The sequence below is a fragment of the Zeus faber genome, assembly GCF_960531495.2.
Source record: "Zeus faber genome assembly, chromosome: 6".
In the NCBI taxonomy this organism is placed as follows: domain Eukaryota; kingdom Metazoa; phylum Chordata; class Actinopteri; order Zeiformes; family Zeidae; genus Zeus; species Zeus faber.
Window position 1 is genome coordinate 23964340 of NC_137201.1, and position 70000 is coordinate 24034339.

At 44.4% G+C, this 70000-nt stretch overlaps 4 protein-coding genes across 5 annotated transcripts; 1 reads left to right on the forward strand and 3 right to left on the reverse strand.

Annotated features, from left to right (window-relative positions):
• Positions 1–2208: 2208 nt before the first annotated feature.
• cdkn1bb (cyclin dependent kinase inhibitor 1Bb) lies at positions 2209–6215 on the reverse strand. The gene is made up of 3 exons (XM_080002198.1): positions 5600–6215; positions 5123–5250; positions 2209–3884 (listed from the first exon to the last, which is right to left on the reverse strand). Exons 1-2 carry the CDS (start codon positions 6033–6035, stop codon positions 5135–5137), a joined length of 552 nt encoding a protein of 183 aa, XP_079858324.1. The 5' UTR covers positions 6036–6215; the 3' UTR covers positions 2209–3884; positions 5123–5134.
• A 2260-nt stretch (positions 6216–8475) lies between these two features.
• On the reverse strand, positions 8476–13293 carry yars2 (tyrosyl-tRNA synthetase 2, mitochondrial; the record flags this gene model as incomplete). The annotated part of the gene is made up of 5 exons (XM_080002891.1): positions 8476–8888; positions 9762–9932; positions 11389–11544; positions 11658–11825; positions 12503–13293. The coding sequence occupies 5 exons, from the start codon at positions 13291–13293 to the stop codon at positions 8729–8731; spliced, it is 1446 nt and encodes a 481-aa protein (XP_079859017.1). The 3' UTR covers positions 8476–8728.
• Positions 13294–16590: 3297 nt separating this feature from the next.
• On the forward strand, positions 16591–17097 carry LOC307232011 (protein tyrosine phosphatase type IVA 2-like; the record flags this gene model as incomplete). The annotated part of the gene is made up of 1 exon (XM_080002892.1): positions 16591–17097. One exon carries the CDS (start codon positions 16591–16593, stop codon positions 17095–17097), a length of 507 nt encoding a protein of 168 aa, XP_079859018.1.
• A 4568-nt stretch (positions 17098–21665) lies between these two features.
• On the reverse strand, positions 21666–52968 carry pparab (peroxisome proliferator-activated receptor alpha b). Of its 2 annotated transcripts, XM_080002137.1 has the most exons (7): positions 52839–52968; positions 39667–39921; positions 34977–35140; positions 32504–32642; positions 25794–25993; positions 22908–23361; positions 21666–22313 (listed from the first exon to the last, which is right to left on the reverse strand). In XM_080002137.1, exons 2-7 carry the CDS (start codon positions 39911–39913, stop codon positions 22069–22071), a joined length of 1449 nt encoding a protein of 482 aa, XP_079858263.1. In that variant the 5' UTR covers positions 39914–39921; positions 52839–52968; the 3' UTR covers positions 21666–22068. The 2 variants fall into 2 exon arrangements, with proteins under 2 accessions (XP_079858263.1, XP_079858262.1); XM_080002136.1 differs by lacking the exons at positions 32504–32642; positions 34977–35140; positions 39667–39921; positions 52839–52968 and adding an exon at positions 30883–31354.
• Between the last annotated feature and the right edge of the window lie 17032 nt (positions 52969–70000).

Sequence of the window (70000 nt, forward strand, 5' to 3'; positions counted from 1 at the left end):
AACTTGTTTTGAGAAGTGACATTTGAATTCACATATAATAGAATACATTAAAAGCATTTAAACAACTAGATGATACAATATATATATATATATATATATATATATATATATATATATATATATATATATTTAATTTTTCTACTTTGAATTGCTGATTCAGAGGTTTCCTGGTTTGTTATTTATTTTTATGTTTTATTGTTTATTATATTATAATACATTTTTTGTACATTGCCATTGTTTTCTTATTTTTGTGACTAATTTGTATTCTCTATTATTTCTGATGTGTGCTGCTGTAACACTGCAATTTTTATATCAATCTAGCAATGAATCTGTTTACCCATCAACAGCATTACACAATTTAAACAAATCTGCCTCGTTTGGCCAGAGAAACATCACAAGTCATTCAAACACAGACAGAAAAATCTGAAATCTAAATATTCACTGACATAAATACAAAAAGTTAGCCAGCCAACCAGTCTGTCAGCCTTACAATTAAAGGGAACAGGTTGTCAGTCAGACAGACAGACAATTATATCCAGTGATATCCATCCAGTCAGTCAGTTAAACACTAAGTTCATCAGTCAATCAGTCAGACAGTCGGTCAGTCAGACAGTCGGTCAGTCAGTCAGTAAGTCAGTCGGCCTAGTGTTTGGGCAGGGTGGAGGTTCCTAGACGGGCCCTTTGTCTGAGCCGAGGAGCCCCAGACACAACAGAGGCCGGGCCCCTCACAATGGCCCTCCACACAAAGGCCCACACACTGGGACAATGGCCCCGGCCCTGAGTGGGGGGACGACGACCACGCCGAGGTTACCCACCTGCACACTTCAGGACGGCACACGCACGCACGCACACATACGCACGCGCGCGCGCACACACACACACACACACACACACACACACACACAAACATACACACACACACACACACACACACATACACACACACACACAAAATAAAATACTGCAGGTGTCGTCTTCTTGTATTTTGTAGGTGGCCCTCGTCTAGGGTTAATAATAACAAAGTTCCACTGAACGGGAAGATTAGTTTGGATTTAAAACAGAGAAGATATTGAGAAGTTCCACGGTGAGAGAGTGCTGCTGCCAAGGGATGGAAAGCTACTGCAAGGAAGATACTTTAAATTACACTGGTTGCTGTAGAAAAAGTCATGTTTGGAATTGGTCAGGTCACTTCACACAAAAATGCAATGCAAATGACAGGAGACTATGACTGTGTTATCAGACAAGGAAGATTTTAGCAGAAAAAAAAAAGTTTTTACCTCAATGATCTTCGTCATAAAGCATGGTACAATGTGTGTAAATGATAAATGTGATGTTTAATAATCATTACGTGCTCTTAAAAACATGTCATAAATTATTTGTTATTATTATAAATAATGTCATGTAAAAAAAAATCTCTCTCTCTCTCTCTCTCTATATATATATATATATATATAGTCACGCTGTTTAAGAAAACACCAAAGGCCCCTGTAAAAACCTTTTAAAAAAAAAAGTACAATTTCACTCAGGGAAGGTAAGTTTTCAAATGAAAATATGTAAAAAAGAAAAAAAAAAAAAAAGCCAAACTAAGTCATCAAAAGTACTAAAACTGTCTTTTCCGTCTCGATCTAAATATCCAAACCCTCGGATACTACAAGGTGACTACGAAATAAATTTAAAAAAAAAAATTACACACACACAAAAAAAAAATAGATATCTTTTTTTTTTTTTAATAACGGCATCGTGAGACGAGTCCACTCTACGTTCCTCCTAAAAAAAATAAATAAATAAAAAAATCCTTCCCAAAATGAGTCGACGTCAACGCGCAGCCATTTGAATGTGATTGGCTGCAGCCAGTGGTCTGCTTCCTCGGGCTTCAGAGTGATTGGCTGACGGAGCCGTCAGTCAAAAGCCCGCTCAAAACGCCCGTCGGCGCGTTCAGGGAGCGTCACTGCGTCTTCCCTGCCCCGAACCTCACGCACTTGGCGTTTCTGCAAGCGCTCAAAACACCTAAACGCGAACCCAGTACCTATTCATCAGCCACAGGATAATAATAATAATAATAATAATACATTTTATATAATTTCCTGAGGGTGTTTTAAATGTCCTTCAACTACCCCATGACTCTTTTTTTTTTAAATAAGATACAATAAATAATAATGCAGAGCTTCAACACTATGTTTGCATGAAACAAAACAGAAGCAACAAGAATAGATTTAAAATTCTGTTTTAATTGATTGCAACATTATTTTATTTTATTTTTTTTTATTACCACACATTACAAAATGCACATCAAATATTTTACCAGGCTCAGTTTGCAACCTTATCGATAAGAAAAACTACCAAAAATATGCTTTTACAAAATAGAACATTATAATAATGTAAATGCCACTTTGGATAACCGTAATCAAAAACCCATTTTTTTCTTATCTACATAAAAAAAGCTTGACATAAATAAGTTAGTATAATTTCTCAGTGTTTTTACAAAGTTATGTACATGTAGGTACATTCCAAAGATTTACACAAATACACAGGCATGGGACTGCTTTTCTGAGACAAGCATTTGCTTTTACTGTCAAGGCAACATTTGTCTCTTTGAATAAAAACTCTTATCTTATGCAAATAATCAGGGAGCTTTTGGATCCACACGTGTGCATCCTCAGCAGGTTAACAACATAGATGTTTAAAAAAAAAAAAAAAAAAAAAAAAAGAAAGAAAAACTGAAAAAAATATGTCTCTAGGTTATCACAAAGGAATACAATGTGAAAGTCGTTCAAGAGCCCTGGAAACCGTACAGAAACGTGTTTTTGGCATTGTAGGACATTCATCCCGTTTCGGAAAAGCTCCTATTTTTCGAAAAGCATAAGGCTGAACAGCGTCAAAGAGTGGGTGGCACGAAAACACGACCTGTGCAGTTTGCATTGTCTCTGTCCTTCAGTATCCGAGTACCTCACAACAATCACACCTCTACATGGTGACCTGGGGGATGAGTTTGAGTGATTAACAAATAATAATAATAATAATAATATATTCCAAAACTTAACACCATTGCATCATTTTTTTTTTACATAATAAATATTGGGGCAATTTGAAAAATATGACTTTACACAACAGAAGTGTATGCATGTATGTAAATCTTTTTTTTTTTTTTTAAACTGCATTTTCTGAGTTTCCAAAATCTGAAAAAGGAAGCCTGCACATTATGACACCGAAATGACCTTGAAAAAAGGAAAAAAAAAAAAAAAAACCCAACATATATATATATATATTAAAAAAAAGAAAAAAAGGGAGCTACAATTGTACCGTTCTTCACTGCAGGATAAGGGAGGTGACCATCTGAAGATACACTGTTAAGTAGAAGCCTGTGTTTGTAGCAAAGGGGACCGTGTCTTAAGCAAAACTGTTTTCCAAAAATTATAATGAGGGAAAAAAAAAAAAAAAAAAAAAGGAGGAACAGCATTTTGGAAACATGTATCAAACTACACTGTAATTCTTCAAGTCAAATCAAAATTCACACTTTTTTTTAACATAAAGGATTTGCTTTCAAATCATGTATTCTTATGTGCTACATATGGAGAAAATATATAATATATATACACGCGCACACACAAACACACAGGTAGTAAAAAAAAAAATTAAAATTAAAAAAAAAATAAAAATAAGAGCAAAAAAGGAATTTCAACCTAATTGCACACATGCTACATCGACTGCTTTTAGAGGCAGTAACTTTAATTTGAGTGCCACAAGTTTAGTGTTTCTATTCAGTGCTTCAACAGCGTCCCCCCCGTACTCAGGAGAGTTGATATGTTTCTCTTGCTGTGTAGTTCCTCTTCCAAGTCGGCCAACACTGAGCTCTCCCGCGCAAAAGCGGAAGTATATCTTCAGATCTGAGGGACAAATCAAATTGGGGAAGAGTGAGTGATTAGCGTAAATGTGACGGTCTTTAACAGGCCTTACATGCTGAGAAAAAAACAATAACACTTACAATAATAATAGTACGTTGGGTAAAGACTGGAGAGACATTTGCAGCCACATTCCAAATAAAGCAAATGCTGCTTATCATTGATGCATTTGTCAAAAATGCATGCACCGATACTGTACGAGCAAAATGAAGTGCAGATAATGATAATAAAAAAAGTTGTATCCATCTCATGCCGGAAGACTTCCGCCAAAAACACTTGTTTTATGCCTTTCTTTGTAGAGATAATGATATTTTATTACATACCACAACAACCGAATTCGCCCCCGGGAATTAATTCACAACTCCTTTTCAGCCTTTTCCCATGCATTTCGCTCGCTGCTTTGTGCCTTTATCAGTAATTACGATTGCAATTTGATTGCTTTCTCGTCGTGCAAAAAAACCCAGAGTTGCACGTTGCGCTTGCAAACGGTGCTGTAAAGACAAATAAAAGTTTATTGCAATGATGATAATAATAATAACGTTTTTAAGGTTATAAGAGTGTGTTGCAGGGACAGACAGATGTTGGACAGGACTGCGGTGCAGAGAGCCCCTCCCTCCCTCCTCCTCCTCCTGTGTGTGTGTGTGTGTGTGTGTGTGTGTGCGTGCCTGTGCGAGCGCGCGCGAGGGGGGTGGTTGCTGACGTGTTACTACTCTGTGTTCAGAGACTTGTTTACGGTTTCGTCGGAAACTCAAACCCCGCCGTGGCAGCGGTTGTAGTAAATGTCGCATTTGTGTTCCCTCTCACTTTAACCCTTTCAGCCCCCACCCCAAAAAATAGAAAAAAAAATAGTAAAAAAAAAAAACGAAAAAAAAACGGGCAAAAAGTGCACGGCAAAAAAAAAAAAAAATATATATATATATCAAAAATAAGACTCGGTACTTCTACTGTTTTACTACAGCTCGGCGGGACGACAACACGTTATTATATAAAAGTCAAAAGCTGCACAACCGCTTAAACGACCGAGAACGACAACAAGCTGCGTCCCATGCAAGCGGCGGATCCGAAATACTGAGTTGATCCGGCGGTTTGGGAGCCACTGACACACACCTCACTTTGTGCATGACGGGGTTAACACACACACACACACACACACACACACACACACACACACACACACACACACACACACACACACACACACACACGTTATGTGTGTTTCTTACCGTTTCTTATCCTCACGTCTGCCTCTGGGGACTGGACTTTCTGGGTGTGAGCTCCGCAGAGTGGCTCAAGTTTAGGCAACGGACCTCATCCGAGTTCGTGTGTGACCTTTTATTTTGGGCTGAGGGATCTGCGAAAAAAAAAAAAAAAAAAGTATAATAATAATAATAATAATATAATGAACAAAAAAAATAAAATAAAGGCAGCGGGCGTACGTACTCATAGTATCTGATTTAAAAGAAACTTTCTTTTATTATTTTTAATCGAGAGACGACACCCTTTCAAAAATAACTCGTGAAAATAATATTGAAATGTATTTTGGGGCAGTTCCACCGAAATCGCCCGTTCTTCGTATAAAATAATGGTGATAAATCCTCCCAAAAACGAAGGCCTATGTGTGCGGTGCAGCAGCGTTTAAACTCCGTCCGTCCAGCGTGCGGTGCTTGTTGTTGTTGTTGTTGTCGTTTCTGGCTCCGTACCGTGACAAGCGGGTCTCTTCCTCGGCCCGGAACACTGCTCCCTGCACTCCCTCTCCCGGTCCTCCTGGTTCCCCGGCGCCCCGCAGCTGTGATTCCCGTTCAGGTCCACCGTGTTATTCCCGGAGGAGCGGACGCCCCTCGCCGCCCGCGGCCGCCGGGTGTAGAAGTCGGGCACGTCCGTACAATCCACCGCCTCCCACTCGAAGCGCCCGTCGCCGTTCGCCAGGGGCGTGTGGCCGGCGAAGTCGAAGCTCCAACGGGCGGCGGCGGACTCCGCCACCTCCCGCAGGTGTCCCTTGAAATCCCTCCGCAGCTCGTCGCGATCCACGGGGCCAAACAGGCTCCTGCAGGCGGACGGCTTGGGGTGGTCCGCCACCCTGGCGTTGTCCGTCCGCTCCAAGGTCGGACTCCCGTTCGAGAGACGGACGTTTGACATTTTTTTTTTTTTTTTTCCTTTTTTCTCTCTCTTCCCCCAACGACGAGAGGGAAAAGCGGAGCCCGGGGCGGGGGACGGGGAGGGGGTCGTCGTCCGGAGGGAGGAAAAAAAAACAAAACCCCAAAAAAAACAGTCAGAAGCGCCGACCAGTCAGATCCGAAAAGAAGCGTAAAACGACGGGTTCGCAGAACGCGTGCGTGCCATGCGCGGCGGGGGGCGGCGGCGGGCGGACGGGCGGACGGGCGGGGGGGGGGGTCTCTCTCTCTCTCAACGGCAGTTTCCGCGGAACATTGGACGCGAGGTGCAGGATGAGAGCCGCTGCGTCCGCTCCGCTCCGCAGCCAGAGAAGGAAAAGCGCCGCGGTGCAGACGGACCCTCTCCAATATGGCGACGCGGAGATGCAGCGGCGTCCGCCGGAGGCTGACTGGGAGCCCGACGCGAGGCCCCGCGAACGACTCGTCCGGGGCGAACGAATCTTAGAAAGGAAAAAAAATAAATAAAAAAAGGACTCGGGAGTTGGGAGTCACACCGCCGAAGGGGGTTCGGGCGGGGACGCAGCGAGTGCGTGCGCCAACCCTCGGTCTATCAACAGAATATATATATATATATATATATATATATATATACACACACATTTATATATATTTTTAATGAGGCATAGTGAGGATTTACTGTCGTACAAGTGGGAAATAAGTCACATCCATTCAAAAGGGGCCTCAGTTATGTCCAGTGTGACTGGTCCGACACTTTCGCATTTCGCCAAAATAACTGATTTCGGGAGAAACGGCCTAAAAGACACAGTTTCCACACCGTCGTCCACGCCCCCCCCCCTCCCCCTCCGAGCGTCAAACCCGCCGAATCGGATGGGCGAACCGTCGGAAACAACCGATCGACTCCTTTACAAACCGGGTGAACCGCCGAGAGCCGAATCCGAAAAGGGGGAGTCGAACCTTTCGCCGCTCACTGGGGGGGGGCTGACACCGGGAGCTCTTTAACACGGAGGGCGCCGCTCATTGGCTGAAAACGGGTACGACCCGCCCACTTTTCTTAAAGGGGCCGCGCCGCGCTCACGACCCGGGACGTCAAAGTGTTTACGGGGCCCTTTTCAAGCGCGATGGTCGTGGAGCCCATTTATTTATTATTATTATTACTATTATTATTATTTTAAAACCACTACGAGGCAAACGAGTGAAAGCACCGCAGTGAGCGGCCCGTTTGCGCACACGACAGCGAACAACGCATCAATAAGTAATGCCTGGCAATTTATAATTCAGGGTTCCCAAACTAGGGTCGGCGGCCCCCAATGGTTGCGTGAAGAAATTGCAGGGGGGGTCCGCAGCAAAATAGTTTTTTTTTTTGCTTATTATACATTTTTTTTCTATTCATTTTTCCCCCTCACAACATATATAAACTCGTCACCAGGAATTAAGTCGATTTTTTGTGTTTGTGTTGTGAGATTTGCACTTGTCGCAAGAAAGGTTTAAGCTGTGTTATTTGTGTAGCCTAAGCCTTTGCACTCCACAAATCTACACGTTTATTATAGGCTAGTGATTTTTTTAATTTATTCATATATTATATCAATTTAAACTTTTCTTAGTCTTCTTATATTTATTGATGTATATTTATATTTTATATATTTATACACACATTTAGTCTCAACCAGAGATGAGTGTGTGTGTGTGTGTGTGTGTGTGTGTGTCCTGAGAAAAATATAAGGTTTTAAGAGCGATACTAAACTGTACCAAAAAATGCATCCCTCTTAAAAAATGACAGCGGTTTATTCATGCAAAATTAGTAAAACAGAAAGGGGCACTCATAATTATTACACCTAAAATGGTTTGGCTATTTTTAGTAGTACTTAATTCGGCCTCTCCTAAAGTTGTGGAAAAAAAACCAACTCTAAATTGATAAAAAAAATGTATATATAATCATCGTTTATTATTAAATAGGGAAACAGTATTTATTGTGTTCCTCTGGAGGAGATCCACTTGAGTTTTCTGAAAATCATTAGAAATAACCATTTACACCACTTGGTCTAAACCTTAGTGGGCTACTTTAAGAGGGATCTATTCGCAAATCAGGAAGATTTTTATTTTTTTATTCAATTTATTATGACAAATGTGTTGAAAAAATAACCAAATTTTAAGCATGCCGTCTTTTACCATTTAGTCAAACATCACACCTTCCAAAAGTTAAGGGAAAGAACAGCAGATACAAGTCTCAATATTTCCAGTTTTAAATTGCACACTGGTCCATTACTATTTTTTTTTCTTCACGCAGCAGCCCACCCACCCTGCCCCCAAAAAATATTGTTTATGTATATATGTCATGATGTACTTTTTATTTAAATTTCGATTGTTTGAGCACTGTCCCAATGACTGGCCGCTGTCTATATTGGGATAAGACTGCCCACTAGTGTCCATTTTCTAAAACTGCTATGATGCGATTATTAAAGACACCCGGCCATAACCCTTCTATCATGATTTTAATAAGATAAATTAACATATGCAAAACCATATATAAATCTGTAGATACATGATATACACACAATAAAGTCTACGACAATGGATGCAAGCCACGCCAGTCAGTCCATCCATCCATCCATCCCTCACTCACTCTGACAGGGTTTAGTTGTCCTGCGATCACAGATTGTCCGTTAGAATAAAGCTGGTCCTTGTCGAAGCGCGTTGGCCTCACAGTCCAATCCACTTGATGATGTAGAAGTTCCTTTTGCCGACCCGGAGTAGTGTCAGGCCGTTCGACAGAATGTGAATTTTAGGCACCAGTACCTGCTCTGGCTGATCCGTCCGGCTGTGATTGATCCACACCGCTCCCTCCGTCACCATACAATACCTGAAAAGACATGATATGACTGTAGGGTGAAGCTGTTTCACGAAGAACTCATTTTCACACAAATTAAATCCAATTAAATCCATCCTATCTATGAGGTGCAGTGGAGGGGGGGCATAATCCAGTTCCAAAATCAGTGATTGACCTGACATGCATGTCTTGTCGCCTTGCACAGACGGAGCTGTCAGGCATTTCTAAAAACCTTCCATATGCCCTTCTATGTTGTTGTTGCGATGGAACCACGGATGTACTTGCCACTTTTAGCGAGTTAACTGTTATTTTTGCTGTAAAGCTGTCACCGAGCCCCCCCCATTTTCCACCCATTCACACACCACCCGGCGGCCTGTCACAATGACACCAGAGATTTCTCCTGAAGAACACTGTAGCTCAACATGGCAGCAATGTGGACAAGATAATTACCGCTCTGCAGCCCTTTTTGGCCTAGGACCCCATTTTAAGGTCCCAAAATTCAAATTGTCCTGACAAATTGTCTTATTTTGTCCCCCTTTTATTGTTATATTGGAGCCAGTTCCGCTAATGTTATGCCTTACAATTCATTTTTGGCCAATAAGCAACAGATTTAGGCTAAATAAGAATATAGACTTTCAAAACTAACAGTGAATTACTGGTCAATGTGCAGATATTCCCCATTGCAAAAAGAACTGCATACGCTACTTTTATTACTGTATGATTATTATTACTATTAATATTATTACCATATAACTAAAAAATGATTATAAAGAAATTATATTTCAAACCCACTTACTGATTATTTATTAAAAAGTTCTATCAATCAAACATCATTATATCATACTTTAAAATGCCCCGTCACCCCAGGGTTGAGAATGTCTGCTCCATATAAACTGTCGTCCGTACCCTTTGGCCCCCTCGGGGATGGCGTGGACCTTGCGGCAGGCGTCCAGTACCGTGGTCCCAGGCTCCAGCAGCAGTTCCTGGAAAGGAGCCTCCTTGAAAAGCTCCTGGAGCTCCTCGTCATTCATCTGCTCCAAGGCCTTGACACTGCTGTGGTACAGAGCGTTGGTGCACCTGAAACACAAGACCGGGACAATGGCAGGTCTGTGTGATATGGAACCGTGGAGAGAACATATTCACAAAATGCAACAGAGCGAAAATCACTTCACGCGCTTGACGTACGTGACCTCAAGTGAAAATGACTGTTTCCAAAATCTACTCTGAAAGCCACCCAAAAAATGACTTCAATGGATATCAATGGAAATGGATCGACATCTGCTCATATGTTCAAAATAAAGAATTCAGCTCAGATCCATAACATTGTCCAATTCACCTTGGCTCTCTCCAAGTTGATGTGTGTCTTAACCGAGGTAAATAAATGCTCCATTTAAATATTATGTTTAACATTTCAATATGACTTTTCTCCCATTTTAATCCATCTCTCTTGGAAACATACAGCATGCTTCTATGCAGTGGAGCCATATTGGGGGGTTGGGGGATTTAGCTGTGACTGACGGGGGCCCGAAGAAATTATTAGGACAGTAGGGTGGGGCCCAATGTGATATATTCAGGGGGGCCCAAAATCCCTGGCAGGGCCCCTGCTCCTCTGTGTCAAAGAGCTTAATCAGTATGGCTCATGGTACCAGATCTTTATATTGTGGATATTCTCCGATGCAGTACAGTATTACACCCCTTTCCCACTGCACCAAAAACCCGGTAACACCCGCTCACATCCGGCTTTTGTCATCAGTGGGAAAGGGAAAAACCCGGGTCTCAGTCCCGGGGCCAAATGACCCTGCAATAGACACAGGTTTTAATCGGCTCCACCTCAGATCGGCTCTGACGTGAACAAGCCACCCGGGTCGACACGCTCGTTTTGGCTCCTTTACCGGCGCGACGCGCGTTGAAATTCCGGACACTGGCGCATAAATAGACAGTAATGTCTGTGCATCATTCTACCATTTCTTATCCCATTTAAAATCCAAAATGATAAGTTATTAACCTTTTCCCTGCACGGGGGACCGGGAAATGTTGTGAGTGCGGTGATCTCACCGTGAGGACCACAAAGGAGAACCCCCCCCCACTCCCCGCCGGTCCCCGGTCCCCAGTCCCCGCTCCCCTACCGCCGAAGGACTGGTATCCATGCTGCCGGTGCTCCAAAGCTGCTTCTACTGTAGTGTTGGGTCGTTCATGAACAACCCGATTCTTTTGAACGTCTCAAAATACTTTTTTCCCCCCCAAGTTTAACAGTTTTATGTCGTCGTTTGTTTAGGTTGCCTTCCCTTCTACCGTTTTGTTCCCAATCACACTGGAACCGTGACACGCCCCTTTTCCGGCATGTTCATGACGTCGAACGTGACACGCCAGAAAAAAAAAGGCATCTCTCCCGGAAGGGTGTCAATCACCTTCCCGGTACTACTGATTTTGGTTGATGATTTCGTTGATTTTGGTGTGAAAACGGTATCACAGCCCGATATCTGATAACAGAACTGGTATCTGCGTTTCCGCCGCACACGCTCCCCTCCTTTACCTCTTGGCGCTCTCCAGGCCCTCCTTGCCGTGGACCAGCTTGGTCACCTCTGCTGCCAGTCGTTTATGGGCGAGCCGCTTCCCCGGATCCTCCCGCTGCTGCTCCATCAACCTCTCCACCTCCCCCAGGGGCAGGAAGGTGAAGAGCTTCAGGTACCTACGGCGTGGACAGACGGGCGGAAAAACCCACTTCCTTTACACTCTATTAAGGCGCTTGGGCCGTAGAATTAGATGGTAAACCAATATCATAAATAAACAACCGCTCCCCACCGTTCCACACTGGCGTCGGGCTGCCGGAGGAAGAACTGGTAGAGCTCAAAGGGAGAGGTCTTCTCTCTGTTGAGCCAAACGGCGTTCCCCGCCGTCTTCCCCAGCTTGTCGCCCGTGGAGCTGGTCACCAGGGGCACGGTCAGCCCAAACACCTCGTCACCGCTCACCCTGGCAAAAGACGGGACGCAACGGAAGTTCATCTCAAAATGTATTTCGTTTTAACTTCGCCTTATTTTGTGACCTTTTCAAAACACAATTTAACAGAATTTCAGGCTCGTTTTTTGGAGAGAAAAAAAAACCTCCCTCTTTTATTTAATGAGGTATTTAAAGGTAAGTATAAAGGTAAATACTGAATGTTTGGTCAGTAATGGGTAGAAACAGGGCGGGTTATGAACTAGATGATTCTATGAAGTGTTATTACAACGGTTTCCTTTAGGCCGGACAGAAAGGTCAGCGATTAGGAAGCGGAATAGGTCTGACCATTACTTCATTTCACACTTCTTCAGTTGGCAACTAACAGTACGGAATGATTTTACCCCGATTTCTCTCTACAAGTAGGAACGCAGGTGAACATAGAGGGGGTTTGGTTCACCCAGAAGCGGTAAGTGTGCCAGGTTAGTATGAAGGGTCAGGGCTTTCGTGAGGTCAGGGATGTTGACTCTCGGGCAGAAGAACTTGACTCATTTTGACCCCCCCCCCCCAAAAAAAAGTAGATGTATGGATGAATAAAATGAGAACATTTTAGTGTTCGAATTAAGACCACGTCGCCCACTTAACGACTCTTACGTGGGATATTGAGAAAGGTGACATTGTAAGGCCCCGCAGACATCCTCCTGAACACCTACTTGTGGATAAACTCGTGCCCGGACATGAGGTTTCCCAGCTGGTCGTTGCCCCCCAGCTGGATCCTGCAGCCGTACAGCTGGTGCAGGTGGTGGAAGTCGTAGGCCTGGAACACCTGGTAGGTGAACTCGGCCAGGCTCATCCCCTCGGGGCTCTGCAGCCTGGAGCGCACGCTGTGGCGGCTCAGCAGGCTGCCCATGCGGAACCAGCGGCCCGTCTCCGACAGGAAGCCCACCACGTCCCGGTCCCTGTACCAGGAGAGGTTGTTCAGCACGGTGGCCGTGCCCAGCATTTTGGAGCCGTCGTGGAAGTTGAGCTCGTGGTTGACCACGATCCGCTGGATGCTCTCCCTGATGCCGCGGGTGTTTTCCTCCAGGGCGTCCGCGGGCAGCGGCTCCCTCTCGCCGCTTTTCCCACTCGGGTCTCCGATCTGCGCCGTGGCCCCGCCGAGCACGGCCACCACGTGGTGGCCCGCGCTGCGGAAGTGCAGGAGGCCGATGAGGGCGAGCAGGTTCCCCACGTGGAGGCTGTCCGCCGTGGGGTCGAAGCCGCAGTACACCGTCTGGGCGCCGGACTGCAGCAGCCGGGCGAGCCGGTCCTGCGTCGCGCCATCCTCGGGGAAGGAGTCCTTCAGGACCCCGCGTTTGCTCAGCGACAGCAGCAGCCCGCCGTGGGCGGCTGGGGAGCGGTGGAGCTTCGACCGAGAGGACAGGCACAGGCGCGGCCGGTGCCGAAGGAAACACGACCCGTAGCGTGACAAATACGCGCAACTCCTCCGCACGGGCGCCGCCATGTTGGAACACGTGACGAGACGGAAGCCAGGCGGATACCCGCGGGGTGCGTGAGAGCGCCCCCTCGTGTTTTTTACCGCGTACTCACTCCTCCCACTCCGACACCCGCATCGCGTTCGCCTCATCTAAGTGCACTCGTACGAGGGGAAGCCCCACATCGACGTTTCCACTGTAGTAACGTTTTAAATACTTGCTCAAAGCGGAAAAGTAACGCGTCAGAGCCTATGACACGGCACAAAGTGACGCCCCCCCCCCCCCGCACATTTCCGCGCACAACCCGATTGGAGTTTACGAAAATGAATGTGACACCCACTGACTTAATCACTGGAATCATCAACGAACAGGCACCACAAACACCTCCGTGATTCCCGTGACGGGTCTGTCGAATGTCACGGCTTCGTGGCGACAGAAAATGGAAGGTGAACGTCTCGGGGGTCGTTAAATGTCACGCACATGCCGCCGCCGTCCAGGAGGCGGCGGTGCGCGGCAGGAGGCGTTTGTGAGACGCTCGCCGCTCGCTTGAATAAAACGACCTTTGACACTCATTAGTGAAGCAGTGAGCAAACGTTTATTATTTTTACATTGATTTTTTTTGTTTAAAGATTCATTTTGGTTTGCCTTTCGCGGCTCAGAGGTGCATTATTTAATACCACAAATACATATATTTCATTAAATACTATTATTATTATTATCATTATTATTATTTTTATTTTTATTTCATATATTACTATGAAAATAATCATGACTTTGCTGGAAACAATTAAAAAAAAATGTATAGCTTTCCCAGAATGGCAAATCGCAGCGATCAAAGGGGGGCGTTCCTACTCCTTGTGACGTCACAGATCCGCGCGTTGCGCTTTCCTTCTTCCCCCAATGGGGCGACTCGTAAGGAGAAGGGAGGACACCCTGACGGACAGGTTTGTTTTTGCACCGCACCGTAACCCTGTGAATGTCATATGAACTACAATGTTCATTTTGTATTTAACTTGAACCTTTTGATTCAAGGTTTTGCGAGGTTTTGCCTTTTAAAAACCTGGGATGTCCTGCAAAGAAGAGCGTCTGAGAGCACATTAAAATGGTCATCTTTGCGGGACTTGTGTTCCGGGGTTTCTCCGAGGGGATATGGGTTTGGACCCGGTTTCTTTCCCCATAAATGAAAATAGAGCTGAAATCCCAGTCCCACTCCCGTCACCCAACTCCCGCCTCTTTACGATCTTTGACGTCTTTATTGGACTATAACCAGACACCGGGCGAGAAGGCTCAGAATCCAGAGAATATCCATATGATGGGATATTTCACTGATTCTCTTGAGAATACGGACCAAACGTAATGAATATCCGGACATGTGGATATTTATCATATACAGGCTAATATACAGTGGGGCAAAAAAGTATTTAGTCAGCCACCAATTGTGCAAGTTCTCCCACTTAAAAAGATGAGAGAGGCCTGTTATTTTCATCATAGGTATACCTCAACTATGAGAGGCAAAATGAGGAAAAAAATAATCCAGAAAATCACATTGTCTGATTTTTTAAGAATTTATTTGCAAATTATGATGGAAAATAAGTATTTGGTCAATAACAAAAGTTCATCTCAATACTTTGTTATTTACCCTTTGTTTGCAATGACGGAGGTCAAACGTTTTCTGTAAGTCTTCACAAGGTTTTCACACACTGTTGCTGGTATTTTGGCCCATTCCTCCATGCAGATCTCCTCTAGAGCAGTGATGTTTTGGGGCTGTCACTGGGCAACACGGACTTTCAACTCCCTCCAAAGATTTTCTATGGGGTTGAGATCTGGAGACTGGCTAGGCCACTCCAGGACCTTGAAATGCTTCTTACGAAGCCACTCCTTTGTTGCCCGGGCGGTGTGTTTGGGATCATTGTCATGCTGAAAGACCCAGCCACGTTTCATCTTCAATGCCCTTGCTAATGGAAGGAGGCTTTCACTCAAAATCTGACGATACATGGCCCCATTCATTCTTTCCTTTACACGGATCAGTCGTCCTGGTCCCTTTGCAGAAAAACAGCCCCAAAGCATGATGTTTCCACCCCCATGCTTCACAGTAGGTATGGTGTTCTTTGGATGCAACTCAGCTTTCTTTCCCCTCCAAACACGACAAGTTGAGTTTTCACCAAAAAGTTCTATTTTGGTTTCATCTGACCATATGACATTCTCCCAATCCTCTTCTAAATCATCCAAATGCTCTCTAGTAAACTTCAGATGGGCCTGGACATGTACTGGCTTAAGCAGGGGGACACGTCTGGCACTGCAGGATTTGAGTCCCTGGTGGCGTAGTGTGTTACTGATGGTAGCCTTTGTTACTTTGGTCCCAGCTCTCTGCAGGTCATTCACTAGGTCGCCCCGTGTGGTTCTGGGATGTTTGCTCACCGTTCTTGTGATCATTTTGAACCCACGGGGTGAGATCTTGCGTGGAGCCCCAGATCGAGGGAGTTTATCAGTGGTCTTGTATGTCTTCCATTTTCTAATAATTGCTCCCACAGTTGATTTCTTCACAACAAGCTGCTTACCTATTGCAGAGTCAGTCTTCCCAGCCTGGTGCAGGTCTACAATTTTGTTTCTGGTGTCCTTTGACAGCTCTGTGGTCTTGGCCATAGTGGAGTTTGGAGTGTGACTGTTTGAGGTTGTGGACAGGTGTCTTTTATACTGATAACGAGTTCAAACAGGTGCCATTAATACAGGTAACGAGTGGAGGACAGAGGAGCCTCTTAAAGAAAAAGTTACAGGTCTGTGAAAGCCAGAAATCTTGCTTGTTTGTAGGTGACCAAATACTTTTTTACCGAGGAATTTAGCAATTAATTCATAAAAAATCCTACAATGTGATTTCCTGTATTCTTTCCCCCCATTCTGTCTCTCATAGTCGAAGTGTACCTATGATGAAAATGACAGGCCTCTCTCATCTTTTTAAGTGGGAGAACTTGCACAATTGGTGGTTGACTAAATACTTTTTTGCCCCACTGTACCATCCGGATATGTCCTTGAGGCATGTACCGTGTCCCGATACGACATCTATCTCCTTCATGTCATATACAGTATCACGTCCTGATACCACATCTATCTCCTTCAAGTCAGAACCAGATCTGGGGAACTTAATCAAAATAAATCTTTGTAAAATAAATGTAATTTGACGTCTTTCAGATACTCAAAGGGGGGAAAAGAATACGATGTGGAAAAAACCACAGCAGCACTAATTCTCATCAATCCTAATTCTTATCAGCCAGTACAGGACTTTAAATTCAAAAAAAATCCTCCCCCCCCCCCCCCCCCAAAGTCTCAGGATGAGCTGGCAGCCTCCCGCCGAGATCACCTACGACTGCCTCCGCTTCCTCATCACGCACAACCCCACCGAGGCCCAGATGGAGCGCTTCATCGAGGACCTCAAGGCCCACGGGGTGCAGACCCTGGTGCGGGTGTGCGACGTCACCTACGACAAGGCCCCCGTGGAGGACCAGGGCATCCAGGTCACGGACCTGATCTTCGAGGACGGCTCCGGGCCCCCCGAGCAGGTGGCGGATGAGTGGCTGAACCTGCTGCAGGCCAAGTTCAAGGAGGACCCCGGCTGCTGCGTGGCGGTGCACTGCGAGGCCGGCCTGGGCCGGGCCCCCGTGCTGGTGGCCCTGGCCCTGATCGAGTGCGGCATGCTGCACAAGGACGCAGTGCACTTCATCAGGCTCCAGCGGCGCGGGGCCTTCAGCGCCAGGCAGCTCCAGTATCTGGAGAACTACAAGCCCAAACTGTGTCTGCGCTGCAAGGACGCCGCCAACCAGAGCTGCTATCTGCAGTGATTGAATCAGCAACTCCTCCCAGTTCTCACATCCACCTCAACAAAGAGTAGGGGGGAGGGGAAAAAAACCTCCTCCTCCTCTCGTTCAAGCTTTGGAAACTGAAAAAAAGAAATGAACGGATGGATGAATGAATAAATAAAAAACAAAAAAATAATGAACAAACAAATCGATAAATAAGTATTTAAAATACTCGTTCCACCTCTGCCACACATATATACAGTTTAAAAATATATGTATATAGAAATTGTATTGTATTTACATGAGTTAATATAATGGAATAATTTATTTGATAACTTTTAAGTAGTGAAAAATGACTATAGCACTCAATAAGTAAAATAGTACTTATTTTACTTATTGACCTAATCTAATGTAAATATAGTCAATCTGAGGTGGCTGCATACAGTAGAAACAGGAAAGGAAAGCAGATCAATGTGTTTTAATTACAAAGTGTGCAAACAAACAGTCTGCTCTTGGATATTAAAATGCATTTATTTCGAAAATCATTCAATGTCAACTTGCGTCATTGTCGAAATGACCGAATGTTCATTCGCCAAACGTTTACAGTATTTTCATCGAACTGCACCAACAGTACACATTGACGAGACGCCCAAAAGATCGTCTCCATCGTCTCTTTGCATGACACTAGTCACAAAAAAAACAACAACAAAATAAACCCCCGACAACACTGAATCAATTCCACGAAATCTGGAAAAACAAACAAACAAAAAAAAATTACAAAAATCAAATAGCTTTCCTATGACTGCTGCCCCTATTACATTTTTACCGTCAGTATAGAAGATATAATGAAAATAAACATTGTAGTATTAAGCGGTATTGTCTCTATCCGAGGAGGCCGAGCAGAGCGAATGGGAATAACAGTACCTCGCTAAATCCTGAGCTAGTTTCAACGAAGGAAGACTAGGTTCCCTGATACACCTCAAAAGTCCCTTGTTAATTCAACACAAAACACACATTCCACACAAGGGTCCACAGACTCAAATTCATCCGCTAATTCACAAGACATGTCCTCCGGGTTTTGGCTCTAGTGTTTGCAAGCCGTCCTGCCTTTTTTTTTTTTTTATTCATCATTATTATTTCTCCAATTCTGCTCTTGCAAATGTGTCCTTCTCCCGTTTCGCGTTCGTCGTGTTATTATTCTCTGTCCGCGTAGCGGGCGACTCGGGAGTTCCAGCGAAATTCGAGCTGGCGACACCCGTTCAAAGCCAAAGTAGAAAATTGTCTTTGCTTTGCGTCTCTAGTATGGCGTGGTCATTTGCTAAGGCACAGAATCGCTTTGTGTGATAATCTCGAAGTATAAACCGCGGAACCCCGAGTTCCAGGTGTTTTTTATTTTTATTTTTTTATACAAAAACAACTGTACAGGGATGAATAGACATTCGGTGAGAAGTATTATTCCAGGCAGCTTGGAGGTTGGTAATCTACTCGTGGCATGACAAGGTTTGATGAGTTAGTACAATATAGCAGCGAGTGAGGTCTAAAAGTCAGCAAAACAAGCAATACAAAAAGGAGAGTGCGCTACAAAACATAGTGCATTTGAGCTGCTGCATCGATATTGTGTTGCGGGTCAAGTCATGAGTGCATTTTGTCTCTTGTGATCAAAACAAAAATATTGTCACACACACACACACACACACACACACACACACACACACACACACACACACACACACACACACACACACACACACACACACACACACACACACACACACACACACAGGGTGGAACATGAGGCAACTACAGAGCATTTCTGGCAATTCTAGTAAAATTCTGAGTTGACGCATCTCCATGAGTCTTGGATGTGTAACCTGAGGCCGCGCCGCTCCGAGGTCCACATCTCTCAAGAACTAAAAGAATTGCACTAAATCTCTTAAGCAACAGAGGTCGGGGGTTTCCTCCTTTCAGTCGCAGCTGGCGGCGCGCCGGAGAGGTCCCGTGCACGTACGCCTCCAAATCCAAAGTCAAAAGGGCTTCTACCTGAAGAGGTCTCGTGCCTAACGTGGAAATCAACGAAAAAAAGGAATGTCCCAAAGGGGATTCAGATCTGTAGATATTCATATATTCATAAGTTGCCTTGTTAACCTCAAATCTATTTACATTAAACTCTTTAATTGCATTGTTACAAAGAGGAAAAACAAACAAACGTAGTCTCACACACACACAAACACGTGTATATATATATGTATATATATATACACACACACATACATATATAAACATAAACACACACACACGTGTATATACATTTGTATATATATATATATATATATATATATATATATATATATATATATATATATATATATATATATATATATATATACACACATATATATATATATATATATATATATATATACACACATATATAAACACGCACACGCGCGCACACACACACTTTAGATTTAGTATAAAAATATTGTCAAACTCAATTAGAACAATTAGAAATTATGCGGCGCTTTAGCAAAAGAAGATACATACCTACATTTACTGTACAATTTCACCGTTTACACCAAACAGAGGAAAACAAAATGGGATCGTCATTAGTACCTTGTATCCCTCCTGGTTTAGAGTCGGGGCATGCAGTCAACATGATCATTTCAACTATGTACACTGTGTTTATACGGCGTGGTATGAACCAGAGGATCCAGGTCCATTAGACGTGACCAATTTAAAATGAAGTGATGATTTGTTAAATAACTCAATTGAAGAAAAGAAATAAATTCAATAATATATTATCCAAGCTATAGCTGTACATTCCCAAAGTATCATTTGTGGAGGTTATCTGCCAGGCAACGGCAGTGTTAGTGCAAAATCCAAGAAAATTTAGCTTTTGGACGCGCACGCGACGAAGCTTTGACTGAAATATTTTCAAAGAATATATTGACTCTACAGTACGACATTTTGTTTCCCCACCACAAAACAAATATTCTCATTGGACGAGATGCCTTCAGCGTTTCCATTTGGTTGCTCCACAACGGTTTATGAGCCCTTGTTTGCTTGTTGGGAGCACAGCTAAAAACACATTTATAAAGTAAATGCACAGCCCATCACATCAGAAATCCAAGAGGCAGAAACCCCGTGGGTGAAAACGGCAACGGTTCCGATTAAAATCAACCTCTTTTAAAAATGAAAACGTCCGACCCGCCCATCCGCTCTACGCATCGTCCGCCCCCGTAATATTCAGATTAGTCTCAGAAGAAAGCAGTAATTAACAACGGTGATAACGATGAACGATTTGAACTTGGTATTACTAACAGAATATGCTGCGGTGAAGGCCCGTGAGATAGAGGCCAACAAAGCCGTTAAAGGCACAGTGTAAAGGCAGAGCCGGAGGACACTGGAGCGCAGGGAGACGACGGGAGGAGCCGCGACTGACAGCGATACTTAAAAGGAGCGGGAAACGGTGTCAAGTTGCGCCCGAGGCCGAGGAAAAACGACGCGTGGCCGCAATCGTCGACGGGGAGCGGGGGGATCGTTGTACGTTTAAGTTCTCGCTATATCGTTGAAAGTTGTCCAAAAAAATAAAAACTAAAAAAATAATAACAATCTAAAAATGGGAGGCGTCGTCGGGGAAAACAGCCAGGGGGTTAGTGTGAAGCGGGTGTTGCCGACTGGGGGGGAAAGGGGCTTAAAACTCAATTTGACACCGGTACGGTCCTTTAAAAATGGATAACAGATGTATGTTAATACCCGGGGTGCGTGGACAGAGTGAGAGAACACAAATGATTTCCCGGGCGGGGTGTTTCTGAGGTTGCGTTGCGGTCCAGCCTGAGGCCGGCGGCTCGCGTGCCGGGATACAAAGAAAACAAAGATCGAGTGCCCCGCCGGTGGTGCCTGCGTCCCGCTTCACCTTTGCATTGAGGTGCGCTGTGGAGTCGCTGAGTCCCGAGCGACCTCAAGCCTCCTGCTCATTTCGGGATTTATTCTGAGCAACGTTTTTTTTTATTTGTCTTTTTTTTTTTTCGAAAGCGGCGGGGGACTGCTGCGATGACGGAAGTAGCGTCGTTGGTTGAACCGATTTTTAAGTCCCGAGTGAATAAAAATGTACGTTCAAGTTTGGTCTTGGTGGACGCAAGAGAGAAAAAAAACAAACACAATATGGATCATTGTTACAGATAAAATATGGCCTAAAGAGCAAAAAAAAAAACAACAAAAAAAAACAAACGCCTCCTTTAATTTTGAGATCCCAAAGTCCAGGCTCTTGATGTACTGGTGGTTGACAGGTTGCGTAAGGAGCAGTTAACCATCAGCGCAGTGGCAGGCGACTGGCGGACTGGGATCTGATGACATCATCAACAGGGCGCAGCCAACAGGAGAAGCTGCCTTCTGGAATCCTTGCACTTGTGTTCCAACTTTGCTGCTGGCGCTGAATTCACTTGGGTGTCGATCGCTGCAGACCTACGTACATATGGCTGTTTTTCTCGCTGAGTTTGGTTAAAAAAAAAAAAAAAAAGATATATATATATATATATATATATATATATATATATATATATATATATATATATATATATATCTTGGACTTGTAGCGTCCCGCTGGAGTGGCGTTTCTGTCGAGTTCTTTTTCTCTCCTCATTTTCGGGCATTGATCGCGGTCGGGTATTAACGTCAATTTTCAAACCAAGGACGGGCGCCTCGGATACTTTTGAATTCAAATGAGCGTTTGAGTTTTTTTTCGTCCGCATGCTTCATTAGATTGGGTCTAAACGGGATCTCAATCAGCTATACACCACCTCTTTACATGCACCACTCGTCCCGTCCATGGAGGTCGGCGGGACGGAGCGGAGACCTAACACAACCGTCTCTGGTTTCAACGTGAACCCGGGCTCACATCTGAAGTGGTTCAACCTTTAGCTTATGGAGAACACCTCCTCCGTCCATCTGTCCTTCTTCGTAGGAGGAGGAAGAGGAGGAGGAGGAGGAGGAGGGTGAAGCCCCTCTCGCCCCTCAGTACATGTCTCTGTAGATCTCCTGTAGGAGCGGGTGGAGCGAGGTGTCCTCTGTCTTTTTGATCTCCTGCACCAGCTGAGCGTGCTCGGTGACCAGCTGCCGCAGGTCAGCCAGTTTCTGCAGCAGCTTGGGGAAGAGGAAGGCGTCGTCCGGGTGGTTGGTCAGCAGGTGGAGCCGCAGGACCTGCACGATGTGCTCCTGCATCCGCTCGATGTGCACCATGTTCACCAGCCCCGGGCGGTCTGAGGGCAAAGAGGAAAAATAATTATTTGATTGAGAATCCGTCACTCCAAATGCAAAACTGAGTGCAGGGAATGTTAACCTCCTTGTGTAGCTGAACATCCTTTGTCAGTGAACCTATTTCTGATTATGTTATTTATTCTGATGGGAATAACGTGGAATTAGCATATTTTAATATATCCAGGATAGTGTATCTTGTGTGTAGTATTGGGTTTTGTGTATTCTGTATATTAATTTAAAATTTGTTCTTTGACTGTCTTTACAGCAGTGCACCAACACATTTCTCCTTTGTTTTGATTAATTATTGTTATTTTTTCTTTATTATTATGATGATTATTTTTTTTTATTTACAACAAATTTTGTATACTTTATTAATCCCTATGGGGAAAATTATTTCACATCCTAGTATCTGACGTATTCAGGAGCGGGGGAGGAGCAGTTCAGGGGTTAAGTGTCTTGCTCAAGGAAACAGGAGTGGCTGGGGATCGAACTGGCGATCTTCCGATTACGAGACGACCCGCTATACCTCCTGAGAAATGTACTTGGACAAATGAACAGGTTCTGACTCAGGATAATCTTTTCCCCCATGTCTTCACCTCCACAGCAGATGATGGCCGCCACAAACAGCGCCAAATCGCTGTCATCCAGCTCCAGAGCGTTGAACTTCATGGCAAACTGGAACTTGGGCTCCATCATGTCGCTGAACGGCCGCCGCAGGCTCTTGAGGAACTCGCGGGTGATGAAGCCCGAGCCGTACGCCACCAGCAGCCCGTCCTTGTTCATGCAGGAGGCCAGCATGGCGAAGAGTGCCTCGTACACGCCGTACTTCAGCAGCGTCACCTGGTCGTTGAGGTCCAGGCCCGAGAAGCCCGGCACCGACTTGGCAAACTCAGTGAGCTCGGTGACCGTCTCCACCGACGTGCACTGGCAGCAGTGGAAGATCCGGACCTCCGCCTCCCGGTCCTTCGGCCCCCCTGCCGCTCCCACCATCTTGGCCACCAGCGTCCGCTCCGCCAGCTGGAGCGTCTCCATGTCGTGGATGACAAACGGCTGCGGGGGGGACGGAGGGAGGGAGGAGACGAAAAAAAAAGAAATGAAAAGAGGGTGAGCAGATGCACCTGTGAGGGCGAGACCAGGGAGGGAAGAACAGGAACAGTCTGTACCCAGAAGAGGAGCAGGTAAAGAAAGCTCTGCTGGAATCAGCCGCCCCTTCACGCCCCGCCACAAAAAGTCCCATTCGCGAACATGTTTAAACAGCTTCTTAATTGACGCGGCGAGACAGGCGGCAGCACCCTTGTTGACACAGTTAAAGTAGCTTTCCCTGATGAAATAATCCACTGCAAACTCTCCCTCCCCGGTACTTGCAAACACTCCAATGTTTGAGAGTTGTGTATTAAGATCCAAAGCGCTGGAGGTTAAATAATTTTTTTCCCCAGTAATATGAGCAGATTGAAAAGATGGAGGACGAGTGAGGTGTCGCTAATGGATTGGTGGTGATGTAAAAGAAAAGTCAAGGAATACATTGGAATCTAATTGGATTTCCTGCGAGCCCGTTGGCACACTCTTATTAAACAACGGCTCTATTAAAACCGTTTGCAGTTGCTTGATGTCACCGTCCTTCGCATGCGGCACTTTAGGAAAGGGTGAGTGCAAATGCATCACGTCCAGCAACATCAGACACGCGACTGAAAAAAAAAAAAACAACCTATCTGTTCATAACAAAATGCAAAAAACACGATATCCTGTAAGCACCGAGGTTGATCCAGGTGAGCCCTCGCTTTAGCTAGGCTGGTATGAGGACGCTCTGTAGCTTTTCGTTGCTCTCCTGCTTAATTAAAAAGATGGTCGGTTGTCAGTTATTAAAACGAGCAAAGGGGAAAAAAAAGGAAGTTCATGAAGCACGAGACGCCTCGAAAAACAAAAATGATTAATCCCGACTTTAATAACGGGCACATATCTACTCTTTCACAATAAAACCCGAGCTGTCTGGGGGATGGATACCAAAGCGTGGTGGCGTCTGCTCCGGCCTTTTGTCCAAACTGCGGCGATGAATTCACCGAAATGAGGCGCGTCAGGCATGTTGACACGTAGAACATTTTCATTAAATGATCATACTGCTCTGCTGCGCTCAAGCTGTGCAGGAGGGGGTTCTAGTGTTCAATAACACATGCAAATCAAAAACACCCTCCTGCAGCAGATGATAAGGATGCCAAGTAGGATCAAATTAATGCATATTTGCGCAGTGGTGTAGGCTTCCATGACATTAGGGCACAGAACATATTGCACCGTGTGTGTGTGTGTGTGTGTGTGTGTGTGTGTGTGTGTGTGTGTGTGTGTGTGTGTGTGTGTGTGTGTGTGTGTGTGTGTGTGTGTGTGTGTGTGTGTGTGTGTGTGTGTGTGTGTGTGTCCGCGTGTGCGCGTGTGTGTGGTTAGGTTCCAGTTTGATATTTGGCAGAACACGTTGGGGTCGGCTCGTGTCTCAAGGTCTCGGGTACCGGTACGTCTCGAGCCCGGACTTCTGTTTCACGCACGTGCACAAGGCGTCAGTAAAACAAAAAACTCTGTCTCGCCGCCTCACAGCTGTTGACAACCACGGTGACACCACGAGCGCAATGCAAGACTGAGGGCGGATGAAACAATGTGCTCGTGACCGCCAAAGGGCTGCTTTACGACAGGCGGCTCCCCGGGACCCGGGTCCGGGTCCAGGTCTGAGTCTGAACCTGGACCCGCTCTCTGACTGACCTTTCCTCACTGACACGCCTCACACCTACACCCTGCAAGCCATGAAATTTGATTGAATTCTATGACCCCAACCCCTTCTTCACAATGAAAATAAAACAAATATTACAGAAAATCAAGGCTACAGAGGGAATATATTTTCTAATGAGACAAGTGGGGAGTGGGGGTAGAGAGGGGACTCTTACAAAGGGTCCTTATAAAATTTCGGCTTGTAACAGATGTTTCCTTGTGCAGCCTGTCTGTTGGCTTGCATTATTGATTGAGCAAGTTATTTCGGTCGCTGGCTGGCAGCGCGCTTGCTCCGTGTTAGTGGCTGCCAGGTCATATTGAGACACAAGGACAAATATGGTTGTGCAATTCTCCAGAATGTCATCTGAATGAACCCCAACGGGAAGGAATCACTTAGAAACTTGTGTGTCAACACAACGTTGAAGGGATCCTCCAGTTGGTTATGCGTCAAAAATAGCTCAGAATGTAGCTGTGTCTGATGTATCGGTTAAATAAAATCAGCTTTTGAAATCTTACAGAGCTTGTCTAGTTGACCCAATCTGCAGCCTTGCACTGAGCTAACTTGATTAGCATGCAGCCCATTAATACCTCGGCACTGGACACTGGGATGAAATTGGGTGTTGACCTTCTTGCCTGAATCTGGGAAAGATAGATAAACTATCCCCAAAAAAACTGGGTGTTCTGTAATTGCACTAGAAATCAACCCCAAAACCACTACTCTTAACTCCACATACCGGCGTGCTGGTCTTGCCGGTGAGGATGGTTCGGGCCTTGCTTTTGTTCATGTTGAAGTTCTTCAGGTAGGCCTCGTAGATCTGCTTGGCCAGGGTCTTCTGGTCCGCTACCTGGGGGTCCTCCACCTCTCTGTCCCCCGTCACCATTTCAGCCTTCAACTTTAGCTTCTCCGACTGGGGCATCCGACCAAAACGGATGGCTGCAGAGAATCAGAGAGAATTATTCATACAGAATCTGCTTGAGAAACGCTAGATGAATCTGTAATGGCAAACGCGTTAAACCAACACATACAGTTTTTGGGGTTAATTCTGACTTTAACAATAAAGATGTTTTTTAAAGACGTGTGAGGAATGAGAAAAATTAGCTGTTGGCTTTGAAAGCCGTAGAGCAGCGGTAAACCAGTGCTGAATGGAGCAGATCGCTGTGTGGTGTTTTGGTGCAGACGGTGTCGGGCATCACTCAGACAGCCTGAGCTTAACTGACTAATGAGATTAGATTTAAACTGATTTTAAACCTCTCCAGATCAGCATAGCGTGTTACAAGCTGGAGCCCCAAAGGATGTGTGCACATACACAGATCAGCCATGACATTAAAACCACCTGCCTACTATTGTGTAGGTCCCTCTCGTGCCGCCAAAACAGCTCTGAGCGGTTGAGGCATGGACTCCACAAGACCGCTGAAGGTGTCCTGTGGTATCTGGCACCAAGACGTTAGCAGCAGATCCTTTAAGTCCTGGAAGTTGCGAGGTGGTTACCCTCAGGGATCGGGCTTGTTGTTCCAGCACATCCCACAGATTCCCGAACGGATTCAGAACTGGGGAATTTTGAGGCCAAGTCAACACCTTGAACTCATGTTCAACCATTCCTGAACAATGTGTGTGGCAGGGTGGATTATCCTGCTGAAAGAGGCCACTGCCATCAGAAAATACCAAATGGCAGATGACATGAAGGGGTGTACTTGGTCTGCAACAATGTTGAGGTAGGTGGTACGTATCAAACTAACATCCACATGAATGCCAGGACCCACGGTTTCCCAGCAGAACATTTCCCAGAGCATCACACTGCCTCCACTGGCTTTCCTTCTTCCCCATAGTGCATCCTGGTGCCATCTCTTTCCCAAGGAATGGATGCACACGTACCCAGCCTTCCACATGATGTAGAAGAAAATGTGATTCACCAGACCAGGCCACCTTCCTCCATTGCTCCATGGTCCAGTTGTGACGCTCACGTGTCCATTGTAGGTGCTTTCTGTGGTGGACAGGGGTCAGCATTGACATCTGACCAGTCTCATACTCAGCAAGCTGTGATGCACTGTGTGTTCTGACACCTTTCTATCATAGCAGCATTAACTTTTTCAGCAATTTGTGCTACAGTAGCTCTTCTGTTGAATCGGACTAGACGCGTTAGACTTCGCTTCAAAATGTGCATCAATAAGCCTTGGGCGCCCATGACCCTGTCACCAGTTCACCGGTTGTCCTTCCTTGGACCACTTTTGGTAGGTACTAACCACTGCATACCGGGAACACCCCACAAGACCTGTCGTTTTGGAGATGCTCTGATCCAGTCGTCTAGCCAACACAATTTGGTCCTTGTCAAAGTGGCTCAGATCCTCACGCTTGCCCATTTTTCCTGCTTCCAACACATCAACTTCAAGAACTGACTGTTCACTTGTTGCCTAATATATCCCACCACTTGACAGCTTCCACTGAAACGTGATGATCAATGTTATTCATTTCACCTCTCAGTCGTTTTAAGGTTGTGGTTGAGTGGTGTATACCTAATTACATATTGTATGTACACAGAGTTCTCCAATAACCCGACTGCAACAGTCTTTGGGCATTAATGGGACAGTAGTGAAAGTGTAAGTATTGGACTTGTTCCAAAACTCAGAATTGAAGAAAAAATCCAGGTGCAGTGAACGGGACACTTTTGGAAGATACCTGCCTCACACACAGTACGAGGGCCAATGAAATATCTGATCACAAAGCGGGTGACTTATATATAAAGCAGGTAAAGCCCGATGATGGATTTATGGGAAGGAGCCAAGTCTAATTAGGAAGAGAGGAAGTGAGTGATGCTAAGCCCAGCATTAGGAAACCACCTAAATCCCAGGATTGGGGGATGAGTCTGGGGTGTTAGGGGGGGGGGGGGGGGGGGGGGTGCAACAGTTAACACCGTTTTGATGTTGAGAACGATGTCTGTTTGAAATGATGCACTAAGAGGATGCCCTGAGACTGTGTATATGTTCTTCAACCCTGGCCTAAAATGTTGGTTTCCATCATTTATAACTGTTTATAGCAAAACCTCCCTGAATGCTTTACTACAGAGAAACTTACCACTCTGCTGCAACTTCCCACTGAGCTTTAATACAGTCAAATGGTACAAAGTCTGAAGTTGTTAAAAATAAATATTGAAAAAAAATTATAATCTTATATGTTTTATTTTAGTGTACATTCCAAAGTGTAATGTTGCTACCAGGTTGCCAGTGGGAAGCATCGCAAATTCCTGTCTCTTCCATTCGCACCAAGGTAGGCAAAAAAGCTGATTTGTGGAAGTGGAAAAGAGATGATAAGAGCCTGACAAAATGCAGGTTTTGCAACCATTTTTTCAGGTATAACATATAAAACAGTCTAAACTATATATTGCAAGGTTTTTTTTTAAGGTCATTTTCAAAAAGGATATTGTGGTGGGGTGGTGTGGTTTGAGCAGCCACACCTGACCTGGATCTCAGTAATTAATGGATCCAGGATCAGAGTGGCTGGATACCTGTTGCTCGTTGGTTGGTCTAGCGAGCAAACAGGTAAAACCGCCATCCCCACACACACACTCAGGAGAGGAGCCCGTGTTATGACACATGTCTATCTGCTCTGGGCTAATTCCAACTGGCCCACTGTCTACAATAAACTGGTGTCTACAACCCCGTCTTCTGTGATTGTGCCGGAGGTCCCTGAACACGCCATTTGGGTGGCGCATGGGAGGTGAAACTGCCACACTGGCACTTGTAGATGGTTCCGTCCACACACATGGGTTCAGGGAAGGAGACGGAGACTGAGTGGCAGTGAGGTGCCGGCACGGCTGGAGTTTTATTATAAAACACTTGAACAAAAAGGCTCGCTAGCCAAACCGTGTACCTACCAAAGGTGGTCGAAGAAAGGACAACCGGTGAACCGGTGACAGGGTCATGGGCGCCCAAGGCTCATTGATGGACATTAGGAGCGAAGTCTAACCCGTCTGGTCCGATCCAACAGAAGAGCTACATTAGCACAAATTGTTGAAAAGTTAATGCTGCTATGATAGAAAGGTGTCAGAACACACAGTGCATCACAGCTTCCAGAGTATGGGACTGGTCAGAGTGTCAATGCTGACCCCTGTCCACCACAGAAAGCACCTACAATGGACACGTGAGCGTCACAACTGGACCACTGAGCAATGGAAGAAGGTGGCCTGGTCTTATTTTAGTGTACATTCCAAAGTGTAATGTTGCTACTAGGTTGCCAGTGGGAAGCATCGCAAATTCCTGTCTCTTCCATTCGCACCAAGGTACGCAAAAAAGCTGATTTGTGGAAGTGGAAAAGAGATGATAAGAGCCTGAAAAAATGCAGGTTTTGCAACCATTTTTTCAGGTATAACATATAAAACTGTCTAAACTATATATTGCAATGGTTTTTTTTAAGTTAATTTTCGAAAAGGATATTGTGGTGGGGTGGTGTGGTTTGAACAGCCACACCTGAGCTGGATCTCGGTAATTGACCGATCCAGGATCAGAGTGGCTGGATACCTGTTGCTCGTTGGTTGGTCTAGCGAGCAAACAGGTAAAACCGCCATCCCCACACACACACTCAGGAGAGGAGCCCGTGTTATGACATGTCTATCTGCTCTGGGCTAATTCTAACTGGCCCACTGTCTACATTACACTGGTGTCTACAACCCCGTCTTCTGTGTTATTGTGCCAGAGGTACAATGACACGCCATTTGGGTGGCGCATGGGAGGCGAAACTGCCACACTAGCACTTGTAGACGGTTCCGTCCACACACATGGGTTCAGGGAAGGAGACAGCGACTGAGTGGCAGTGAGGTGCCGACACAGCTGAAGTTTTATTATGAAACGCCTGAAGAAAAAGGCTCGCTGGCCAAACCATGAACATAAAGTCGTCAATAATGAATCAAGAGTCAGTTTTCGCGATCTGGACCGCAGGGTGTCCTGCACCGTGCCCTCCTTACTGCAAGACAAACAACACATAAGAAAACTCCCCCAGCTGACTCAGACCAATCAGCGGCAACAGGCTGATCGGCCGAGTCAGAGCAGGGAAGCTTTAGCTGTAGCCCGCTGACCCCAGATTAACCCGCATTTGCCACAGATATTTAATTTTTTTTACGGCTTCAGACTTTGCCCCATTGGACAATTTTAGCAGTGAGAAGCTGCAGCACGGAGTTATGACTTAGTTAGTTTCTCGATAGTAAAGTGTTGAAGGGAACCAAGATTTTAGTAAGGCCTGGGTTGAAGGAGGAATTAGACGTAGATGAGCGGTTAGCACTGGCTGTGCTTTCTGAATATACTGCTATAGCCACTGAAAGACTGGCTTTTGACGAGACGTGACAATAAATGTCAGGAAATGTTACTTTGAGACAAACAACGGAAGCATTTTGGATAAGCTTTCATTGCCACATGACACTCTAGCTGTGAAATCGATGGCAATTGATTGAACACAATCATTGAATAGAGATATAGAGAAACTTCCGATTCAAGCAGAACGACCGTCCAGAGCTCTGCTACACCCGAAGGCTTTTCAGGATCAGTTTTCCCAGCCCCCTCTCCAATGTCCTTCCGCCACTTCTATGGTTACATTTGGGCCTATGAAACCCAAAACAGGTTCCGTAAGAGGAAATGCTGTTGACGGAAATACTACTGCTGAGCATCACTCCTGGACTCACATTGCGTCTGAAATGGAGGCTTGAGCCCTTCAGCGGCGTGGGACCTCCGTGCTATTCTGCGCTTCCTCCTACGTGAATCATCACTTTGGGAAACTTTGCCCTTGTCTTGGATGTTTGAGTGCAAATTGGGCTGCAAAACAGCACCTATGGAGCTAACCTGTGGGAATCCGACACTTGCTTAAAGGCACCTTGGACACCTCGCCATCATCTGAGCACATTGAACCAGGTTGCTCTGGTTGGAGAACACTCTCTAGCCTCCCGATCAACCTCCTGTTCGGCAGATTGGGTCGTCTAGTCCAGTGTTTCTCAAATGGGGGCGCTCGTACCCCTAGGGGTACTGCAGGGGTACTGCAGGGGGTACTCCGAAAATGAAAAACAAATATGTAAAAAAATATGTTATATATAATGTTTAAAAAAACACATATGACACACACACACATACATCATTTATGTTAATTTCATTTTTCCCCCTCCCAGCTCGAGTGAAGGGGGGACCCAGCTGAAGATAGATCTTAGAGGGGGTACACTACTAAAAAAAGTTTATGAAACATTGATCTAGTATATGGTTATCCACTTTCACCCCCCCCCCCCCCAGTCCTTGTTCAGGACGCAATGTTCACTTATGTACATAGTCGCTATGTAAACCTACCAATTATACTGACCTTTTTGATCCCGCTGACCGACAGAAAGACACACAAGACACAATCACGTCACCCCCAAATGATATTGTTGTATGTTGGATCCATCGAGATATTGACCTTGGACAAATGTGCAATGTTGTATGTTTACACAGAGCGAACAAGTAAACAGCATTTAATCGTAGACTTTGACCGCAGCGTTCCAATATTACAAGTTAGATAATGGTCAGTGAAGTTGAAATCTTAGAAAAAAGGTTACTGGGTTTAATGCTCTAAGATCTGAGTTTTTTTTCCAGACGGCTGACTGGGATCTCAAGCAAAAGCCAAACAGACGGAGGTGCCAAATGAGTTAAAAGTCACACAATTCAGTTAAAATAAAGATGTTAAGACACATTTTTGGAAACACTTTCAAGTGAAAAGTGTTAATTTGCACAAGTAGTCCAGTAGGTAACCAATTCTGTATGGGAAATTCTTATCTGTCTATCTCGAAGACCGTTCCACGCTGGCCACTAGATTCAGATGATCAATCTTTTTGTACCATAACCTTGAACAAACATAGCATGGAAACCACATGACCGGCTCCTAGGATTATACACAAACACACCTATACATGAACACACAAGCGTGCACACACACACACACACACACACACACAAGCACACACACACACACACACACACACACACACACACACACACACACACACACACACACACACACACACACACACACACACACACACACACACACACACACTTAAAGGGTCAGCGGGTTTAGTTAAGGAAATACAATACGACCACTTTGGAAAAAGGGAAATACACAAGTCTAAACGCTGAAACAATTCAACAACTTCTTAAAATGTAAAAAGCCCACAGCTGTATCACAGCCTGCGCATCATCAGCTATCTATCTCACTGGCACCCAACAATCAATCTTTTTTATATTAAATAGAGGGATAGAAAAAGAGAGAGAGAGAGAGAGAGAGAGAGAGAGAGAGAGAGAGAGAGAGAGAGAGAGAGAGAGAGATTGTGTACAGCACTCCTTTTTTCTTATACATTTGAGGTGTCTATTTACACGATAAGTATCCTGTATCTTTTTTTCATTGTGTGTGCATGTGTGCGTGTGTGCGTGCGTGTCTCACCATTGTGGGACATGCCCACTGACAGGCACTTCTGGAAGCGGCAGTATTGGCACTTATTGCGATTTTTCTTTTGAATCTTGCAGTGGCGCTCGCACTTGTCGTACTCGAGCTTCAGACGGATGGTTCTCCGAAAAAATCCCTAGAAGAACAGCAAACAACAAAAAGAACAAACATAAAACAAAACAGAAAGATAAAGATATATATTTTTATAAAATAATTTCAAGTTTTACATTGCAGAACCTAATGAGCATGGTGACGCAAATTGAAACGTTAACATTAGCACATCACAGGGCTGATTAAAAGTCTCTCTGAACATTTTAAAGCCAATAAATTTGAAATCGCATAGATTAGTCTTACATAACCACATCCACTTATTATGCAAGCAATCCAGGCAGAATCTAGAAGCTTCTATTAACCAACTCACAAGCCTCTAGAAACACAATCGCTCCCATATCAGCGCAGTGTGACACAATCAGGTATGAACGCTTATCCCTTTCACAATTAATTTCAAGTTTGCGCAACCTCGACAGAGTGCAATATCTGACCATAAAACCTTGCGATGGACCGAGTGCCTTAAATGAGCTTTAGGGAGGTAATGGACTGGGGAATTGCTTAAGAATACAGTGAGTCAGCCTAATAGCAAACTGGGATTTTCTCAATAAATCGCGTTCAAATGTGCCAGAATACACAAAAAGGCGAACAAAACACAAACCCCAACAGATGCACAGATGATATATGGTGGAGTCAAGGGGCTCTCAGTCACTCTCACCAACCAACATGCACAACTGCAGCTGGGTGAAATGACTCCAAGGTAGCGTTCCAGCGCAGGCCAAATGGGCCGTGCGCGAGGACTCCTGGTGACCAGCTATGTGAAAGACTTCCTTCCAAACAACGTGAGGGCAAAAACGTACATAAATGTGGGTTTGTTGGAGTGTGCTGTAGTTTGGGCACAGGAATGCTTTTCATACCTGGATTACATCAGAACCCCTTCGATCAGCGTGTGAAGTAACCATGCAGGAATTTGTGTTGGTATTGGTTGATACTGGTATTGGTTAAACTGATTGACCATTTGCGTTGTATTTCACTGTACATCCTGATGTAAAACAAACGGACGCAGTTTCCTCAGTGGGAAGAAGAGGTGCTATTTACAGCAGACTACCCACATTCCCCGACTCATACATATATGTGCAACTGTGCTTGATTAATGATTGAAGGCCACACTTCCATATCTGCCTCTACGTAATGCCTGAATACATGTGTGGCTCTCTGGACATGTGGCTCCATGCTGGTGTACATATGCAAGTTTCAACCTCTTTCTGGTTAATATTAAGCCATCCTTGAAGTGAGGTTTTACAGCCTTAATGTAGGGCGCAGCCTTGCCCGACAACAGCCAAAAAGGTGTGTTCTACCTATTAAGATACGTTATCAGGACTATGATATGTTCTACTCTGACTAAAAAGACTCCTTCCCGCTGTGGGGAGATTTCCACTGATGCAAGAATACAAGTACAATTATACAATACAATATATTACCTTCCGAGGCCTGCAGGACGACATGGCAAATGCATACACGCAAAAAGACACATATATATATATATAACAAACATGTATATGTACACCCACACACACACAAAAACAGATATTTGTGTCCACATTTTTTGTAACGTGCTTGTCTTATAAGGATGTTCCGCAGCTCCATTACATCTGCCGTCAGACGTAGTGGTGGTGTTAGTATGTTTTTTTGAGATGCTTACACTCAGACAGTGTCTTGGCTGACCAAAAAAGATCACAGCCAATATAAATAAATTTTTTAAACATTCTCCCTTCTCCCTTCAGAACAGTGTAAGCCAATTTACAGAAAACAAAACGCCAGTCTAACGGCTGCACAAAAGTTGACACACGGCTCAAATACACATTTATTAACAAGCATGAACACACACGCACTGGCGTGCACTCCTTTGACCCCCCAGTGCTCCTTACAAAATCACGGTCTGAGGTTTTTGTTCAACACGACCAGTTAAGAATTAACCCGTCGTTAATAATAAAAAAAATAAAAAAAAAGACTGCTTTGTCTTGTGCGATGGCCGAGGCCGTAGCAATACGGTTTTTCAGAGTCATCCTGAATCACGAGACAATACGATGCCTCTGGCCTAGCATGATCCAGTTATTACCATGTTTTTTCCTTGCCTTTTCTGAGAATTGCTAACCTGTAGATTACGGGCTGCTTCTGCTTCTTATCTTGTCTGTGCTTGCATGCATCTACATGTGTGCCTGTGAAGAGGGTGCTGACAGATATACCAACTGAAGGAGGTGGACTCAGGCCAAGTCAGAAACACAGTAAACACAGCAGCTCAACTGTCTGTTCCCAAACAAAACCTTCACATGGGTTAGCCTTCAATCCCCACAAGGCCCAAATTTGCCCTTCTGCATCTACATAGGACTCCATGAGACTTCACACAACTCCCCAAAATTACCTTGCAGCCCTCACAGGCGTGGACTCCGTAGTGGTACCCTGAAGCACGGTCAGCACACACCCGGCATTCCAGATGGAGGGACGAGGCTGGGGATGTGAACTCTTCTTGACCTGCCACCACACCATAAACACCCGAGGATGGACTCGATGCCGGGGTCAGCGCATCTAGAGAAACACATGCACATAGGACAACAAACGTGTCAGAATCCAAACCAGAATCAGCAAGTGATGTTTCACCAAGTATGTCTGCATAATAAAGGAATAAAGCCTGGCACAAAGCAATTTTGTAAACAGAATAAAAAACACAAACTTAAATGAATTAACTTTAATTTAGAATATTATTTTCTCCTCAATACGTTTGGGGGGATTTTAGGGCCATTCTCAGAGTTACATTGTGATCTATCGCCACTGCTACTGCTCAGAGACATTCTATTAGTTCCGGTGGCTAAAAACATTTTTAATTATCCTCTTGACAGATTTCTTCCCTGTAGTGTTTTCCAACCACGTAATCTGTAAGCAATGATGGTTAGAGGTATACCCTTTGTGTATCCTGACTGGAAGTGTGGTGTGGTCGCTGCACCGCTCTCGACCACCAGTTTCAACAAAAACTGAGCTGACCGCTGTGCAGGACCTCTACACCCAGCACTGCAGGAAGTAGGACCTCTACACCCAGAGCTGCAGGAAGAAGGACCTCCACACCCAGAGCTGCAGGAAGAATGACCTCCACACCCCGAGCTGCAGGAAGAATGACCTCCACACCCAGAGCTGTAGAGAGAAGGACCTCCATAGCCAGAGCTGCAGGAGGAATAAACTCTACACCCAGCAGTGTAGGAAGAACAACCTCTCCACCCAGAGCTGCAGGAAGAAGGACCTCCGCACTCAAAGCTGCAGGAAAAATCGACCTCTACACTCAACTATGCCCTCTAACCCTCATTATCTCAGCTTTACATTGCACATTAAAACTGCACTTTTGCTGGAAAACTTTATTGAACATTATTAAACATTTGTCATCATAATTATCGCCTGTTTATTCCAAATATGTAATCTTATTTTATATTTAGTCCTATATATTTTGTAGTGTATAGTCCCTGACCCTGTTAGTTTGTGTTTTTTGTACATTTTGTAATTGACTCTTTTACTAGACCATTTTAAACTTGTAAAACACATTACTTATTCTAACCTACTCTCTGCTTGTTGAAATAGCACAAGGAGCCAGCATTCCATTGCTACTGTGACACCTGCTGTACTGTAATGCACATGATAAGAAACTACTTGAAACATGGTAGTGCTGTTTCATTTGCATTCCGATGGTCCTTTCCTTCCATTAATGCAGTTTGACCACTATCCAAAAACAAGACATCAGATAGTTCACATAGCCACAACCCTCATATATGTATGTAGATACACCGATGAGCCACAAGATTAAAACCCCCACTAATAACCCCTAATATTGTGTGGCTCCCCCTCATGCCACCAAAACAGCTCTGACCCATCGGGACATGGACTCCACAAGACCTCTGAAGGTGTCCTATGGTATCTGGCACCAAGACGTTAGCAGAAGATCCTTTAAATCCTGTAAGGTGAGAGGTGGGGCTCCCATGGATCGGGCTTGTTGTTCCAGCACATCCCACGCTCTGTCGGATCGGACCCTAACCCCGCCCATCCACATGATGTAGAAGAAAACTTGATTCATCAGACCAGGCCACCTTCTTCCATTGCTCCATGGTCCAGTTCTGATGCTCACTTGCCCTTTCAAGCACTTCCGGCGGTGGACAGGGGTCAGCATAGGCACCGGTCTGTGGCTACACAGCCCCATACGCAGCAAGCTGCGATGCACTGTGTGTTCTGACACCTTTCTATCATAACCAGAATTAACCTTTTCAGCATTTTGTGCTACAGTATCTCTTCTGTGGGATCAGACTCGACGGGCTAGACTTTGCTTCCCACGTGCATCAATGAGCATATGGGTGCCCATGACCCTGTCGCCAGTTCACTGGTTGTTCTTCCTTGGACCACTATTGGTAGGTACTAACCACTGCATATTCGGAACACACCATTTTGAAAATGCTCTGACCCAGTCGTCTCGCCATCACAATTTGGTCGTTGTCAAAGTGGCTCAGATCCTTACGCTTTACCATTTTTCCTGCTTCCAACACATCAACTTCAAGAAGTGACTGTTCACTTACTGCCTAATATATCCCACCCCTTGACAGGTTCCTTTGGAACCACATGAGCAATGTTTTACACTTCACCTGTCAGTGGTTTTAATGTTGTGGCTGATTGGTGTTTATACAGTGTTTATACACTGATGCATGGGGAGCGTGTGGGGAGCATGTGGGGAGTGTGTGGGGAGCGCATGGGGAGCGCATGGGGAGCGCGTGGGGAGCGAAGTCTAGTTTGTCTGCTCCAACCCACAGAAGAGATACTGCAGCACAAATTGCTGAAACAGTTAATGCTGCTATGATAGAAAGGTGTCAGAACACACAGTGCTTTGCAGCTTGCTGCGCATGGGGTTGCGTAGCCACAGACCGGTCAGAGTGCCCATGTTGACACCTGTCCACTGCTGAAAGCGCCTATAATGGACACATGAGTGTCAGAACTGGACCATGGAACAATGAAAGAAGATAGCATTATTAATACAGTAACATGTATTAATACAAATCTTTAGTCGTTTATTTGACTACTCTGTGCACAGTTTTATTTGGAAATCAAACCTATAATAATAAAAAAAACTGACACAAAGTTACCCACAGACAATAGTTTGATGATCTAAAGTTAACCATTCAGTTTTCATGATCCTGCTTTTGATTCAATTAATGAGCCGGCTCTAACCTTCATACCACTGCCAGGAAGTTTTCACTTACAGTAGAATAAATCAAGAATTTATTTTGCTAAATTGGTGCAAAATGATAATAAAATAAAATAAATCACAGTCGGAGGTAGAAATAATGGAAGTGGGGTAAGAGATGGCAATGGTAAGTGCAAGCCAGTTTAAAGTGCTATATCTGAATGTAGTTATATCAGGATTTTCTATTAGAATGTTTGCAAACCTTTCCCACAAAAAGTAAACAAGAAATAAGCCTGTGCAATAAGCCTGTGCTTTCCTATCTAACAGATAGATGACCACTGGAACATTAGCTCTGTTTGGCCTCTTTGGCTCCACAAGCTCACAGTCAGATGTAATTATATCGTTTTATTCCATCATAAACACACAAACTATTTATATAAACATATTAGCTTGCCAGCTGTGTATCACATGCACCTCAACATTGAAACAGAATAGGCATTATGCATGCAGCATTACTGCTGGATGATTTGTCCACCCCGAATCCAACTTCAGGGATGCGACAGGGTGTATTTTCACAAAGACAAAACCCTACAAAATAGCGGCATTAAGTCAACCCACACGGGTTGGGTGGGGGTTGCCAAAACAGGGATAAGCATTTGGCAGTTGCTTGGGCCGTGAACTTGCACGGCTCGAGTGCACATACCTTGACTCTAAGTGTAGCCATGAAAACTATGCTAGTACTGCATATATCCTTCTTCTACTCTGCCGCTCACCCTCAGGACACTGTTAACACTTAGAAACAAGGAGAAATTCTAAACAGCTACTCCACAACGTTTGCCATGACATCATTGCTGGTTTCCATGATGCCCTCCTTTACCAGCTTTCTTTACTCTTTTTTTGTCCATGCTTTCATGTGAATGGGATAGCACCCATCCCATTTACAGCCTCTATTCCTTCCTAAAATGGTTGCCATGCTTGACCATTCGAGGATTCTACACTGGTTGCATAACATTGTTAGTTAGACAAATGTTATGGGCTTCCATGTGACTTCTTAATGGCAACCAAACAGAGAGACAAGTGGATGTTTCCTGCCCTGTGGTGCTTAGTGACTAATTAATGTATGAATTCCTCTTTGGATTTGGGGTGAGGAGAAGGAATCGATTAGGAAGAAAAAGAGAGGTGGGAGTTTAAAAAAAACCATGTTGAGACTGACGAGAAGATGCAGGTGGGAAGACAGAGAGGTATTGAGGCGAAAAATGCTATGGTCGAGAAATTTGGAGGGCTGTAGCCCAAGGCCATGCTTTACAGGTCAGTCAAATCCTAACACCATGAGCAGACTTCTTGCTTTTCACTGTAGACTGAGGTCAAAGTTTAAACAAGCTGTAATGTTTGACTGCTCTGAGTCGGAGCAAATGCAGGATTATGGGTCTGGGTGGGGCGAAAGCTCCAGCTCTCCCAACAACAACAACATGGTCCCAAGCAACACAGAGCAGCTTGGGACTATTAGAAACAACTAAATGATTGGTGTGAAATCAAGTTCTTCATTCACAGGTACAACCAGCCAGGGGAAATTAGGGCATTGGGACAACAGGATGAGTGAGAAGGGGTCCAGATCTGATGGGTCAAAAATCCAACCTGCTGGGTAAGAACCTGAACCCACAGCAGCTCTGGGACCCAAATATTCACCTCCCTTCAGAAGGCCAATCACAACCACTGACCACGCATTATCACAATTACAGCTATGATATATCGCCATTCAATTTGCAAACAATCTGACACGACAGACCGAACAGTGCAATTGGAGACCCAGAAACGTTCCTGCAACCCAGAGAAGAACCTCACCCTCAGCCCCATAATATAATCACCAAAGTCCATTAATGTCCAAACCTCCTACTGTCCTCACCTAGGACAGTGGAACTTTCGGAGCCGGAGCCGGTACTGGAGGACGGGTACTCGGCGACGCCAAATGAGCTGAGGGCGTCGTCGTCGATGGACTGGGAGATATCTTGCAGCTCCTCCATGCCGCCCATGAAGTCATCGTCGCCGCACAGGGGGCTGCCCAGCACCGAGTCCTCCAGCGGCGAAGGGGGATGGTAGGGGCTCTCCATGTCGACCATGACAGCGGAGGACGGGAATGCCAGCACACTCATGCATCAGACTGGGGAGATAAGTGAGAGGAGAGTAAATGATAATTGAACTGCATTTATATACTGCTTATCTAGACTCTATGGCCCCTCAGCGCTTTACAAATAAGGCTTCCTTAATTCATTGATTTTGCTCGGGGACTCTGAGATGAGATGAGATGAGACCTGTACCACTGCCGAGAGGAAAGGAGAGGAGAGGAAGGGGAACAGAGAGGATGGAGAGAATGAAAAAGACAGTAATACACCCATATACACATATAGAGAGACAGACAGAAAGATCGACAAACGACGAAGTGATAAGATTTAATAAAAAAACATGCCCCCACTTCAAAATTTCCTGGTGTGATGACAGAAAGTTGTAATGATTCTGCCCTGTACCCCTCTCAGATTTACTCTATCTCTCATTTGCTATTATTAAACCTCTGTGGTATTTAAAGTGGCATAGGAGGAAGTATGCTTTGGATTGATTAGGGTAATAGCCTATGCTATTGCTGATCCAATATGGTGAGGTAGTGGGTCAATGGGCTAGAAACCGCATAGAGTATCTTATGACACAACCGAGGCTCATCCACTCCTCCAAACTACTAAATACAGCAACAGTAACCCTACCCCAAAAACCCTACCTCCACCACCTCTGGAAAACAGGGCAGAGAGAGAGAGAGAGAGAGAGAGAGAGAGAGAGAGTGAGAGAGAAAGAGAGACAGGTAGACAACCAGTGGCAGCAGAAAGAAAGAGCAAAATAATGGCAGAGAAATAAATAGAAAAATAACGACAAAGAGAAAGAATATCAAGAAAGAGACCTTGAATGGGAGAAGGTGGGGGAAATGGAGGTCACTGGGTTGGCCGGGGCTGGAGTGGGTTGTGCAGACTAGGGTTGGATGGGGGACAGGGCTCGGCACCAGAGTCTGCAGGGCACAGGGTTGAACCTGGTCAAGATTTTGCTGAATTGCACATGTGAGGATCGGGCTACAGCACAGTGCTAGGGTATGTTAAGAAGTGGGCTTGGCTTAGTTAGATCAGTCGATCATGGGAATTAACCACCCTGTCGGTCAGCTCTGCATATTCCATCCTTATATATCATTTAAACTAGGTCAACCATCGGTAAGCTTCATTCATCAGGCCTCAACAGCATTGACATGGGGGTTGAGCTTAATACATAACTATACGCTAACAGCTGTCAACTGCATTGCCATGCCACACCTTTCCACATGAATGCTTTTGGAATTTAGGTCTCTTCCTCCATGTAGAAACTGCTGATTTGGAAGTATGACGGACTGCATGATTAAGAAAATGGTTTCTGTCCTCAATGCCCTCAGCGACCGTTTTTTATGACAGTAACAAAGGGATTGCATTATCGCTTAACTAATTTGAAAATATTGAGAATTACCATTCATTAAGCGGTAATCAGCAAGTACTAATGTGAATGTAGAGCGCTGGTATGTCAGTGAGGCTTTTAATCCCACCTTATTAAAGTATGAGTTTGGAAGGAGGAAATATTATGAGATCAAACTTATAACCGAGTAGGTTATTCCTGTGCATATGTGTGTATGAAATAGGCTTATTAGCAATGGAGGAGAATTCTGTCCCTGGCCAAAATAATGTAAATCAAATATAGGCAAAGACAAAAATAAAAAATAAAAAAAAAAGTTCAGGCGGACAGTGTCTATGACCAACAAAGAAAGACAGAGCATTGTGTAAACAGACACCCTGAACACACTTGACTTGCTATTTGAATAACATTAGACAACCTCTTCACTGAGCAGTTGACCCACAATACCAGCAAGTGAACTGCTGGCCAAAGCTAACCTTGTTTGTTGTCATCTGTGCTTTTCGCAGGGCATACGCAAACTTTCACAGCCCAAAGCCTACTGCAATGTCAGAGCAGCTCCACAACATGGTCCCTGTCAGCAATGTGGTAGTAAGGGGCAGAGGAAGGAAGAAAGAGAGAGGTTTCTACAGCAACGCAAAGGCTTTGTCCCCATAGATGGACCTCTCTTTTGGCGGCTCAGCCAAGTCCGCTGACGAGCACAGTGCACACACACACACACACGCACACTCGCACACGCACACGCACACGCGCACACGCACACGCACAAGCATGCAGAGTACAAGCAAGGTCATACATGTTTGTGCGCTAGGGTTAGGGTTAAGAAGAGAGGGGGAAGGGATTGCTCTCCCCCTCCCCCATTGCCCACCAACATACTGACAAAAGACCTCTAGCCAAGAGCTTGTGGGGTCGCCATGACAATGCCATGGTAATTCCAACACATATCGTGTTAAGAAATGCATGGTTGACAGAAATTACTTCCATTGAGGTGCATTTCAGATATAGGTGAAGCGGGTTTTACTACGTCAGCGACATTGATCAAATGTGTGAATGGAGGAAAAGTAATCCATGAGTCTATTGGATATGTACACTATGGCTGAGAATAGAATATAGATCCCAACCCCATACGCACACCCACTGCAGTGATGTGTATTAGACAGACAGCCTGTAAAGCAGTCAGCAGGGCTAAGGCAGAGGTCAAGCTAGAGCTCCAGTAACTGACAGACATGGCATTCCAGGATGTTAAAGCATCACAAAGCTTGCACAGTATTCACAACCATCTCTGATATTCAGAAAATAGCAATCTTCACATCACTGAGATCTGTTAAGATGACAAGTCTGTATGTTTCAACTAAAGATAATGACCATGCTTTTGAGTGATATCCTTCCATGGGATCATGGCATTATATCCTTTGACACCTTGCAACACCTAGATGATAAAAACTCTATACAATGCCTGTATAACTGTAGTCAATGCCTCACTGAGGCGTCCAAATGAGGTCAGTACTTTCCAAACCCTTGGAGGAAGAAGACAACTAACAGTCAAGTGTGTGCTAGCAGGACCACTCACTTAGATAAGGCTGGCAACATACCAAGAACACAGAGGTGTGTGTGGGCTTGTCCAACCAAGCAGTGGAAAAAAATACTGAACACATTGGCAAGTTGCTCATGCACAAGTAAGCATATATTGCAAAGAACAAAATGATGATGAAAATCATGTTAAATCTTTTTGAATATTGTGGATATATTAAGTCTATTGTGATCTTAATGAAAGACAGGTGAATATTAACCTAAGAGTAATTTCCCCTACCGTGTTCCTCCAAAAACAATGTAAATCTTCGACACAACTTTGGTCTTTGACTACAGTTCAGTGCATATGCTTGAGAGCAAACCACAGGTTAATGTTTAATCGCTTCTATACCCTGGTCTCAGTGTTAACAGGCCTGTAAGAAAGGGGGCCCCGGGGGGCCTGACAGTGGTCTCATGGATATGGGCTGATGGGGCTGTACATCAGCACCGCTTGTCCATTTGTTTGAAGAGGTAGGTTTATGAGCCCCAGCCTGAACCATGCCCATAGAGCAAACACCAGATTGGCTCTTATCACTGTATGCCGATTACCAGCCTCCCCATAACTGGTCGTGAGATTGACCAAAGTGCAGTTCAGGGAGTGAAGTGGTGGACACAGAATTTTAGCTTTGGTCCATAAACGACAATCCCTGTGAAAAATCACAGTTGATAACTACTAATATCAGGTCATTAGCTGACCCTGCTCCTATGGCTGAAGGACAGCACAATTCTAACACACGCATTACACAATACACAATGGCACAATTAGGAAGTTATTTTCAAGACAAGTTCATTGACTCCTAAGTCCTTCTTGTATCAGATACATTGTCTAAAAGTAGTAACCAATATAATCACTACCATCTTAATTGCAGACAAACAACAAACCCAATACTTTTAAAATATGTCCACCATTTCTTTGAATACTTTCATTCAGCAGAGAGCATTCTAACATATAAAGTTTTTAACCCTTTGCCTGGTGCATTACCAGTTCAAAGCAAGCCTAAAAGAAAGCCAGAGGAAGCAGAAGTATCCCGTTAAGGAAGCACTTTACTCAATTTACTAGTAATTCAATCTACTGTAGTTGTCTGCTCTACTTACAAAAGTAATTCCTCTCCCATTTCAAAACGGGTCTGACTTATGTTTCTCATGTCATGGGTCATAGATTCATTTAGTGCGTGTTGAGGGTCAGACTAGTGCTTTATAAGTGTTACTTTATACTTCAGACTAGTGCTTTATAAGTACAAATTCAACTCTCAACACTAGTGCATTGAGTTGAGAAATAAAACATTAAACTAAAAGTTACATAAATCTCTGGGGACTTTGTCTTGAACTTGACAGCTAGTTGGGTGTAAAAATGATAATGAAGTCACAATCAACAGGTTTACACAATGTGAGGGTCGCGGGGCCTGAGCTTCACCTTGTTTCCTATAAAACCATTCAAACTGTGCAAGTTGACACAGCGTTTTGTGTTACCCTGTGATTTGACCATTAACACTGACATAGTTTATAGCACACCGTGACATAGAGGACTGAGGATTAACAAAAAACAATTCCAATTACGGCATAAATTTCAACCCAATCATTTTGCAAATTATTTACTTTCTTCTAATTTACATTTTGGCCAAAAATAAGGTCCTGCCTTGAGCAGTTTGCATAGATGATCAATGGATTGAAGCTGCAAAATAAACTTTCACATACCAACCAATACTGGAGCAATTTGTTAATAAACCACAACAGACCACAACCTGCCCTGCTTGGCTCTGGGGGAATGCGAGCAAGGAAAGGTAGAGATGAGTGTCTCGAAGACCCAGATTCGGTTCTTCAGCAGAAATAAAATAAGAATAGTCTTTTGCTTCCAAGTTCAAGTGGAGCCAATGATTTTGTGTTGACAGTGGGGGTATATGGAGAAATGACACAGCTGCATTGCAACCTTGACCTAGAGCAATCTCAGATGAGATCCTTTGGCCAGCTATTTGCGTGTACCAGACATGTTTATAGATGAACCAATGGCAACTGCTCCCTCTTCCTCCATTTGGCTCTGGTTGCTGCTCAGAGCATCACTTGCATATAATATTGTCCTAACTTCATTTTGTGCCAGTACCACTGCATTTCAAATTAAGTTAGGAAGTTGAAATGCAGTGTCCTATGAGAGAACTCCCCAGCACTGTATCCAAACTGTACTGTATCTGGGTGCATTGCTGAGTGGGAAAATAAGTGCTATCCCTTAAGTGCTGTCACATAAACTAGGTCTGAACAAGGCCAATAAGCAGTGTGAATGAACCTACATTGGCTGTATCATATGCCTTACCTTATCTGACTTTTATTTTTATTTTTTTATTATTATCCTGCTTTAGACCATCCTTGGTTGATGTTATAAAAGGGTGCAGCAATACACAGCAGCATACTGCACTCATGTACTTACAAATAATTTGTGGCGTGCGGGATAGCAAGCCACAATAAAAAAAAAAAAAGGAAGAAGATCAAATAAAATAATTGTTATGGTTACATTTTTCACACTTAATTTGACAAAGCTCAATTTGGTGCAATATGCAATATGCAATTTTATCTAACATGCAACTGGGTTAGTTGTACTGGCATTGGTGGTTCCTAACCCCACAAGGGCTACCCCCAAATAGTCAACTGAACGTTAGTCGATGAGAAGCGTCTTAGCTGACCAAGTTTTTCCATTGGTCGGTTGGTCGTGGGGAAAAAAACAAAACATAAAAAAATGCAGCTTTTGATGAATGGCTTTTGGCGGTGGAGATGACAGGCGGCTCGCTTTGTGCGCGCAGCACTTGGAAATTACATTTCTATTTTAAAAGGCGGCTAATTAGGTTTTGTATCTATCTGTAATGTTACAGAACAGTGTTAACAATTTTAGTTGTAATGTTCTTTCTCAGCCCTGGAACTCAATCAATTCTCTGATGCCCCAAAAATATATATTTCAACGATTAAATTAATATCATAAACGTGCGACGAGTAGTCGACTAATGGCTTCAACTGACGACTACTAGTCGACTAGGAAAATCTTTAGTCGGGGGCAGCTTTAAATGTTACCATAATACCTTTTATTAGCAACATTCTACATCTTGCACTTGGGAGATTGCAGTACCTTACATTGCATTATGTTTTCTGAATTTACATTATCTTTTATTTACTGTACAGCCTTATTTTTGATATAATGAAGATAAGATAAGATCTTTATTAATCCCCAGAGGGAAATTCAGTATTTATTTCTATATTGCTGGAAAAATAAAAACAAATAGGTCATCTTCTATCAATGCAACAGCTTGATGAAGAGAAATAACTACCCCTCCTCCAGCTATTCTGTCCATTTAAGAATAGCTTCCATGTCCTTGGTCCTTTGGCAACAGTGGCACAAGGGCAGTGTGTCACCGACCACCAGTAACACATTCCAGGGGACTGTACACACTGAGGTTTGATTTGGGATGACTGCAAATCAAACATTACTGTAAGTGCAGGGATGGTGCTGAGAGAATTCTTGTCATTGGACATATAGTATTAAAGTTAGTACCGTGCCCCATTTGGTTATTCTCTAATCCTCTCAGACTTTAAAGAGGGGTGTCTGCTTTAATTAAAAAAAAAAAACACATTGCTGTTGTGAGGAATAGAAAATAATAAGTGACTATGCTTAGTCTCCTCTGCGTGTTTGTTATAATGTCATCTTACTATTCCGCAAACCAACGGCATACATACAACTATCAGCTTTATCCCCATAAACATGACTGACAAATGCTTTGCAGTGTGACAAAAGGCAAAAGGTCATCCAATGAAACACTGACCAGCAGACACATAGGTCGATACTAAGTTCAGAGAACCTAATATAAATATTTGAAGTAATTCATGCCAACCCACAGTCTGATAAATGGAAGGAAGGGTTATTATTATTATTATTATCATTATTATTATTATTATTATTACGGAGTGATTTCCTTCCAGAGACACCGGGAGGCAGGAGTCTGTGGACTACAGAGAGTAGACAGCCATGTTCTAACTTTTAGGATAAAGTAATAACACACAACAAGTTTATCGGCTTGTGGTAGTAACTCCGCATGTCACCAGGACTCAGAAAACTATAATTAGTCACAGTGAGTCGTCACCGCGTAATTTTGTCAGCCAATGCTGCCTTCAATGGAAACTCTGGAAATTGTAACTTGTTTTAGTAGTAATGCTGATATAAAGATGAGCGACAGCACAAACTGATGCTAACGTTCCATGGTAACTCTAAAATTTGTAATTGGTGTCAATACGAAACAATGGTGTCTTCTTTTTTTTTTTTTTTTAACCTGTGCTGTCAACATGCTGGGCATAGAACACAGAGTATTTGTGCCATTGCTTCTAGGACAGAGTTAGTCTGCAAGTGGAGTTCAAGTTCTTAACAGGCAATGCAGCTCTTTATTAATTCTTAAATCATCAAGAACTGCTGCAATAACTTTGTCCTGTGGACGACCTGTGGGGTGACAAGAGCACAGTTTTTGGTTATAGAGAACCACCACCAACCCCCCTCTTTGGAGAACTATTTATCATGTTTGGGTTTATAAACAACTGATCACTACTCCAAGAGGGGGAGAATCACCACGGGTGGGACAAATAACATAGAAACAAACAACATTTACACAAGAACATAAACATTGGATGACAACATGTATTGAAAAAAAGTTAATTAGGTCCAGGAAAACTGGAACTACAACTGGTCACGTGGCCTCTTGCTGTCATAGTTATGGCAGTAAATGAGGGAGGAAAGTAGATGGATGCAACCAGGAGGGTGCTGGGATGCACTCGAAGCAGGTGTGGTATCTGTGTGCGTGTGTGATGTGACCGCCTGTATGTGTGTGTGTGTGTGTGTGTGTGTGTGTGTGTGTGTGTGTGTGTGTGTGTGTGTGTGTGTGTGTGTGTGTGTGTGTGTGTGTAAGATTGGTACTGGTGTAGAAGGTCGGTATTATGTCGCGGCGCCTTCGAACAGCTGAAAGGGCCATGAAGCCCCCGAACTCCGCAGCCCTGTAGACACCCTACGGCTGCAGGAAAGCCCCAAGTACCGTGCCCTGCGGCCACAGAAGACCCCCAGAAACACCTCAGAGAAGCCAGAGGGCCGTGGAGACACTCTAAAAACTGTAATGCTTATCAAACACGACTAATCTGGACCCCGTGTATTGCTGCCTGCAGCTATATTTATTATTTTTCTCCTTGGCATCTTTCAGGCTAGAAGTGTCTTGCCCACGACAATCGCTGAAGCCATGGACATGGTTGAGGTCTCGTTAGAACCGGGACGTTTCAGACATCTTGTGGTTCAAGTTTGACCCATATCGAGCTACAATTTGAGCAGGAATTAGTGAAAAACTGATTCAATTTTACCGGAAGTAGAGGAACATTAGCCGTCGCCGATACGCCAAGGTTGTACAACTTTCGGTCAGGTGGTTGAGCGGGATGACTTTGTGGAGCGGGGAGCATTGTGACGCCATCATCCAATTCGCTGGTTGTGGCAAGTTGTGGCTCTGGGGGAGGGGAATTCTAATTCGGAGAGTTGTGCTGTGTAGACTGCATTCCGGAGGAGCCGACGCTGCGTACAATGTCAACTTGGAAAATTGTAACTCATGCCACGTTTCAGAGCAACCTGAAAACTGTAATACATACCTAACATGAATAAACTGGACCGTGTATTGCAGCCTGTAGCTATATTTTATTATTATTATTATTATACCTAACATAACCTTGTGTATACTACAATCACAAAGTGCTTTTCAAGTTTTGTTTTAGTTGAGAGCACTTTAGAAATAAAGTTATTTATTTCTCTGCGCAGTCAGCTGTGGGTCTCTTGTTACATTTTCCAGTGTGACACTGTTGTTCTGAACTCCAATGCCAAATCAGCCTGCATGTTGTGGAAGGCATGTGGTGGACCGTCCTGGTGACAGCACTGCACCAGCAAGCTACTGTTTGCCTGTTTCACATGATAAAAAACGGAACAGTTGTCGTTAGTTTGACATAAGCAGCGCAAAGCAAGTGTGAATACTTCTCCTAAGGTTAAAAGGTCATTTCTAATTTTTTCTAATTTTTTTCCTGAACTTGTGTTAAAATATTTTTTAATATCAACAACAACATATAATCGAACATCTGCACGAGCTCCAGAAATGTTTGGATAAATTAAGAGGAATGTAGTTATGTTCTATTTTTATAAAAGATAAATGTATTATTTTAAAAAAAGCTACAAGGAGTCAGTAAGAATACGAGACCATGATACTCAAGTCCCGTAATGTGCATCAGAGAAATGGATGAAACTTATTGTTCCGTTCAAATTATTATCAAAATCATTTTGTGCACATATGATCTTGATGAAACCAAAATTAAAAAAAAAAAAAAAAAAAAGAAGAAAAAAAACAATTTGGTGTAAAAGAGCACAGAGAGGACATTATGGTGGTAATTCACCCAAAGCCATTTGCTCTCTCTCTCGCTCTCTCTCTCGACAGAAATGCCAAGAAAGTCATCTTGAGAAGAAAACAAGTTAAATCTTGAAACCATGTTGCTAAAATACATCAATGACCTGCTCCCACTACAAAGTACGGGTAACGCCGAGGGAGACAGGTTTATCCGTCTATGGATCTAAAGGGGGCTTTGGGCAGTGACGGAATTAGACGAGGTGCGCAGATAACACTAGCGATAGGTAATTGATGAGGATTTCAGTGGAGCTCGACTCACGTGGCTCAACTCCTCACTTCCCCCCCAATCAACGGACGGACGGACAGACAAGAAAATGATAGGAATATGACATCCTCCAACAACTTGTTTTTTGTTGGAGGCAAATAAGACAAAGAGAAAGAGGGAGCGAGAGAAAGAGAGAGAGAGAGAGAGATATGCAGAGGCCTCGCTGTAATGATCGTTTAGGCCTAAAGGGAAGACAAAATTGCCAGCAGAAAAAAAAAAAAGAAAAAAAAAAATGACTGTGTGCACTCTTGTCAGAGATGTCCAAAACAAATCAGTCTGTAAAATGTAAGTCTCTCGGATGAAAATACGGGGGCCAACGTGGCTCTGGTGGATCATTAGCACAGGCAATCTCCTGTAGAGAGCTGCTTACTTTAAGTATGGCTCAAGGGGCCCCGGACGTGGCTCAGATGAAGGTCAAACGTGGGGAACGGAGGGCAGAAATGGAATATAAACAGGGCGTAGGACTGACAACAAACAGCCTGAATGTCGTGACACGATTTTCCCTTTTCTTCTGTCGGTAAAAGACCTCCAAGCGAGAGCCGGATTTCATTCAAATGTCTGGACCGTTTAGTATCGGAATGATTCAGATCACCTGCAGAATCAACGATAAACACCTCGGGGGTCATTGACCTTGTCAGCTCGGTATTTTGAAAAGGACATATGATCTAAAAACTATGTCTGAATTAAATAAGGTGGCACTTTTATCGAGCGCCAAGCCGAGCGCTACGATCGTCACGCTGACACAACTCGTGGACGTTCCGTTTTGTATTCACTGCTCAACTGCTACAGCAGACAAATGAAATAGCTCAGTGGAACTTCCCCTTTGTTGCGAACACGCTCGCAAAACATATCTGGAGAGACCGAGACAGCGAACTTGAAAGTCCTGTTTGAGTAGAAGCTGCTTCCAGGTCTCAGGTTCCAGGAGACAGGGCAGAAGACAATAGCAAGACAAGTCTCCGGTGAGGCAGTAAACGAGAGAAAGGCTGAAGTCCGAGTGGAAAAGGTTGCAGCCCGGACGAACTCTGCCTCCGGGGTTAGCTTCCATAACAAAAAAAAGTGGAACATCTAAATGTGCATGAGGCCAAGGATAATTGGCCTCATGCACACACGATTCTCAGCGAAAGAATTTAACCAACCAAGGGCCTAAACCTATGCACCGTGAGACAAAATAATAACTGTTGTTTAGGCAATAACAGAACAAAATGTTTGCTGTAAATGATATAGTAGTACAGTACAGAACCCTATAAAGGTACATCGATCATTATCATGAGACGATTGTAAGAGATTTGCTGATCACGTCTTTCCTCTGAAGTAAAAAAAAACACCCCTCACATTTGCAAATAATACTGCAGGTTGGACGTTTACCCGTCGCTCATTCATCCTTGAAGAATTTTGATTTGGGGTGGGGGAGGGGCTGTCACGTTATTCTGTGGCAACGCATAACAAGATCATTGATGGATTTTAACCATGTTCCCAAGAATGATAAGACTCGGAAAAAAAATAATAGTCCGAAAGGGAGGACCTTTGATCCGAAGGTAAACGCCACGTTGTTGATGACACCGTCTTCATGGGCTGGTAGGGGTGGGGGTGTCAAGTACACAGAGAATTGAGTTGTCATCAGAACACCCTGTGTTGCCCAGAATAACACTTGCTCATCTCCTAAAAAAATGATATATTGAGTGCGTCTGAAGCACAGAGGAGGTGGTATAACAAGTCGTGATGGTGTGTCACAGAGCTATGGGCTGTGTTGCTTTATGGTAGAGACACAAATACAGCTTGAACTAGGTCAGGTTTCCCTCTTGAATCAGAAGTACTGGCGAGCTGGTTCTGTCGGCGATACGAGTCCGTTCCTCCAAAGAGAGGGATGAGCTGTAGATAAACTCCCCTCTCTCAGTGTCCAGTCATTCACTTCCACACAATCCACTACAGGCAAAAGTGACCAATCGAGCTCCGCTCAGATGAAATCCACCATTGCATCAGAGAACAGCATGTGACCTTGTTTTGAGAGTACACACACAGAGCGACGTCCTGGGGATATAAGACAATAGACAACCTGCATCTGGATATTACTCCATGTTTCACAAGAACAAAACATCCATCCTGAAATGTGTTCTCTCCTGAACCTGTCAGCCAATATGGACGATCAGTAGTGACACAATTATGGCGGGAATGATTTTCAAGATCAATCACTCTTAATAAATGTTGTTGGCAACTGTAATATTGTGCAACACTTTATAACCAGACAGCGTCATAAAGAGATTGTTAACCGCCCATGCTCTACAATACACGGCTAAAAGGACACACACACACACACACACACAGACATATATATATACATACATACATATACATATACACACACACACCTCATATATATGTGTATATATATATATATATATATATATATATATATATACACACACACATACATACATACATACATATATATACATACATACATACACACACACACATACACACACACACACACACACACATTTCATTGCCCTTTATGATATGATGACCTCCCCATTCAAGTTAATAATCATAAAAACACACATAATCAACAGTTACCTCTGAAGAGTTTAACTGTTAACTTGTTGTTTATTGTTTATTATTATTATTATTATTATTATTATTGTTGTTGTTACCGATATAAATACAATGCTATTCGAGTGTGGTAAATGATGAGGGAACATAAAGCGTCACTGGGGCAGGCAGCATATTGATAACAACACTGTAATGCGCAGGCGTGCACGGAAGAGCAATCTGATGAGGCAACAACAATGCTCTTACATTGGGGGTTAGGATTTGATATATTTATTCACAATACCAGATGCAAGATTAGCACAATAACAGACATCAATAGACTGTTTATGGACAAATGATCAATAAACAGGGCCACACATTGTGGAAAACCATGTACATGTACTATAATCAATGTTCGTATTAAACGTGCACACATTTCGACAGTGGAAATTGTTGACACAGAAGTTTTTGTCTATTATTAACGCTGAGGTTGGTTGTATATTACCGTTTTTTTACTTTAATTTTTTTAGTTGATTTTTAAGCTTATTGCCTATTGACATAGTCTATTTTATTGTTATTACTCTGTTATTATCGCCTATTGTTTTGATATGATAGCGACTGAACAAGCGCAGTTTCCACCCGGGGATAAATAAAGTATTTATCTACCAATCTGTTAAACTATCTGTTTATCTATCTGTCTATGCATCATGTACAATGCCTGATATAGATGCCCAGAACTCAGGCGCTAGACAAGGAACCTTCAACGACAACATTCAAATAAACAACATGTACCTCCTCATGCACAGCCCGGTCCAAAGCCGCCATGTCGTCCGGAGCCCGTGTCGCCTGGAGCTGGGACGCTGTCAGAGTGGCCCGGCTCCGACATGCAACATTCCCGATATATCCTCGTCCAGCGGGGCCGGTCCGCTCGTCACCGCTGTCAGAAGTCTCTCGCCGGGGCGAAGAAATCCCCCCCAGCCGCTCCGAGCCACCGCCATGGAGCACACCCGCCGGAAGTGACGTCACGACCGACGGTTGGGGGAGGACGAGAGGGAACCGACCCCGGCATCCGTTCGCCGTTGCGTCGCTTAAAAAATATATATATAAATAAATAAAAAATCAAGACGAAAGTTTAATTTCCCTCGACGAAAACAAACCCGTTGAAATAAAGGTGAGGTAAAAGAGAATACGAAAAAAATAACGTAAACAACGCGAAGGAAAGACACACACACACACACACACACACACACCCCCCGACACACCTATAGTCTCAGCGAATAGGAAGCGCGCAGCCTCCCCGCTGCGGAGGACGCCCCCTAACCGCGGGCGAACAAACGGACGTTCCGGCTTTCTTTATGTTCGATCAAATCCAGGCACGTAGGCTTTTTGTTTGTTTGTTTGTTTGTTTGTTTTTTGGTTGAAACAGGTTGCACAGACGCAGCCGCAGCAGACCTCAGAGACTTGACGTGACGTAAGCCGAATTCCAAACTCCGCTCACGACGTCCCCACCTCTCGTACGCCATGAGCCACCTGCTACTGCGTTAACTTTGGCAATTAATCTGGCAATGTAGATCCATCTCAGGACGGGGGGTTATCTCACTTGACCTTACTTACTGCTTTACTTTAAAGTATTAATCCGTAGGATTATTTTGTTGAAAAAAACAACAACTTCACCTTCCATATTTGATGCTGTTTTAGCTGCCACTTGTCGTTCAGTGTAACTTGAATGTACCTTATGCATGTGCTCCGCTATATGCTGTTTCCATTGTTGGTGGCGGGATCCGCCGCCGACAATGCACTGACTCAGCAGGCGCAAAATGTGAAAGGAAGCTCTGTGGATTTAATAAAGCAGCATAGCTATTTGTGGTCGGTGAACGGGCGATGTGGATGTATATTCATTCAAAACCAACAGCACTTCTGGGTGGAAAAAAAAAACAAAAAAACCCCGTCGCAGTTTCGAAGCAATTCGTGGACTTGGGGTGTAATCCACCCAACACAGAAGATGTTAAACATTAAAAATAGCACCGTGTGCTTTGATGAATGATTATGGTCATCAAAATTAAAAACAAGCTTTTGTCTTTCAACAAATTCACGCGTTCCCGGAAAATTCAAACACCAGCTACATAGAGCATTACCCGGTTTTCACCCTGCCACAGGCCCAGCTGTGATCAAAGGTTTCCAGTGGATTGCATTTTAAGGGGGCCCCGCCAGATGCAGCGTCTGGCTTTGTCTGATTGCACCTTCGTCTCTTCTGTCATTTGAGTTGCTTCCCCTCGCTTTGACTCACATTCTGTCCACGTAGCTGGCACAGCACTGCTGCATGGAAATGGAGCTTGGCTCTGGGCCCAATAGCAAATAGTAGCCCCTCTGTCTGGGTCCTGGGACCAGTGTGTCCCCATAAGACCCCCACATCCTCCCCCCACACACAAGGCACATGTACTCAAGCAGGAATAGCTTTCATATATAAAGTTTATATATACATATATATATATATATATACAGTATAGATATTTATATATCTTTCATGGGACAAGAGGGTTTGCGAGATGTATGAATAGTATGAATGTGAAGTATCTCCAGGCACTGTGCTTTGCAGCAGACCTGGCTCTACGACCTCCCTGCGCATCGGGCATTCAAGGGACTTCTCAGAGGAGGATAGATAATAACTTTAGCAGAGCTACAATTCACCGAGACCCTGACCACCGAAGTGCATGAAGAAACATTAGACTATCGGCTCGAGGCTCGTTGCAACATTCCTCAGGGGATTCGGACAAAATCACCATGCAAGCGCGATGATACTCAAGACGGTCTGTCTGGACAGCAGTTGGTTTCCTAATCTGCGGTGGACAAAGAGGACTTTCCACATCTATAATAATAATAAAACAGGGTACAGGCTACATCCAATGAAATACAGTCACCTCTTGGACTTGGTCCCAAAAGTAGAATCTGACTGCACGAGGAAGCACTAAAATTCTAAGAAAATGTTGAGCTATAATTGAAATATGTAAGTTTAATCTTTACTGGCATTGATTTATCTGACAAGAATACTTTGGAATGAATTGGACTTTTTAACTTTTTAACTTTGAATTGGAATGGTAGTGGTGTGTGTGCCATGCCATTGGTCCAACGGCCCATTATTCCGAAACCCCAATAGTCAGAAAACTGTTTCATTGGACCGAGAGCCCATTTCTCTGACAGCCCGTTATCCTGAAAGAAAATGACCATTGCTCTGAAGGCCCATTGCTCCGAAACCCACAAACTCACGAACCCTAACCCTAACCCAAGCAACCTAACCTAACCCTAAACCTAACTCTATCCCTAACACTAACACCAACCCTAACCCTAACACTATCCCTATCCCTAACCCTAACCCCAACCTAACCTTAACCGCTCCGCTGAAATGGTTCCCAACCACCGGCTGCGGGCCGATGCCGAACCGCGGTACATTTGCCGCCGGGCCATGAGAAGGTGGGCGGGAATTTTTTCAGAAGCGATCTTGATTGGTGGACCTGGGCTCGGGTTAGGGTTAGCGGCAGTGTGTATTTTCGGAGCAATAGCCGTTTGTTTTCGGGACCATCGGGGTTTTGGAAAAAGGAGCCGTCGGAACAATGGCATGGCACCAATATTTCAGTGGGGATCCTCTGAAAGTTATACAGTGGTTATCCTTTCCCCTAAGTCATTTACCAGAAAAGCAAAGCGAGCAGTGCTCTCAATGATGCCAATAACATGCATCTCCGATTTTATTAGAAGCAGAAGGTATAACGATACACAAAAAGAACAGCTCGGAGTACAATATTAAGGAAAGATCTTATACAAATTTGAATCAGTTTTTTGTTGGTAGAATTCAAAATGCTTTGTATAAAGGCAGTAATATCAAGGTAAAAAACAAACATTTTTGGTTGTCTTTATGTCTTGTATTTTTAAATGTATCTCAAAAGAATTTTGATTAAATATATAAAATTATAAAATTGATGGAATACATTTGGGTCACATGCATTCTCTCTTGAAAACGTTTACTATGTCACGGCTTGATGACGCAGTAAAGTAGATCAGCGCTCTGCCGTCACCTACCGGCGATGTAGGGAATTGCATCAAATGTGTCCAAATTCACGTTTCTCTTTCATTCTAAAAATAATGAAAAGAAAAAGGGCAATTTGGTCAGTTTTTTTTGCACATATTTCAGGGCTTCCGTTTACACCGATACCTTTATTCAAAATATAATTTATAAATTTGGAGCAAATGCTTTGTGAGGTTTAGGTGGCCATAGGGTGGCGCACTGGCACTGCTTATGAAAAATAAGTGGGTCCAGTCAGTATTATGGGAATTATAATGTCTTGTCAGTTATTATTAACCACACAAAAACACCATTGTGATGTTTGGAAGAGACATAATGAGTTTCTTCTGTTTCTCTGCCTAAATCCCATGCCGGCTCCCTTAAGCATGTGACCCCCAGAGCTCCAGTGAGAGAACGATGGAGACATTATGATGATGACTGTTGCTGTTTATTTTTTTTAATTTTTATGTTTTTATTAATATTGTACTTTTTAGTATGAAGATGAGGATTGATCTTGAGTTCACCAGAGCCGGCCCACGCCGCTCACTGGCATCTTCTACTGGCCCGAGGGAAACTCGGAACAATCCACGACGCCTTTTTAGCTCATCCAGCTACGACTTCACCGTGAAATCAGGCAGAAAATGAGCTGACAGGTAGCAATCCTGATTTTTGATGTTTTTTTCTTGAGAAAGTCGCGTGTGGACAGGAGATGGAGGACTGTGGCGGAGCCAGAGATGCGACTCCACCAGACAGGGCGAACATAGAGCCTTTGTTTCCTCAGTCTTAGTATTCAACACAGTCTCTGCTGCACCACCAGGCTTGGTGGTGCAGCAGAGACTCCCAGTAGGCTACCCCACCACGCTGGCGGGTGGGATACCACTACATCTAAATACATCTTATACACTGACATAGACATCTTATACACTGATGCAGACATCTTATACACTGATGCAGACATCTTATACACTGATACAGACATCTTATACACTGATACAGACATCTTATACACTGACATAGACATCTTATACACTGATGCAGACATCTTATACACTGATACAGACATCTTATACACTGATACAGACATCTTATACGCTGATACATCGAGTGGAGCCTTAATACACAAGGTACCTGTACTTCTGGTATTGGCCCTTTTTTGGCAATAGTCATGATTTTGATCGGAATAACAACATTTGATGTATTTTCAGAATTTTATATATTTTTTTACATTTGTCTGCATTTTTATGTCAATTTTTTTTTTTTTTTTTTATTGAACACATCATTTCAATTTCACGTTTTAAACAGAACTGGTGACCTGTTTCGATGCGAATATGCTCGTGTTTCTCATTGTTTTTGTTTTGTGTTTTATTTTATTAATTTTATTTATTATACTTTATCAATCCCTCTGTGGGAAATTAGTTCTCTGCATTTGACCCATGCTATACCTGGGAGCGGTGGGCTGCAGCAGCACAGCGCCCGGGCACCACCTCCGGCTCTTTCACCAGTGCCTTGTTCAGGGGCACAGGTGGTGGTCATGTCTTTTAATGGTGGGAGGAAACCGGAGCACCTGGGGGGAACCCGCACAAACCCGGGGAGAACATGCAAACTCCAAATGTTTTAATGCTTTAATAATTTGTGCGCTCACTCTCCTGGACGGGGGCCCTCTTGGAAAGGAGATCCAATTTAAATGCGGAGAGCCTGACCCCCTAAAGAAAAATAAAAAATAAAAAAATGAAACAAAGGAGGGGTATATAGTCATCCCATCAAGCCAGTTTGAATTTAGTTATTCTTAGTTGATGTGTCCAGACTGCGAGTCGAGTCGAGAACACGCTGGTATGCGCAGACCCGTCCAGTTTTGCAGCAGATTTATTACAATGCCTCCACACCCTAGGTGATAGGAGGATTACCTGGACTGAAATAGGTTGTATACCGTGTGCGATGGGTCAGTGAGGTTAACGGGGGCCGGTGTGGCGGGGTGCGGTGGAGGTTACGGGGGGCCCCCAAGTCCGACCCTGACATGAGACCCAGGGAGCTGCAGTCTCAGACACTGAGGCACGCCTGACGTCCATGTTGGCTCAGAACTTACTGGCACAAACACCCCATCCTGCTCTGCTCTCTGCATCCCATCTGTACGAGTGTGTGTGTGTGTGTGTGTGTGTGTGTGTGTGTGTGTGTGTGTGTGTGTGTGTGTGTGTGCGTGTGTGTGTGCGTGTGTGTGTGTGTGCGTGTGTGTGTGCGTGTGCGTGTGCGTGTGTGTGTATGGAGTGCTGTTAGCATCATCTGTTACCACATGAATCATGCTGGAGCAGGAGGTGAGACCGTGCTTATGGTTACATGCCTTCTCTCCTTCTGCTCTGCTGGCAGGTTTTTAGGCTTTAGAGTCAAACAACGACCGATTGACTCTATAGGTTTCATTGATTCTATATATTTTATTGATCAAATAGGGTTTATTGATTCAATATATTTCATTGTTTCTATCGGTTCTATTGATTCTGTATGTTTTAATAGTCATATAGGGTTTACTGATTCTATGTTTTATTGATTCTATATGTTTTATTGGTCATATAGGGTTTGATTCTATAGCTTCTATTGATTCTATGTTTTATTGATTCCATAGCTTCTATGGATTCTATGCCCAAACACTTACTGCCTATAAAAATCCAGGCTCAAAACATGTCTCTTTAATAATAAGCTCATTTTAAAATAACCCTTTAACCTTTTATCTATAGTTTTTTTTTTTTTCCTATGTGTGTCGAAAAACAGTCCTACATTTTTTTGCTTTTTATTTATACTTTTTTCCCCCCTAACTTTTATACGATGTATTTTATGTTTAAGGTGAAGCACTTTGAATTGCTGTGGTGTATGAAATGTGCTGTGCAAAAAAAAGCTTGCCTTGCCTATATAGTATGTAAAATAACCCATTATAATCTATTATCCATAATATGAAAGATTAACTAGAAGAAGTAATTTGGATGTTACGTCTTTCTGAGTAGATCCAACCCTGTCTGCTCATTTGATGTTTTGTGTTGATTTATTTTTTTTAGGTAGTGATATTTACCACTCATACACTGGATATAATATGATTTATGTCCACCAAATACAGCCTAGACCAATTGTTACAGCAAAAATCGATTTAATAATTTCATTGACAGGATCAGCTTCGGGTATTATTTAGGGCTGTGCCATTAATGAAAAGAAGAAAAAAAATAATCAAAGTTTCCATATTAACTACTGCAATTTCTAAATAGAGGAGGCTGCAATTAAGTGCATCAGCGACAGAGATGGGGTTTGGGGGGTCAAAATGGATTTCTAAGTTTAGTTTTTCTAGGTTTATAGTGCTTTGGGTAATTGATTCAAGAATCGATGCAATATTGGTTAAACCTTTCATCACAGTCAAACTCTGACTCCGACGGTGACATTTCATTTTGAAAAATCTCAAAAAATGCAGTGTTTCAATTGCAATTCCAATATTTTAGAAAATAGTTTCAATTTCACCTTTTGTCAACATTGCCCAGCCCTAGTTTTATTTCCAGAAAAACTGCACTGATCTAGTGCAAAGGAAAGAAATGTCATTCAGAATTTTCAAATAAATAAACCCACAGTTGTCAGTAGTTTAATAAATAATTTGCATGGACGAGAGAAATCATCTTTTTTTTATCTTTTTATTAAAGCTTGAAACAAAAAAACAAACAACAACAAAAAGTTACATCAAGGACAAAATCCACTCTTCATGTGCAAGGACTGGGTTTAGCTCAGATGGGTACTTTATGAATAATAAAGCTCCGAGGCCAGACAGCGAACCTGGTTTGCAGGTTTCACGACGCGTGCACGCTCCGCCTCCTGCTGTGCGTGCGGTGTAGTATTGCTGCCCTTCAGGGAAGGCAGTAAGTTGTATAGTTATCTCCTGATTGGGTAAAATCACTACCCTGAAACCACACAACCTACTACCTCACCCCGTACGAACATCAGAGAACAGAGAGGAGGAGTTGAACTCATTCTGGCAAAATGGGTACATGATGTCATGTCATATAATATAACCAGTCCCTAGTAGACAAAGTTATAGCATTCATTATAACTATGTTCATAACTAATTATAACATTCACTTAAAGTGGTAATCTGTAAAAAAAAAACAATGAAATGAATCCCTGAATTATTAAGCAATGCACTTCATTAGAAATAACTCTTCAACATATTTACTTCATGCATAAGCTCCTCTATAAGCTGTACGCCTGTACGCCAGACACTTTAAAGTTCAGAACATACTGTCCTGCGCATAGATGGATGACTTCTGTAATAAGAACTTAATGTTATCCTCACGCTTGTCCCAAAGGAGAACTGGAAAAAAACATGATAACTAAAAATAATCACACCATGATTATGTAGTCATGATACAGTGGCAAACAAAGTAAACCTTCCGGATTAGAAAACTCCACGACAGAGAACGATCGTCGGAGCGTAAATACGTGAATCCGTGAGCCGGTGGTCCCAAGGTGGAATGCGATGACATCACAGCCACTTCAGGAAAGACAGTAAGTTGTATAGTTATCTGACAGTAAGGGTGTGACCCTAAAACTATACAACCTACTACCTCACCCCAAAGGACAGTCGTTTTCAACGCCGGGCGACCCGTCCCCCCGCCGCTCCCTTTGCCGGGTCCCGTCTTCAGGATTCCTGTCCTGTCCTGGGACAACTCACCTTACAGCTCGGAGGGTACGTGCACATGTACAGTACGTGCGCTCTCGCTCCCTCTCTCCCCGCGGTGTTCGTCTGGTGTCACCGGGTTCAGCGCTGCAGCTGAGGGGGAAATTCCAATGATCCAGCATGAACGCCTAGGTACCAAAAACAAAATTCGATAGCCGAGGTTTTTGCATAATCAAATGTGTGAGTGTGTGTAGTGTACAGTGTGGGGCATTGTGACGTGCAAGGCTGTGTTTTCACAGGTTAAAGTTCACACGTTTAAACTTAACTGAGTCGTGCACATTTGTGACCCCTCCCACCAGGGGAGTTGGACTCATTTTAGGTCACGGGCAAGTTTTGTTTTCGTTTTATGAATTTTTTCATTTCAGAAACCTGATTGAATCTAATATCTTAGAGAGACCTCAACCAAGCTGCAAATTCAGTCAGCTGTAACGATACTGGTTGCATACAGATAATAAGTGAGTCTCAATATTTAAATTAAAATATTTATAATAATAATAATAATTATAATAATAATAATAATTATTATTATTATTATTATTATTAATAATAATAATAATAATAATAATAATAATAATAATCTATCTCTATCGATCTATCTATCTATCTATCTTTCTATTTATTTATTTATGTATGTATTATTTTCCCCAAATCATCCTGTGAGCTGGACTGGTCACACCTGCCTTTACACGTTCCATGCTTTAACAGGATGATTTCTATTTGGCTCGGGAGGCAAAAATAAATCGCTGACCTCATCCCATATTCTGCCTAGCGACTGAGCGCCGATGGAGAGATCAGAGAAGAGAGTGGGAGCGTCGCAACCACATGTGCGGAGCAGAGCAGCCGCCGCTTCGCTAATGTTTCTCACCTGCTCGGCATGGGAGAGTGCCCCGGCCCGTCACCGTTTGTCAGGTAGTCTCCGTCTAAAAAGGCCCAAGAGGGAAAATCTGTTACTTCTATAACAAGGCGAAGGCAGAACTACGTGATGACTTTGAGGTTTGCAAGGAACCCAGATGTTTACAATCTGTATGAGAAAATGCACGTTTGTTTGGTCACATGAGCGAAAGAAAAGAAGAAAGAACAAGTAACCCACTATCTTTCTATCTGTGGAGGCTGCAGATTAGTCGACAGAACATAAGCTCCACTCAGACACTCTGAAGCTGCCTACGTATTTCAACACTTCCTCACATAGAACTTTTAGAAACTTAGGACCGGGTGATTTCATTGCAAGTATGCACAGGCACACACACTTACTAGATTACGGGCACAAACGCACACGCACGCACACAGACACACACACACACACACACATAGGCACAGACACCAACATGCAAGTATGGAGATATACTGTGTGTATGTGTGTGTGTGGGTGGGTGTGTGTGTGTGTGTGTGTGTAAGCGCATGCGCACAAACACAAAAAAAAAAACAAGCATGAGCAAAAATCGACTCAGGCAAGATCCGTGTGCTGTGGGGATGGTGTGGTTTGTGCAGCCACACCTGTCCTGGGTCTAGATAATTGGGGCCCAGGATCAGAGTGGCTGCATACCTGTTGCCCGTTGGCTGGTCTAACAAGCAACAGGTTAAAACCCCCATCCCCACACACAGGTGCTGTGTCCCTTCCCCGTGCTATAGAGCCCACATTAGGTGCCACTGTGGCAGTTTCGCCGACCACACGCCACCCAAGTGGCATTTTCAGGGACCTCCGGCACAGAGACACAGATGACGGGGTTTCAGACACACAGTTTATTGTAGAGAGTGGGCTAGGTGGAATAAGCCCAGAAGCTGAAAGACGTGTGTCATGACAAGGGCTCCTCTCCTGAGTGTGTGGGGATGGGGGTTTTACCTGTTGCTTGTTAGACCAACCAACCAGCAACAGGTGTACAGCCACCCTGATCCTGGGCTCCAATTACCTAGACCCAGGACCAGTGTGGCTGCTCAAACCACACCATCCCCACACCACAATCCTGTAATGCATGCCAAACTTATTACAGCTCATTGGTTAAAGTTTCATAATGAAATAAATTAAAAATACATTTTCATCTTGACTTTGACTTTCTGCTGCTTTCTAAACTGCAGATACATTCATGGTTCCTAAGCAAATGGTATAGTAACAGAGAGTTAATTTGCTAAAATGGCGCCACGGTTAAAAGTGATGTCACCAAACTGCCCTCAAACCAAGACGAGGCAGAACCTGCATCCGTACACGCTGAAGAAAATAAAGCCGAGTCTGCGTTTCTTCCATTACGCTGTGATCAATTCCCATCGTGCAGCGCTGCTAAAAGCTAAGTGGTGCGGGGATCAAACGTTCATAATTTAAGGTCACGGCCCAGCGTCCCCCCAGCTGCTGACTGGACGTCTAATATCGTAGATGCATCCGCGCAGCGAGCGTCCAGGAAAAGCTGCTGCTTTCAAGCTCGGCCAGACGATATCCTCCGGTGACAGGCAAATATTGACACTTAAAATCACACACGCACACGCACACACACACACACACACACACACACACACACACACACACACACACACACACACACGCCTGGCTAAACATAAACATGCCCTGGCACGCGTGCACAAACACATACACACACATGCACCAGGCAAAAATACTTGACCCCTTCATAAGGTTATGCAACGTAATCCAAAACACCTCCTTCAAAGGGAGCGGGCCGCCACCTCAGCACTCGCTTTTTCACCTTAAACCACAGCGGCGGAAAGCGATACACACACTCCGCCGCCCCCGCCCCAGCCCCCCACCAGACCCCCTGTCACTTCATTCCTTCAAGAGCTTTTAGGAGAAGGCGAGGGTGCAAAGCCGGGCTCTCAACACCTCCACATATCATAATGTCAAACAAACATATACAGTTCATATGCGCACGCACGCACCCACCCACACACACACAGACACTGTTTGGGGAAAGTAAACCTCAGCAAATATTAACCATAATCACATCACATATTTGCACCGGGTTCACGGTGAAAAACCCAGTGCAGCGAGAAAAAAAAAAAAAAGGCTCTAATTCACTAATTCGCATCACTCTTCAGTCCGTGCGCCAGCGCTGCCGATCGATCAATCAATAAAGAAGCTGAATTTCAACGAAGTGCTGGTAGGACGGGGCCTGGCGCTGATAGCTGATCCGGGCACTTTGCGACCAGCTACGTTTCCACACTCCACATCCACACTCTGCATCCAAACACATGAATTGAAATAACTCTGGATGAATACACTGTAAACACTGAAAACATATTATACGATTGGAATCATTGGTTTGGCTTTAAAATATCGAACATAATATAATAAAATATTTTCAGGTTTCTAGAGACTGGTATCTGTGTAAAAGCTGCATCTACCATGTCCGATCCTCTCATAAACCCAAATTTATCTCTTTGTCTCTCTGCATCCCGTCTCTAATGGAAGGCATGCCACCACCAGGGGGTTTACGTGTGTGTGTGTGTGTGTGTGTGTGTGTGTGTGTGTGCGCGCACGCGCGCGCGTTCCTCTACTCAGACTCCATATTTCATGTGTTTATACTCGTGCGGTCTCCTGTGATTTTAAAGGATGTGGCCATGAACACATAAAAACACGGAAAGAAAATAAATGGCAGGAAAAGCATAACCCCCCCACCCCAAAAAAAACAAAAAACAAAAAAAACGACTGAGCCAAAGTTAGGGCTCTTCCACAAACAGTAAAATGACAAGACTGAGGAACCACTACAAACACAAACTACTCCTATAACTAATATCCTGCCACACACACACACACACACACAGTGTGTGTGTGTGTGTGTGTCTGTGTGTGTGTGTGTGTGTGTGTGTGTGTAATAGTGAGTGTTTGGTGCTGCAAGGTTAATATCATTATAATTTTATAGAATTTAAAATAAATAAATAATATAATATAATAAATATAAAATAATCTATCTATCGAACTGTCTGTCTGTCTGTCTGTCTATCTCGCTATCTATAATAGATAGATAGATGGATAGATAGATAGATAGATAGATAGATAGATACAGTACATAATTAATTCAGAATACAAAATTACAAAATACATTTCCTCCACTGTGTTACGAAACCACTGAACGACTACAAGCGGTGACACTGTATCACCAAGTGGGAGAGGTGCCGACTGGAGGAATGCAGATGGTCAAGACGGGATATTTTATAGGGAGAAACCCCCCCCCCCGCCTTCGGCCCCCTAGGGTGCAGTGCGGAAGGCGTGACCCGTCTATTTAAAACCGGGTCCAGAGGAGGCGGCAGGGCGGACGTGCAGCGGGCGGAGTGGGGCAGGTTCTGTTACACACGCCAGGTGGGGGAGGTGGTGGGTGAGAGGGTGGGTGGGTGGGTGTTGGGGGGGCTGGGGGGGGGGGGGGGGGTCGAGCCTCAGGGGACCTCTGCTCAAAGTCAGACAGGCTGACCTCGCCCTCACCCCCACACAGGGCAGATATAGAGTTCGCAAACAGTGAAAGACCGTACGGGACAAAGAGCGAGGAAGTGCGTGCGTGAATGTACGTGTGTGTGTATGTGTACGTGTGTGTGTGTGGGTGTGTGCACGCGCGCGCGTGTGTGTAAATTCCCAGTGATCAGCGTTTGAGATTTTCTAAACGTGTGTGTGTATGTACAGTATGCGTAAACATGTGTGTGTATGCTATGTATGCGCAAACCTACATTAATCTCCTGTAAATATGAGGGTGCGTGTGTCTATGTGGTGTTGAAACCTACGCTGGAGGATCTGTGTGTGTAGTGTAGTGTAGTGTGTGTGTGTGTGTGTGTGTGTGTGTGTGTGTGTGTGTGTGTGTGTGTGTGTAAACCTCCATTAAACACCCAATGAAATCAAGATTTTGCGATCGCAATAATTAATGCAAAGCCAACCAATTCAATCGTGTCAACGTTTGGTAGAGCTTGTAAAAAAGACGAGTACAACGTGTCATGGGTTATCTAGGATCGAGAAAGACATGACATTTGACTTCTTTCATTGGTGGGTCATTTTCTTGACTTGCAATTGTTGCCAATTCCTGAAATTGTCCTGCAAAAAAAACAACGTAAAAAGCATTAAAATTGCTTTGGAAGTTTTGAGAAAAGTTGCCGCAAAAAAATTCAGCGTCTTTGGTCACAACCGGTCACAAAGAAACGTCTGGAGGTTAATGCAGGTCCGGTGTCGCTGCAGCCGTTTATCAACGTCTTTATTTGTCTGAACCTGCGTTCCCCTGAAGCTGTCATATGTCATCCTGCTTCAAACTGAAATTTGCACCAACCGAAAGACAGCTCTAATACCCCGATGTGCTCCGCTCAGAATATCCCGAATGTGTGGATTGGGACAGAAATGTCAGCATCGGAAGTCGTGTTTTTCCCCTGGAAGGGTTTTCCAAGGGCGCGGGGTCTTGATCTCCCAGCGTTCCCCGGTCTCCCTGACAGATGGACCGGCCCGGTGCTCCGCCGGCCGCGCCCTGCTCCGAGCACCAGCATCATGGCGCTGAAGAGCTGGATTAAAGCAGAGCCAGCGTTCCCAAAACAGACCCCCCCACCCCCACACCCCCCACCCACCCACCGTCTTTAGGGGTAAAAAATGACCCCGGTCCTGGTAATGACAGGCCACGCAGCGGGGGGTCGCCCGGACCAGTCAGCCCAACCCTGCCAGCTGCTTCTCATCACACAGACGCACACGCACACGCACAGGCACACACACACACATGTAGACACCCCCACATACACACACAGACATCCACACACAATATATATATATATATATATATATATATATATATATATATATATATATATATATTCTAACATACTCTATATCCCAGGGCCCGAAAGTACCTTTTTGAAGTGGTTGCCAAGTTGGCAACCAAGCATCAGCTGTTGGTTGCCAAGACTGACAAAACGGTTGCCGAGTTTCAATCATTTTATAATTGAGTGATAATGATCCCAGATAATTATAACCCATATTTCAGGAGGTACACCAGGCTTTTATTTTTTCAACATATGAAAAGTGGTTGACAACGGGGCAACCAGATCACACGAGACGGTGGACAATGGCCCAAATCTGGTTGCCGGGGCAACTGGCCGACCGTTATTGTCGGGCCCCTGTCCTCAGTGTGTTTTATGTGTTCAACGCAACCAACGGTCTAGATCCCATGGCCATAATTCATTTGCTTTATTGTTATTTAATCTTGACGTTTAAGACCCACGGGTGGGGGGGCTTGCGCTGCCATGCCGGTGGAGGCAGCGTGGGACGACGCGGCCAACGGCACGTCAGCCCCCCCCTTCGAGCGGCATCCGTCGCCGGGTCGGGACGCAAACCCTCCTCCCCGGATACCAACTGGACAAACAGGACCCAGAACGGGCCGTAACCTTGGAGAGACAGTTGGGGCCCCGGGGCCGTGGTTAGCTGTGTTCCGACCCCGCTCGCTCCAGCGGTTAGCAGCTACAGATGAAAGCGGCAGCTATAAATACCAGCAGTGAGCGTGGGATAGTTTTGTTTAGCGGCGGCAGTTACAGTATTAGGCTGTCGCCGGAGCCAGCAGCTATTTAATGTAGTCTGAGGGAGAGATTATATAATATTCTCGCTGTGATTTATACATGGCCGATGAGTTGGATCTTGGGTTTGAATGTTCCTGCAGTCCCGCTATGTGCATGTGTTGCTTGTGTGACATGTGACAATACTGCGCGGCCATCTGCTTGTATCACATCAGCAGAAACAAACGCAGGCAGCCGGCGTCGCCGTATCGTTTCCAAGAGCTGTGGGACGCTCGATGTATTCACGGTTCGGTCTCTGGGTAGATGCTATAGAAATGTGCCCTAGAAACAGGGCACAGTTATGCAACGGCATTCATAATTCATTTTCACAAACACAACATGGGAGCCGTTCTAGAACCAATAACACAAACAAACAAACACTCACACACAGACGCACAGGCGCACACACACACACACACACGCTCACACACAGACACACAGGCGCGCGCACACACACACACACACACACACACACACACACACACACACACACACACACACACACACACACACACACACACACACACACACACACGCACAGAGATTAGAGGAGATGAGCTAAAGGGGACTGCAGAGGAGATCAAACTGAGAACAAGGCTGTAGTCTGTCTGTCTGTCTGCTCCAGTAGCAGCTTGTCTGTCTGTTATGGCTTTATATAGGACAGCGAGACACTGAAACACCACGACAGCATTCTGCACCTAGAAGGCAGAATTCATTTTTTAGTCTTCGCCTTTTGAGGGAAATTTTCTATTTAGAATGTACTCCAAAGTTGGTGGGCTAAAATGACAAAATGAACATACTTTATTCCTTAAATGACAATACTGTCATCGAACTGATAAAACAGATATTGTTCGGAACTCCCAGCAACCTCAATAGAATGTCCGTGAAACAAAAAAAAAAACTAAAAAGGTCTGTAAAACGTGCAGACCTGTAGCTTTGCAGAAAGGGTTTGACAATTTTAAAAGCAACGTCCTGTTTTTAGCCGTTTTGGAGTCTTGCGAGCAAGCCATCGTCGCGACTCTCACTTTCGTTGAAAAATATAAAGAAGACATAACGACCAAGGATAAAAAAAATAAAATCTGCTCCTTCTGAACCAAACGCAGAATTGACCTCGTCGCACGGGGTGAACATAATGTATCTGCCCATGAAGCCAAAGCGCTGCAGTGGTTTCCTAACAAAGCAGAATTGGCGCGGAGCTGGAATTGTCCCGCACCAATTCTAGTTCCAGCAGAAGGAGCAGCAGCAGACACCTTTTAATAGATGCCGGTTTGGTCCCTGGATCAGGTGACAGCAGATCTTTAAGCCATATGCCCGTGTAACTGAATGCTTGCCACGCAGCAGAATTCCAAAAAGCCTCGGGCAGCTAGTTAGCGGCGACGGAGGATGCGAGGGCCGGGGCCAGATGCCGGTGGCACGGCTCCAGGGTAGCTAGGGACTGAGGGCAGGGGCCCGGGCAATGGGGGGATAAGGGGCTGGAGACCGGGACGGAGAGGCCGCAGCCAGGCTGGTCGTGTTACTACAGGGGGCCCGGCTGCCGGGAGGGTCCGTGCGGGGGGCGAGCGGGGCTGGCGCTGGACGGAGCGATGGAGGGATGGAGGGATGGTGGGCGATGGGCGGCGGTTGGTGTGGAATCGGGAGGGGAGGAAGGGAGGAAGGGCGGGATGGTGGGTGATGGGTGGTGTGGAATCGGGAGGGGGGTGGGGGTCGTGCAGCTGCAGACGCTGCCAGCACATTTTGGGGCAATGGAAAAGAACAGTTTATGGCGTCCACCCAAGGTCAGAGGAGGAGCTGGGAGGTGTCCAAAGGCGCTGCGAGGCTACTTGTTTGTATGTATAAAAAAAAAAAAAGGAACCAGCCCATAAATAAAAGAGCAGATTGAGTCCCCCCTCCACCTCCACCCCCACCCCCCCCTCCCCCGTCCCCAACACTGTACGTGCTGCTCGCTTGGGCAACTGACCTGTCCTCCCCAGTTCAATCATCTCCAATCTTTCTTAATCACAGCTTTCACGCAGTCCACGTTGGCAGTGGAAGACAAAATGGCGCCGGGGAGCCGGGAGAGTTGGCGGCAGGGAGTGGAAGCCATTTTCTAACACCTCCGGGCCCTGGCATAGGGGGAGGATCGCTGGGTTAGAGGAGCCTTGTGACCTCATATGGCCAGAGACCATTTCAGAAGATAACATCTAGAGTGCCTCGTGCTGCCAGTGTATTAAACATTATGAATTATTTCTGGAATCTGTTGAGCCATTTGGGCCACTTGGCCTTTTAAAGACTTCTGACAGCACGACGCCCCGGCCCGCGGGATTTAATCGAAGAAGACATTTATTTCGATGAAGGGTCACATTATCATATTTTGACAAACCTTAGAAAATAACGGAATTGAACACGGGGAGAATAGTCGGATGTCGTCATCGTAATGACAAACAAAACAAAGATGCCGTCTCATTATGCACTTGATCTCATTAGGTGAAATGCAAGAAAACACAACGGCGCAATAACACATGATTAAATAAGCATATATTCAATTTGCAAAACATAATGGTACTTACACCCCTGCTGGACCGCCAGGCTGTCTGCACACGTTTTCTCCTGGTCGGCCAAATACTTTCTGCCAGTGGCTGAGGTCGGAAATCGTCTCACTGCCTGTAACAAGAGGGGGGATGAGAGAAAGAGGGGGAGAGAGAGAGAGAGAGA

Bases quoted from the DNA above. Each gene is read 5' to 3' on its own strand.
- cdkn1bb (XM_080002198.1), bottom strand. From the start codon at position 6,035: ATGTCAAACGTCCGTCTCTCGAACGGGAGTCCGACCTTGGAGCGGACG. The intron at 5,251-5,599 runs GTACGGAGCCAG...TTTTTTTCGCAG, and splicing joins GAAGAGACCCGCTTGTCACG to ATCCCTCAGCCCAAAATAAA.
- pparab (XM_080002137.1), bottom strand. From the start codon at position 39,913: ATGAGTGTGCTGGCATTCCCGTCCTCCGCTGTCATGGTCGACATGGAG. The intron at 25,994-32,503 runs GTGAGACACGCA...GATTCTCTGCAG, and splicing joins AGTGGGCATGTCCCACAATG to CCATCCGTTTTGGTCGGATG. The intron at 23,362-25,793 runs GTATGTGGAGTT...TCCCCCCCGCAG, and splicing joins CCGGCAAGACCAGCACGCCG to CCGTTTGTCATCCACGACAT.